The 66,724-nt window shown below is 33.1% G+C and overlaps 1 protein-coding gene and 1 non-coding gene across 2 annotated transcripts; both read right to left on the bottom strand.

The window, feature by feature from the left end:
* Window positions 1–19,463: 19,463 nt before the first annotated feature.
* LOC106711209 (potassium channel subfamily K member 9-like) lies at window positions 19,464–26,027 on the bottom strand. The gene is made up of 8 exons (XM_045683695.1): window positions 25,754–26,027; window positions 25,272–25,427; window positions 24,472–24,598; window positions 23,457–23,647; window positions 22,859–23,046; window positions 22,201–22,315; window positions 20,612–20,699; window positions 19,464–20,265 (listed from the first exon to the last, which is right to left on the bottom strand). The coding sequence occupies exons 1-8, from the start codon at window positions 25,878–25,880 to the stop codon at window positions 19,518–19,520; spliced, it is 1,740 nt and encodes a 579-aa protein (XP_045539651.1). The 5' UTR covers window positions 25,881–26,027; the 3' UTR covers window positions 19,464–19,517.
* Window positions 26,028–40,123: 14,096 nt separating this feature from the next.
* Trnas-aga lies at window positions 40,124–40,205 on the bottom strand. Its single transcript has one exon. It is a non-coding gene; the product is annotated as a tRNA-Ser (tRNA).
* Window positions 40,206–66,724: the final 26,519 nt, after the last annotated feature.

The following is a 66,724-nucleotide window of genomic DNA, read 5'->3' as shown; positions in this document are numbered from 1 at the left end:
AAAGATGGAAATTATGGGTATTTATCCATTTCGAGTTTTTACTCGGTTGAAATCCCAACACTACATACAGGTGATATTTTATGACTAGTTTTTTCTGTTTAATTCCACGCGGATGAAGTTGTGGGCAACTTGCTTTTCGTCTTATAAAAAAATGTGTTACAAAACTCAAATATATGTGAAACAATTTTCTTGTAAGCAAAGTGCGACGGGAAACTGCGTAAGTTTATTCTCGAGTCGATTACAAATGGCGGACGTTAAACTGTTAAATTGGCGCGCAAAAGTTCGCGCGTGATGGATGCTGCGAATTGAAAAATTTCACCTCCGCGTACAAACAAATTATTGTTAATGTCTCGTACGTTTTTACTACACAGTTTATTTTAATCAGCATGTCATATATTTTTTAAGAATGAAGTAAATCTATTCATCTTGTGTTTCGTCCACTAAAGTCCCTAGCTTCATAAAGTAAAGAATATCCTTTTTCTCTTACCAACTTTACAAAAATCTGTAACTCTTTGTACTGTTAGTCAATAACTTTTGGCTGTATAAAAGTAAACATCAGCCGAAACGATTGCTAAGAAATAATAGAAAGGTTGTTAAAAATTTACACTGTTTTTCTCTCTTGTGTAACTTGATTTTTTTTTTAAATGTTTGTTTTTAAAGCAGAATCTATTGCTTAAAACAATTTTTATGAAATATACTAAGAGGAGATCAAGACCAGTTGAATTCAACGTCTCAGTCATTACGAACAGATAAAATTTAAATTGCAAAACTCTCCCCCTTGGAAAAAAGGTCTAGTGGGCGTCAAAAAAGCTCCGAGATCCTCCAAGGAGGGCCAAGGGTGGCCACCCTCCGCGAATTAATATTTTTACGCCGTTTGTTTCATGTTATCTTTAATTCTTAGATATTTCAAACCGACTGAGAATTTCTGTGAAAGTGAAACAATTTGTTTATAAATGCCTCATTATGTTACATTTAAAATTAATGAACGAATAAAATATTACAATCTTTTGGAAAAGTTAATTATGAATACTAAGTATTTTCTAAATATATCCCCAAAGGTATAAATTGAGGGATAACAAAACATTTTTCACTGCAAATAATTGAATACCTACTTAGGTTGTTCGAAAAAGAAAGAAAAAGAAAGAAAGAAACATTTATGGCCACACAAAGAATATAAAACCAAAAAAAAAAAAACATCTGCCACGCGGACAAAGTAGGCGTCAGCTATTCTAATATATAGGTAATTTTAGTTTTCAAGTCTTAGCATACGGCCATAGACTTTTTTCTGTCTTTATTCGTAAGGTTTCAAATGTAGTCTAATTTTCGTAATTGGCCGTTAATTTTATTTGAATTGTAAATAGTAGCGGAGTAAAGACGAAGCGGATTAGCGAAGTCTAGTTGGAAATGCAGTCGGGATTAGAGACAATCTTGTTAGACGTAATTTAGATACACGGCCTTGATAAGTCGCGACCGGCGTGTTGTTGTTTGATGTATTCTATTTTTCTTATTTATTCTTATTTCTTTTTTTATTTGATTTTGGTTATTAGCTTAGTATTATTTGTGTATATTTAAACTTGAAATTATTACGTCTAATTATCACCTTAACAGTGGCTCCAACAATACATATTAAGTTAGTATTTACATATGTACAGTTTTTAATAAGATTATTGTAATGCTTATATTTTGTAAAATTAAGTATGTTTGAAATAGTTAAAAACTTAACGCTATTTAATAAATTGTGATAAGAAAGAAAAATCGTAATCAATTTTGTTTACAAACAAAAACATAGTCCGTTGGCTTAAATTACCCACCGTAATGACAAAGTGGATGTTAAAAAGTTAAACGCTTAACCAAAATGGCGCCGAAATAGTTTGAAGTTTGACGGCGAAAGTGTTGCACAAACTTTTTAATTTGCCAACGGTCCGTGTTGGCAAGACGAATTTTTCAACGCTCCAAGTTAGAAGTCCTTGCGTTTGGGGTGGCAAACATTTTAATAGTGTTACTTTTACACTTTTTAATATTCAATTTTGGTTCATAAAGTTTTCGTGTAAAGAGTTTAAATTAGAGTTGAATATTGTATTTACCCTTTAGTATAATTGAATATTCCCTTGAATATTTCTTCGACATTTGTTAACTTTTTAATAGCACATGTATGGAACAACGATTCATTAAATTTATATGCATTTAGATATTAACTTGTGATTATAATATTATTTATACTTCAATCGACAGCGAAACAGTCATAAATAAATTGCTTGATTACTTGGTAAACCCGTAGTCCGGAAAGTAGTTCAGTCAGTTACCAAATCTAGTCTGTCTGTGATAATTTCTAATTTCTTGGAGACATTGAAAATCATATAAATCTACTTCTCCTCTAGTTTGAGAATCGAATTACTTCCTTATATGACCTCATTCTCTCTCGTATAGACACTTTGTGAAAAATTACCCTAATTTGGAACTTGGCCGCGCTCTCAACCCACCCGGATGTGACGTAATAGCCGGGTTCCGGTACAGCCGGATGTACACGGCGGCGTAGTTTCAATAAGGTTCTAATACTGTTATAGCCTCAATGTCCTTCCTGGACATGGGTATTCTAAAAGACAGCTTCCTTTTTAATAAACAAGGCAACAAAGTATTAATAACTACCAAATATGGAATATAATTCATTTCAAAAATATTATTCAATTGACTCACATTTTTTAATCTGTAATTTTAATGTACTTTCAGATATTTCACTTTTCAAGAGGCATTTTATATAGGCAATATAGTTTCGGGTAGTGCAGGTTTTTCAGCTTGTTTCAAATGTACATAAAATTGTGTTTTAAAAAGTTAAAGAAATTTAAAAGTCATTTATTATATCGTCGAATGCACTTCTTAAATCTCCCTTTTAAATCTTAGATAGATTATATTGCAAAAAACAAACTTGCTACTTTGTCACAAAGTTCAATTTAGTTCGGAGGTCAGTCCAATAAAATGGAACTTTCTTAAGTTGCTTGGCAGCAATTATTCGTCGAAAATGGCGGCAGAAAAAGTAGGGGATTTCAAAGGATTGCGCCAATTTAGATTTATTTTTCTCCCTTTCGTGCGCGGGGGACGCACTTCGAAAGTTTTGTTACCACCTTGCAAGGGAGGTTGGACAGATCGGGTATAGGGTAACGAAAATACTGGCTTATTTTATTTGTATAAATATACAAAAGTTGAAATCTAATACTTATTTAAACATAAATATAATTGCGGTAAGTTATTTTTAGTTTCTTTCAATTTATCGCAAATAAATAAAAAATGATAACTTGTGGAGTTATTGTAGGAATTATTTACTCCTAGTAGATTTCACAGTTTCAAAAATGTAAATTATTTTTAACAGATAAAGTTAGTAAAAGTAAATTAATAGTAAAAGTTAATAAAGATAAAAAAAATAGCATAATTTTTTTTAATTTTTAAATCGAAATGTATATCCGAACATTAAGAATTATTGACTTATGTAAACATAAATAAAAAATTAAACCGTTACCATAAAATAATTAAAATAAAATGATAAACAAAAAACAATATTTGTATCCCGTTTGTAAAAATGGGTCTAAATTATGTATGAAAGTTTCAATATCACAAACCAGTACTTTCGCGTGCCGTGCATCTATAATTTAGTACTGATAAAAAATAAAATGGGGTGCCGACCCCTTGTAAAAACTCGACTTGGTACTTTATAATAAACGTCCCTTAGGTAACGATTTATATAGAATATACTTAAACTTCAAGTAAAAAAATACGATAGAAAACTGTCCACACTTTTATTTTATTGTAATATTAAACTAGGTAAATAAATTACTGACAATAGGTTATATCTATTTTGCTGTCTGTACCTATTAGGCTAGCTTGCTACTTAATGCTTTTTATTCTAAACTCTTATTGTTATGTCTTAGCAAATATAATTTTGAATTAATAAGTTTACAAAACTTTAATAAGTTCATAAAATTATAACGGAACAATTAAATATTAACTACTTAAAAATATTGAATAATTGAAATTTCCCCGCGGACTATAATTACACCGGAGGTAATAAATTAACGAGCGGAGAATATAAAATGTCCCGGTATTGTTAAGACGCCAAATGCAAAGAAAACATTAAAGGAAAATTGAAACATATTTTTGGGAGTTAGGCCCGGAAACGGATGGAGGCAGACAGACATAGCCCCCTGGAATCTAGCCAGCAAAACGCCCTACCACGCCACTAGGTAATTTTTAAATGAAATATTATATTTAAAATTATAAAACTAATAAAATTGGTACTGAAGAAAATTTAACACAATAAAAAACACTACCTTTACAAGCTACGCCGAAACTACGGCGTAGTATGTTATCACATCGTAGTAGATGTGCTACGAAATAGCTACGCGTCAGTCACATTCATGCAACTTTGCGAACGTCCAACTTTTAGGTAACTAAATCAATGGCAATTGATAAACTTATCTTTAAATAAACCAATAGGAACAACTCTGCTCCTATCTCAGAGGTAGTTGACAGATCTAGAATTTCAATTGTCACGATCCTGACATCTCTTGCTTGTCCATTTCCATATATCGAGATGTAGTACATACATGCTAGTCATGTTTCTTTAATAGACATGACAATAGTATATATTTATGCGTTATGTTATGCGTGATATTGAAATATATATCTAATTTTTTCCTTAACCTCGACAAGGTTTTCTTCGGAACGAGTATAATTTTTCTTGTAGCAACACAAGTACCGTTTCTCATTCCCTTCTTAAATTAAAAACAATTATGAGCGAGATCGTAGCGGGGGCGGGGAGGGGGTAGCGGGGGTAGGGGCCCGCCGGTCGCCGAGATGAAAAATTAAGACAATTTCAGCTTCGCCCGCCTTCAGTTATATCTAGGTTGGAACTGGACGTAGATTAAGCAGTCAGAATTAATTTTTTTTTACTATTTAATTATTTTATATTACCTTCTTATTTAATATTTTGAACATTAACTTTTATATATTTGTTACGATTATTTTAACAAGTTTAGAATGTGTTAAACTATACAATTTTTTGTTTACATTAAACCGAATAATCTTAGTACTTTTGGAGTTCACATATACTAATAACATCACCAACCATGTCAATTGAATAGCGACCAACTTGTGCTCATTATCTATACTAATATCACTTTTTTGACCGGTCACGAGTTAACTCGTGATGCGCTTTTTTTCGCATCATTGTTGTTTTCACTGTTGGGGACCATACAGTGCAATTGTTAATAAGTATAACACAAGCTGTTTCTCTCGCTTATAAGACCCACCAAATCTTTTATTGTAAAAAATATTTAATAATTAAAAAAATTTAAAAAAGACGATGACGAAACGTAATGAAGAATATTCTTTATCTGATTGATTTTCAGTAAAAGGGCCGGTCAACAATGTGATATAATGAACAGGAAAGATTTGATTCGTTCTTTATTTGCATTGAATAGGCTCTAAAACTACTGAACCGATTTGAAACATTCTTTCACTGTTGGGTAGCTACACTATCCTCGGATGACATGGGCTATATTTGATACCAGATTCTTTTACTTCCGCGCTAAGTCGCGGGCAACTGCTATCTGTTTCTCTGACTTATTGACAAAGTATTTTTATAACCGGGACATGTTATTCATGCAATACCTACTAGAGTTTACGATTGTGTCTACAATCTATTTAATCTATTTTAGTATCGGAAACCTACTGTCTAGTAGGTTTCCGATACTAAAATACTCGTAGAAAAACATTTCACCATTTCTCTTTTATTCTTAAAAAAACAGAGATATCTTTATATATGTCGCAATCAGAAGAAGAAATCAATATGAATAAATCGAAATGAGAATATGGGCGGTGTTCGAGGAAACTTCTTGTATCATGCTCGCCTGACGTTGATCACTCTGAATTTCTGAATACGCATCGTTGCTTATACGATCGTTATTTGTTCTACATGAGCTTTGTTAATCAATTATAACCAGCAGTAAAGTGATAACAGTGTATTTCTATAATCCGATATTACCCACTACAATCCACGAGTGATCTAAATATGTTTCATCAGTGATAACACTTGTTAGCATTGAAGACAGACGCGTGTAATTAAACATGTGATGAAGTAGACATAGTAATGTGGTAATAGTAGCATTTTAATAGGACTGCTCTTTACCCAAACAACTCTATTGTCATATAGAAGCAAATTTAGACAGTTGTATAAAAGTTTGATTATAAAACATTAATAAACAGAATTCTCGAAATGTCTACGGCCTACGTTCTTTAATTGTAAATAAGGCAAATTAAAAAGAAAACAGACAGAAGGCCTCGAGCAAGAAACAAATTAAAATACTTAGGTATCCGTCTACAATGGAAGATAAGGCCACCCCCACCCTTTAAAAAAAAGGGGTGAAAGAAAGGCACCATCTCTGGCAGCGCGCGAGACAAGAAGGGAAGACCGCCCCGCGAAAAATTAAGATTCAAATACTAAGAAAATTAAAATTCGACGGACGGTTCGTTTTGCGTCCCTTTCCTATCAACAGCGATCTCGATAAATGCCTCTTTTTTACGCGGCCGAGTAAAAAAAGAGGGTGATCGGTGTTTCATTACAGAGGGGGGGGGGGGGGTTTAACAGAAATGATCTTATTTGAATGGTAATGACATGGCTTGGAAAGGGTTATACTTTTTTAGAACCTTATTTAGTCTTATTTTAATGAAACTTGTGTATTTTTTTTGTAGTATAGTTACCAAGAACCTATCATAAAGTCATCAGGTTTATCTAGCGCAGTTACTCTTCCCATCTAGAAAAATAAACAGGTTAGATGTGAAAAAGCATTAAGAGCACAAAAGCAGGCATTAAGAGTGCATTAAAACAAAAAAATAATTGTAAAGTAATTTTGTGATTAAAACGGTTGCTTATATGTCGATGACCTTTGGATTCGGAAGCTTTTTTAAAAGCTTAAAGATACTATGATATCTATTAATAATTGTATAATTTAAACAGCACATCTTTGTCCACGTGTGAATAAAGCATTCATCTTAGATAGATGAATGCTTGATGATTAATAGATAAAGAGAAAACTTCGCGAAATTTTTAAAGGATGGAGAACAAAGAGATAACTGTTAAAGTTTTTAAAGAGAAGCGCGTAAAGTTTACAATGTTTTTTACAAACTCAGCATTAAGACAACAAATCTTTTATTTACTGTACTATTGTTGGTATAGTTATATTCCCATTTATTACGAATTGTTATAGTCAAAAGTCTTTGTACATTATTTTTTTCTGCACAGGTTGTTTCAATTTTTTTTTTATAAGCATACATCTTTTTTTCGGATAATTTAACAGCGTCGTCAGAGCGCTGATCAAAGAGGGACGAAGACGCTAAAAATGTCCTCCCCACCACCCCAAGGGGGGTGACAGGCTGAAGGGGTTCGTTTCTTTGTCCCGCGTTATCTATACAATTATTTGAAGAAAGTCTCGCAAAAAGATGGGATACTGGACCGAGCACTAGGGTGTACACGACAACCAAAATAAACAGTTTTTATATTTTAATTTTCTATTAAAAAAAAAAAAACTTTTTACAGATAAATAGGTAGAGGTTTGTGTCTTGAAACACTTACAAATTAAGGACAGGAAGACTTTATTACCATGGTTTTACTGCGACTATAAACATATGTAGTTAACTTTGTAACATTTGGTATAATTATACACTTACGTGTTCTCCAATTATGAATTGTCTCACTTACCCACTGTTAAATATCACATTTAGCTTAATTTATTTTAAATTTAAATAATAATTGCACTTCTTTTATTTTTCAGAAAAGGAAAACCATCATAGAAGTGGTCACACTAGTTGAACGATCTAAGAAAGGGGAGCCGTGGCCGAAATGACGCTCCAAATAAAATAAATACACTACCAGAAAAACTTGAACCATCTCTCTCCCCGCTTTAGTCTAAAAACAGACGAAAACAGTCAAGATTGTAGTGTAGTCGCAGGTCTATTTCTCTGGTTGCTATCAGTCTACAGCAATAAGATTGGAGAAGAAAATAATATGCAATAGATGGTGAGTGCCTTGATTTATGATTAACATTAAAATGTAGTTTAGATTGATGTTTTTTGATAATTTTTAAGTTTTCATAACAACTTCTATCCGAGTTCAAAGACAGGTTATTTACTTCTTCGTCTTATATTTAAGTTTACAATTAACTTGCTAAATAGTAGTTTACATAAGATTGTATTTAAATTTATTAGGCAATAAATGTTACCGTATAAAGTAATAGCTGTCACACGCGACTTCGTCCGCGCGAAATTTAAAAAAAAAACGGGATAAGTAGCCTATATGTTGTTCCAGATTATGTTCTACATCTGTTTCAATTTCATCAATATCCGTTGAACCGTTCCGGAGATACATACAAACAAACATTAATCCATTTAAACATTTGCATTTAATATAGTAATATGACATTTCCTGTATATTCCCTCATCGTATACATTACGCCGAAAAGAAATAACAATCAAGGAAAATCTCAGGATCTAAGTAGAAGAATAACTTATTTAGCACGTACCTATAGTGTGGTATCAATCGTAAAGACATTTTATTTGTCTGTTGTAATCTTCGTAACGTACAGTTGTTGCGGCCTCGGAGTTACGTCCAGCCTTTTTTTTAATTAATATCTTTCTTTTTGACATCTATTCGTTTTGACGTTTTGTTTTACGTCGTGTACATTTTTTTTATACAAAATTTACCTCGTTCGCATTTTTATCTTGGGCCTTTTTATGTGAAATCTATTCTAAAATTCATTGTGAAAAATTTATCAATTAGTTCACGCATCAACCAACAGTATCTATTTAAAGCATTAACTATCTAAAAACGAAGTAATCGCTTGATGTGCAAATAACCTAATAGTTAAGGGTTCGGATTTCCGGTCTAACTAACCGGTTCCGGTTAACTATTGGCGTAAACCATTCCTAACACAAGCTTGAAACTCAGTTGAAATGGAAACATAAATATAAGTAAACTAGCTGTCGCCCGCGACTCCGTCCGCGCGCAGTTAAAAAAAAAACATTAGATAGAAAAAATATTAGATTAACAAAAATCTACTAATTTCATTCCTATGTTAATGGTTCACTTTTGATATTTTATATTTAAACTCCAGTAGTCGATAAAGTAAAATTTACTGTGGACTATGCAGCAATAGAGTCGACCGGTCACGACTGCAGAGGCGCGGCTAATTTCCTATCCGTCTGACAATTTCCTTCACTCGCCCGATTTTAATATAAAACGAGAAAAAACATCTCGCCGGCTACGTAACTGCGAGCTGGATTAGTGAGGATATGCTTTTAACTCAAAGTTACCAACTAATATTTAGAATTATATATTTTAAGTTACAGGAAAATTACGACAGTATGAGTACTCTTAAATGAAATGGATAGCAATCTATTTTTCTTCTAGCTGCATAAAAAGATTTTTCTTACGAAAACTCCTAAGAGTCTAATTTTATTTTTTGTTTTAATTGCAGTTATATCGTAGTTAGGAATGAGATGGAAAAATTGTAATATTTAAAAACAAAAGTTTATATCACCTCATACGTCTAAACTTTAATATATTTTTCAATAGCTTTGAAAACATTGGATTAGTTTTTTTTGTTGACCTAAGTAAACTTCATGCTAAATTTACAAACATCAAATTATTTAGCTAATTGTAATCAATCTATTTGTAAATTCATTTTTGTCGTTGTAATTCGAAATTATCCACTCTATCCTAACGTCCCGCTGAGAGCTTTGGCGAGAGAAAGAAAAGCGCCGCCCCCTCCCGCGTACCTCTGCCTCTTTATAAGATGTTTTATTTTCACTATTGTATTTTTGTTCGCTCTACCGTCTTGAAGGCTGTTTGTTAACTTGTAAATTATTGCTTTTAGTATAATAAAACATTTGAAACACAAGACTGGTTTCAAATAATATAAAATCTTTACTGGATACAAACCATATTTGTTTGATTACATTACATAAATAAGAAGGAATCAAAAAATCTTAATCAGTTCTCTGTCCTATTACTAAAAAAAATGTTACACGTGATATTTGAGAAAAATTATCATTATTATAGTCTTTGAAATGTCTCTACAGAATTGTAGATTTTGATTGTAGAGAATTTGTAGCAGATTTATTTTTATCTTAAGACTTAGACTTTAAGTGGCTCCCTAAGCGACCACTTAAACTCAGTAGTGCTGAAGTATATCCGTATATTATATTCAGATAATGATTTATAAATCTTACACCAAATAAAAAAAACGTCTTGAAAACCTTACTAATATGTCGACCCTTTGGAATCGTTCAAGAGATGATCAAATATTCCACGCGCAACGCATTTGCACAATAAACATTTCTGTAACTTCATCCCTCTTGTCTCGATGGGGTAAGTGAAATTATGAGTGTTTGAAGAAATGTAAATTATCTTGGAGTGTAATTATATTAAGATCAATAGACATCTCAAGCCATAAAACGTGAGTAATTAACAAGAGATTTTAAAAAAAAACAATATTCAAATAATATAAGTCGAAAAGTATGGAAATTTACTGACGTTGTTAACCATTCAATTTAGTAAGAATCGTTAATAAAGGAATGGTTAATTTAAAATCCGGAGCCATTGGTCGTTAGTAGAAAAATATGCGCTTCTGAAGGTTGTGTAAACATAGAAACGTTACAATAATTATTATCGTGGTGTACTTTTAATACTATTATTCTAATAAGCGTAGCGATTAATTTAAGATTAGATGTGATAATTAATGTTTATCAATTGCTCGGATTAATCACGTCACAGTAGACATGAACAGTAGATAACCTAGTAACATGTCGACCTATGCCAGGAAAAAGCTACATTTCTTATCGGACAGTTTAAGAGATATAAATTTTTTCATCGCGTGGGTCCATACGGCATCCCATTACTAGGCACTAGTGACGTGCCTACAAATTGTTTTTGTAAACAAAAGTTATCGAGAATGTTTTAAAGAGCGATTGATTTGTATTTTCAAAGATAAGTAATTACGCGCCATCTCGGGGCCAGATCCATAAATCCGCGGCGGGGTGGCCAGCACCCCCTTGAAAAAAGGGGGTTGTTCTTATATTTAAATATCGAACCCCTTCCGGGTAGGTGCCACGCTTTTTCCAGTAAAAGGGGTAAGTGACAGAACCAGAGAATAGCTCAATGTGTTGACTCGTAAAACATTATTTTTTTTAAATATAATAGTAATTACAGGAGCGCGAATTGACTATGCTGAAGCTATGAAAAAAACTGTATTATGTTTTATTATATGTACTGATTTCTTTTAACATTAAAAACATATTTTAAAAGTAATCCCCGTACGTTTTTAAAAGATCATAGATTTTCCTTTCTCGACATTACCTACATTAATTTATTTTTCGTTAAACATACTTTAAAAATATAAAAATAATAAATTATTCAACAACCATTTAATAGCAGATATACTTATGGTAACGTAGAATCAAATCATTCATTAAAAATATTTATGAACACGATATCTATTCCAGGGATTTCGCAGTGCTGTCTCAAGATGGACTTAAGAAGCAAAAAGGAAAGAGTCCAAGGGGCGGTCCTCCCTCCCGCGGCCCATCGGAACACAGAATAATAATCGCCAAAAGAAACGATGGGGAGGAAAAATATAAATAGCCGTATCTACCCCCTCAAGATATTAAAATTTGTACAAGAAATACTCGAGCCCGCTTTCAATTTTACTTAAATAAAATTATTTTCCGCCGCTCGGACGCTCCCAGGGCGTTCTTGTTTTGTTTCCCGACATTGTTGCTAAAGTGTTTAGACAAATAACTTCAATAACATTCGTCTTATAAATTAAAAAAAAAAAACATCTTTTTAATAGACTATTTTTTTTTTCATATTTTACGTCTTATTGTATAGGCGAAATCAATGGAAATGAGTAATCATAAAAAACTTGTCTAAACAATTTTATCTTTAAGGCATGACCACAGACTTATTAAAAACAGACATGTTTGTATCATCAATTTACACATGAAATATTGAAACATACAAAACATTCCACCCATAGACAATAAATAACATTGTCAGCCAGTGAAAGGTGTAAATAAAATTTCTCATTTTTATTAAATTCGACTAAACCTAAATTCAAGAGCTTATGTTAGCATTTTAGTATGATTTGTTTAAAAATGTTGATTATGATGGGAGTATTTCAAGTTGTATTAAACTTTTTATTGTTTAATATTAAAAAAACATCGCTGTATCTATTATATAAATAAGGATTCATATAACATTGTTAAATTAAATTGAGCCAGTTGGATCTACTTACCAATATCAAATCGCTCAATGTTATATGAACAAGGGATTCAGTTTGAAGGAAGTTAAACACACACATAAAAATATGGTTCTAAAACATGTCTAAAACTAATTTTTAATTTATTGAATTATACTATTATTTGTACTATCTTAGTTTTAAGTTATATTTGGTTTCAAAATTCCGTGTTTGAATTTGAAGTTTTTGAAATTTTTTTAGTATTTGAAATGTCAAATTTGAAACCTTTTTTATACAAATCCTATTGGTATCTTGACCTTATGTATTTGTAAATTATATTGCTATACTACAAAAAATACATTAAAACACTGTTTAGTTAAACACGTGTTTTAACCCTTTGATCGCTGATGATTGTTATTATGAACCTCAACGTGTTTATAAAAGAGCAACTTTTACCCTCAAATATGTAACACTAAAACTGATTACTCCAAAAATTACTGTTAGACATTGTTTAGTTAAACTCTTTGACTGCCACTGATTGACATCATATGACATCAACGTAGTTTTATGTTACACTATAAATATGTATCACCACAATGCTTTCGGTATAAGTACTTTATTATTTATTTATAAAGATTGCATTTCTCAAGACTACGTATAATAATGTTTCAATAACCATGATTTGTCAAAAATCCGCGCCTGACGTATGTTTAAGCTAAAATGTATTTGAAACAATTTGTAGGTTTTTTATGGTTAGGGAAATATTGTGTTGATATTAATTATCTAATTATCAGGGTAATAAGTAGTAACTGTGCGTAGAGATCGAAGTTCAATTGGTGCACATAACTCAAAGTGATCCCAACGGCCGCGGCTTGTGAAAGTGAAGTGAAAATTCTTGTCCCGAGGCGTAACTTAAAATCGCTAAACTTCTCACTTCGAATAACTTAAATCGCGCTAACTTCGGTTAAGTAGAGCGTAGCGTTTGCACACAAATTACACTTTTACACAATTTTTTTCGTTATTTAAATCGAATCTTTGTTATATGTTTCATAATTTAGTTCTCTTCTTCTCTTCGGGTTCTGTTTCACTCTTATTCACCTATCGTCCGATAGACATATTTGGGGTAGTAAAATAATAAGTTTTACTAAAAGTGTGTTTCAAAAACTATTTTTTTTTTAATTTCAAGCAACTGTTATATTTATTTAATTTCACGTATATGTGGACTGTAAAAGATAAAAGACGTACGAAAAATTATTGAGTCGTTTTGTTAACTGTACGTTGACATATAAAACCCATCAGTTGTATATGTGACTATCAAATGTTTTCAAACATGTTTAAAGATAATTTGCATCTATCATAGATTTCTATTCATTCTTCAAATACTATTCGCTTATTTGTTTGTCGTATTGTAATTCATATTTAACAGTAACTAACAAAACTTGTAGCAAACTATTTAGGAGCGAATACCATGTTAAATTATAGATATAACATTTTAAGTTTCCTTTAAACGTAATAATAAGTATTAATAATGTAATGATTGTTATCTGTTTATGTTGAAAATTGCACTTTCATGTATGTCTAATTAATAGAAAACACAATTGTAAAATTACATTAATTGACAAACGTATGTGAAAAAAAATCAAAAATTAATTCTTGAAAACATCCGACCTCGAATTGAATCTTTGAAAAATCAACCAATGACACCGTTAGGGTGGAAATAAGGCGCAGGCTTCAGGGGGGTTCTTTTTTGCCAATACTTAAACGAAGATAGATAGCGCCCACCCCTCACCCCGCGCCGGTGGGGGGGGGTGTTTTAAGAAAATTTTAACTTTTCTTTATTCAAAGAGCGCGCCCGGCCAGGGGCTGGGGGCGGCACCCACCTACCTTTCTCATTTTTCTTTTGCTATTCTCTTTGGCCACTTTCAAAGGAAAATAACTGTGTGCTCTCTTAAGCGTTTATTAAATTCTTAGTGAATTTCTAAAAAAGCCCGCACCGTCTCGAATTTATTACGATTCCAAGAATTCAAAAGCCCAGTTTTGTTTCCATTTTCATCTTGAATTACGTTTAAATCGTTGCTTTTATATTTCCTTTTGCTTTGAGCGTTTCCGTGCAATTTCTATTTTATAAATTAAAACTTTAAAGCGTAATCAATCTTCGACTGTTTTCCACATTATTATTCTATTTGATATATTATGACACTTGCCATTTGTGAAATTCTTCTAATATATTGTTAACTTATTGAAATCAAATTCTGATTTGACTAAGGGGCTACTTCTCTAACATGGATCATTCTTCATTAAAAAAATGGAAAAATGGTTCAAATTCCATATACGTATACATATATATATATATATTGTGCTTTACTTATAATTCACAAGAATTTGTTATAAATATATCTTTCTTACATATTGTGCGATTTAAAAATCGCCCCTTTTTCACATGATACGTAAGAGCAGATCTCCCATTTATTGCTATTTCTTACACAAAATAAATAATGAAATAGATATTCATAGCACCGTGAAAAAAATTCTAGAAATACTCTAAGCACTGAAAATATTATAGTTCCAATTGTAATGAAAATAATTTAAAATAACGCCATCTATTGACAAAGTTCGAAATGTCAGAAATGAATTTATTATTTTAAATAATAGATGGCACTAAAACAGCAAATTTTAAATATATGCCTTATTTTTTCCAAAAATGAAAATTTTCTGAAAATTATACGTAGTCCGCAAACATTGTTCCTCGGTTATTTGCTTTGACTTGAATACCAAGGTCCCTTGTTAGTTTGGTTTCAAAATTAAAGTTTTAAAAATGAATTAAACACATTGTGTTTCATTTAAAATCTACATAAAAACATTTTTATACATATGTTTCAAGCAGCACATTTACGAAAATAAAACTTCAATACATATCGAGTGTATTTTTTAATGAAATCCGATTTATGTTACAATTCGTTCATTATAAATTACAATTAGTTGACCGCAATATTTAGAGCTTAGCACGATCTGTCTCCACACAGCATTCAGTATACTTATTACTTCTAAACTAGTTGCAGAACTCTCACATAATTCATACATTCCATACATAATAAATACAAGAATCAAAACAAGTTTACTTACAAGTTCACAGTAAACTGGAAGAAAGAGTTTAATTGTAAAAAGGTTTAAAAACAAAGTCAACACAGGCTGGAAAAACAAAAAAAACTCAAATCTTGTTCAACATTGGCTCATATAATTTCTGTTTTTTTTTTTTTTAATAAAAGGGAAACATTTCGAAAGCTTACAGTAAGGTCCTTCATACACAAAGCTACGTAAATATCTAGCAAATTTAGTCTCTAAGTCAGTGTTTCCCAAAGTAAGCGATAACGCCCCCTTGGAGGCATTTGAAATCTAGGAGGGGGCGATAAGAGGCCCAAAAAATGGGGGGCATTGAAATTAATTAAAGTAATGAAATTGTGGTTTTTAAGTTTTAGGGCTGAATAAAAATTAGGGGGCTCTGAAATATAATTGATTTTCAAAGGGGGCGGTGAAAGAAATAAGTTTGACAATCACTGCTCTAAGTGAATGCAGTCGCCATTTTAATTTTCGTCGTGAGAAAATTTTCCGCAACTTCAACCAACAACTCTAGTTGACGTTTCATTGTGTGAAGGACCGCGATATTCGCGACCGTATCGGAGACATAGATTCCGAGATTTGCGTAGCCTTGTGTGGGTCAAAGACCATAGAAGACCTTAAATAATCAGTCGTAGTGTCTGGTAAACATAGAAATTTTGCTATTTAAAAAAAATCTGCTATTTTTACACACATTAGAATAGTTTTAGAAATGCGGTAAATACAATAAAAAAAATATCAGTTTCATAAAAAAAAAATAGACCAACATTCTGGCTATTTAAGAAATGTTTTCAATTTTCAATTCAAAGTACCAATGGTAAATAAATTAGGAATTAAATAATTTGTAACTTACTAATAAAAATTTGACAAAATCTATGGTTTTTTTATACACGTGAATACCTTCCTTATAAACTATGAACATCATTTTTATAACTAAATTATTGTTATTTAAGTTCCTCTTGTTTATATTTGATTTTTACAACATTTCATTTTTAAATAATATTTTAATTATTACTTTTGTGTAATTTTTTTAATTCACGTCGTTAAAAACATCATTTTTAGACTGAACGAAGAAAAACCAGTCAATTATAAAAAAAAAATCATTGATAAATCTAACGTAAAATAATCAAACACCTAAAATTTTACAGAACTTTTTCTCTTAAGATCTTGTTCATAAAAAATATTTGGTATAAGGATTTTTTTTAGCATTACAAAGTGAAAATTCAATCATTTTTCAATTAAAAAAATTGATTAATGAATTTGTAAATTGTCACAAATATCACAGAATCAAAAAATAATACTGACATTTACCAAAGCAAAGCATATAAAATTGAGCAAATGACATATTCACAAAATCAAGAAAAAAAAATTTTTAAATGTGCCAACACAACACTTTTTTTGACAACGGTGATAACACCGTCATTTAAAAATGAAAAAAAAAATTAAAATAAAATATATATAACTAATTAATACTGTATTATTTGAAAATGACTAGAATAAATTATCACAAAGTTGTATAGAAATAATAAAATTAAATATTGAGCATAAGACAGATTGATAATAAAAATAAAAGAGATTTCAAAATCAATTTAAATTCAGTCAAAAACTCGAAGTAAAGTCCTTTTTTTTAGATTATTTTTTTATCATCTTAAATCTAGAAGCAATTTATATTAAATAATACAATTTCCACGAGAAATATAACAGTGCCTTTATACAAGATAAAGTAATATTGTACTTGTTGATTCAAGATATTCTGAAGGTATTAAAAAAAGATTTAAAATTAAAAGCAAATTAAGAAATTTTTCATATTCAAACTGAAATATAGAAAACTTAATAGAAATTACAAAATTGTACTAAAAAGTACACAACAGACTTAATATCTTATATGACTAAGTATAATATTAAATGTCGATTTAACATAACCTTAAAATTACTATAATACGCGTTCACAATTATGTTCTTCTGAATTTAGTCGTATTATCCTTCAACTGATCGTTTTCTATCTCGCTTACACCTACACTTTTGCATATATGTTCATTAGGGTGGGTCAAAAAAATCAACTATTTTTTTTTTTACAATTAATACGGAAAAATGGGTTACTAGGCACCTTAAAAAAATTCTCACCAAATATGAACTCTTAATTTTAATAGGAAGATCCTCCGCGTCGCAGTTTTTCATTTTTTTCTCAGTCCAATAGAAAAAAATTCATTCCTCATCATTAATTGGTCGTACAGAAAATTTTTTTTAAGAATTTTGTAGGAAATTTAATGCTCTACAAAAAAGGTATCTTATGTTTTTTCCGTAAACCTCACCATTTCACTAATATTGAAGATTTAAGATTGATTATTTTAAGTCAAATGTCACTTTTGTTTATGAATTTTATAACTCGACAAGAAATGGCTATTATTGAATGCGCAATAGAAATTTTTGTAGCAAATTAACTGCTCTATAAAAATGGTATCATATGTTTTGGCGATTAAATTAAGCGTTCAAAAGATATTCATCATCAAACTTTCATGTATACCGATTTTAAGAGTTTTTGATTAAATAATCGAAAAATTTCAATTTAATCTATCAGTTTTGAGAAAATTTACACGAAAAAATTTTTTTTTTATCAACTGAGAAACTTCAAAATGTTTTTCAAGCTTTTTTTTATGTGTAAGTATTTTTATCTACATTTAAAAAAATAAATTGTACATTATTTATCGCTTAGTTAATCATTTATCAATAAAAAAAATAATAATGTACAATTTATTTTTTTAAATGTAGATAAATTTTCTCAAAACTGATAGATTAAATTGAAATTTTTCGATTATTTAATCAAAAAGTCTTAAAATCGGTATACATGAAAGTTTGATGATGAATATCTTTTGAACGCTTAATTTAATCGCCAAAACATATGATACCATTTTTATAGAGCAGTTAATTTGCTACAAAAATTTCTATTGCGCATTCAATAATAGCCATTTCTTGTCGAGTTATAAAATTCATAAACAAAAGTGACATTTGACTTAAAATAATCAATCTTAAATCTTCAATATTAGTGAAATGGTGAGGTTTACGGAAAAAACATAAGATACCTTTTTTGTAGAGCATTAAATTTCCTACAAAATTTTAAAAAAAAATTTTCTGTACGACCAATTAATGATGAGGAATGAATTTTTTTCTATTGGACTGAGAAAAAAATGAAAAACTGCGACGCGGAGGATCTTCCTATTAAAATTAAGAGTTCATATTTGGTGAGAATTTTTTTAAGGTGCCTAGTAACCCATTTTTCCGTATTAATTGTAAAAAAAAAAATAGTTGTTTTTTTTGACCCACCCTAATGTTCATCTCACTCACACAGCGAGTACAACTTCAGTGATGTGCCAAGGGATCATTAATTGAAGATTGAATCAAGATTTTTACCCTGTTTTTATATAAAATGCAACAAGATCTTGTAAACGCGTTTTTTTTTACAATTTGGCACTGGTTTTGTAGAATTTTTAAAAACAATAATCAACTTTTTAAATAATTTGTGCAAATTAATTTTTTGTCAAAATTAACCCTAGTATTGGAACAACAAAAAATTGTTATAATGCGAAGTTATAAATAACAATAAAAAATACAGTTCCACTGCAAAGCTTTGAGCTCAAATATTTTTTAACTTCAACGAAAAAAAAAACAACACATCTTGCTCTTAAAGAGATTAAGTTTTCCAACTAAGTTTTCAATCAACAATAAACGTAATTTAAACTTTTTCACATTAATATTATTAATAAATAAAGATATCAAATATTCTTTGGCATTTTTACTGCATATTTTGGCACAAAATTTGAAATAATTAGGAATATTATTCACTAAATTTCGACGTATTAATTCAATATTTTTATACAGGTTGTTAATATTCATATTAAATGAACACATTTTATATGAAATTCCAATAAAGATGAAAATCCAAACATCCCTTATTCAAAGTATATTAAGCGAAGCATTAGACCCACCCTTAAAAAAAAAGCTATAACTTTCAAAATATTCAAGACTACCGCAAAATTGTAAGATACCTAAAATATCTATATTTAATTGGCCCGTTTATGTTAGTAACACTAAAACTATAGTTTGGCAAAGTCTTTGGCACTTAAACTATATGCTAGCTCTATGTGGTGGCATGTTAAAGGTCAGGGTGTCATTAACGAAGTATTGTTGATCATCATCTGGTAGATAGTAACCACAACTACCGTCATTTGAGATTTGGTCCTCGTAAGCCGGATTTTTTGGCATAACACATGCGAATTCGTCCCAATTCGGTTCAATCGATTTTCTTCGTTTCGCGAACAATATCGATCCATCGAAAGCGTATTCGTCATCGAAATGTAGAACAGCGTCATCGTAGAAGTAATTTTCTACACGTTTGTTGCTTGTATTTCTTGCTATGTTCTTCATCAGCTTCTTTCTTGCGTAACTAGATTTCTCTGAATCATAATCATCAACTAATGGATCGTTGCTTCGATTATCTGATCTTATATTCATGGAATAGAGCGAGGAACTATGAGGACTTGTCTCCATTCTGGTGCTGAGACTGTTTCTGTATGGATTCAGGTATTGTTCTTCGTTACATCTCATTTCATACATCATAACTCCCCGTCTTAATTGTTCCCGTCTTTTTGCGACCATTTCTCTAAAATCCTCCGGATCTAATGTGAAGTCATTCCTCGCGTTCATATAAAGATAACCGGATGCTGAATTTAGACGTAAAGTTTGAGATCTGTTCTTAGATGATGACTTCTCTATGTATCGAGGTAATCCGCCCAATTCTCGGTAGTTTTTGGATTTTATATGCTTTATGTTTGTTGGTGGAACAGGTGATAGTGGATCTCTATATTGTATAGATCTGGAATATAAATTATAAGATTTGTTTAATATATTTTGACAAACTACTTTCATGATAAAATAAAAAAAAATGTATTATAAGTCTGAATACCTTATAAAAGGAAGAGAGGTCAAAGTTTTTTTTAAATCTATATATATAAAAGAAAGTAGTGTTAGTTACACTATTTATAACTCAAGAACGGCTGAATCGATTTGACTGAAAATTGGTGGGCACGCAGCTTAGAACCAGGAAACGGATATAGGATAATTTTTACCCCGTTTTCTATTATTTATTCCGCGCGGACACAGTCGCGGGTAAAATCTAGTTATTATTAAATTAAATAAGAGAAATACTGTATTAAACTTACTTGTTTGGAGCAAAACAGTTACAAGAACAGCTACAAACGCTCGGTGCGTAATCCTCATCTATATACAGCGGTATCAAAGACGTATCACCTGGAAACATATAACAATTTCACTAATTATTTATTGTACATAGATTTCTACAAGATAACGCAAAAAGATTCATTAAAATTGAAAATATTAACAGAATCTTTCTAGTGGTTTACGGTTATTTTAATGAACAAGAGTTCGAAGTCCCCTTTTTCGTCTTACGAAACTCGTATTCACTCAGTAGTTTTTATTGTAAATTATTTTGAAAATATAAGCACTATTATAAAATATAGTGTTTAGACTTATGAAACAAGACTTTAATTTTACACTAGATGTCACCCGCGACTTTGTCAGCGAGGAATAAAGTAGACGTAAAGTAACTACCTTCAAGTCAAAATGACGTCAAGATTGGTCCAAACATTACGGAGATTGTTCGGAACAAACGAGAACAGACAGACAATTTTAAAAAATGTTTTTTCGTTATACGTAGGTATAACAAATTCATCATATACATGAAATATGATTTTGTTTATTTCGATTTTACATAAAGACACACGAATTTAATTATATGTATAGATATAGATAGACATTATAGGTCCTTAATATAAACTTGGACAGGGTTTCAAATATACATTTTAGCTTAAACATACGTCAACCCTTTTATACCGTGACTCTAGCGTCAGGCGCGAATTTTAGACAAATCATGATTATTGTAACATTATTATGTGTAGGCTTGAGTAATGCGATATTTATCAATAAATAATGATTTCATTAGGGGGCGTCCATAAATTACGTGAGGTGTTTTTTTTAATTTTCTGCCCCTCCCTCCCCCCCTGGTGAGATGTCGTGAGATTTTATTCAACCCCCTCCCCCATCTCCCAATCTCACGTGAGATTTATTAATTTATAAATTTATAAATTATTTTCTATTGAACGAATTAGTGAATGATCTTTATCGTATTACGATTACGCTTAAGATTAAATCTTATGCATGTACAATCTGGATTAAATGGACCAAAATAGTATAATTTTTTTTTTGTTTCAAACAGAAAAAAAATTGCGTGATATTTGCCGAGACCCCCCCTCCCTCCAACGTAAGATTAGATGAGATTTGACTCGACCCCCTCCCCCCCTTAAACACCTCACGTAATTTATGGACGCCCCCTTATTTATGATGAGACATAACCAAGTTGATGTCAATATCAATCAGTGGCAGTCAAAGAGTTAAAATACTTGTATTTTTGTAGTAATACAGTATGTGGAGCGAGAGCGTCGGTGGCTCAAGGGTTGAGCACTTGACTTGCAATCTGCAGGTCTTGGATTCTAATCCCGCCATGTACCAATGTATTTTTCGATTTACATATATACATTTTATCTGACGTTCTTACGGTGAAGGAAAACATCGTGATGCTGCACATATCTGAGAAGAAATTCAATGATATGTGTGAAGTCAACCCGCACTTGACCAGCATTGACTATGACCTAGTCACTCCTAACTTAGGGTAGGCTCCGAGCCTCTCAGTGGGGTAATGAGCTGATGATGTATACAGTATGAGATAGTAGACCTGGTCTATCCCTGTGTGGTGCAGCAGGCAGTCTTGTGCCTCGTGCGACTCCCCGCAGCACCGCACCATCTGCTGTTATCACATCACCCTCCAGCCTCACTGCAACTTGCTGCGCCTGATACATATGTTATATATAAATATAATAAACATTTTTTTTAATTTTTATTAATTTAACAACATTTTTCCCGCAATTTTGTTCGCGCCTTTGTAACTTAATCAAAATCCAATAAGCCGTTTTGAAGATTGTAGTAAAAAAACATCCATCCATTCAAACTTTAGCATTTATAATATTAGTATAAACTATGATTTCTTAATAAAACAACTTTTGGCACACTTTTTGATAAATTTTGTTTTGAAATATATCAATTTTGAAAACTCTGTCTCTAAGAAAATTGTCTACGAAGTCGGTGAACAAATGAATTTTAAGAAAAAACGAAAAAAAAAATAGTAATGACTGAAAATGATTAAAAATCAGGTATCTTGGCAACTCATAACATCTTACTCTTCACTGTGATGAACACAGTTAGGTATACTTGGGTATAGCTAAATGCGAGAGGATCCCTCCTCTTGACCTTGACTGATCATCTTGAGCAGCCAAAATATTTGAAAATACAAACTATTAAATGAATGAATGATTGAATGAATGAATGACATTCACCTGTTCCGCTTGCTGTTGATCTCTCTTCTCATCCTCAGTGTTCATTGTGACAAAGCGCAGCACGAGCAGGTTGAGACAAGCGGCCACAATAGCCAGACCAAACAGTATGAAGATCAACGCGAACATCACATACGACGGTTTGCGATTCAATGCGTTGTCTTTTTGTAGAGCCACCATGTCACCAAAACCTACAGATATTTATTTATATAAAATTTCCACGTCACAATGTTAGTTACCGTACTCCTCCGAAACGGCTTGACCGATCGTTATGAAATTTTATATTCATATTCAGTAGGTCTGAGAATCGGCTACTATCTATTTTTCATACCGCTATTAAGTTTTTTTAAAATGCGCGCGAACGGAGTCGCGGGCGACAGTTTATCTATATCTATATCTATATATATAAAAGAAAGTCGTGTTAGTTACACTATTTATAACTCAAGAACGGCTGAATCGATTTGACTGAAAATTGGTGGGCAGGTAGCTTAGAACCAGGAAACGGACATAGGATAATTTTTACCCCGTTTTCTTTTTTTTTATTCTGCGCGGACGGAGTCGCGGGTAAAAGCTAGTTAATAATAACAATTGCTACACTTACCAATAGTAGTTAGTGTTATAAAGCAGTAGTATACACTATCAAAATAACTCCATCCTTCAAACTTGGAGAATGCAGCCGCACCACCAGCGATGGTCAGCGAGGAAAGTGTGGTCACCACACAGATCAGGTCCACTTCTGATGCTGTCGTTTGTTTGCAGTCCAGCGCCCTCTTCAATGCTTTTATTATAACACTGGAAATCGGAAAAAAAGTTATGTTACATAAATCTATAATAATCTTACTAATATTATAAACTAGCTTTTACCCGCGACTCCGTCCGCGCGGAATAAAAAATAGAAAACGGGGTAAAAATTATCCTATGTCCGTTTCCTGGTTCTAAGCTACCTGCCCACCAATTTTCAGTCAAATCGATTCAGCCGTTCTTGAGTTATAAATAGTGTAACTAACACGACTTTTTTTATATATATAGATAGATGTGAATGTTTAGATGGATGGATGTTTGTTTGAAGGTATCTCCGCAATAGCTGAACAGATCTTGTTGAAATTTGGCATATATGTGGAACATAGTCTGGAAGAACACATAGGCTACTTATTAAGTTTTTTAATTCCACGCGGACGGAGTCGCGGGTGATAGTTATTATTTTATATTGCTGTTTAATCAATTACATCAGAGTTTAAATTACAGAGTAATAATGTGGTATAATAAAAAAAAAGATATGTATTAATTAAAAATATAAATAATTTTTCCTTTAAAGATGTACAACCTACCACTAGAATTATTAAAAATTCCAAATTTTTTAGATTGTCTTTTCAAGCAAAACTTCAAAAAATATTCATTATGCAAGGCTTAATACATTCCACATTAAACTAGAAAATATTGAAATTAAATTAATTGTTAATACAAATACAGTCAAACCTGGATAAGCAAGAAACCTCTAAAAGCAAAGGTCCCAGCTAAAAATCTCCATATGTGAGAAACTCAGGTTGGAGAGAAAATATCGCTGTCCTTCTGGACTCTTGCTTATCCAGGTTTGACTGTATTAAAAATGTACTCACCTACTAAGTCTGTTGACTCTCTCACCGATGCTCTGGAACATGATCAGACCAAGTGGTATGCCAACTATTGCATAGAACATTGTGAACAGCTTACCACCAATGGTCGCAGGAGTGGAGTGTCCATAGCCTAGAAAAATGATCAAGTTTTTTTTCTCTAAGGATTTATTAAAATAGTATCATATTAATGAAAAATACATTTTAAGGCATTATTAGGATTATGGTTTTATCCAAAAAGAATTTTGAATAGCAAGTCTTCTTTTGCGTAAATGATGGACATTTCTCTTTATCAGACTACTGTATGTCTCAATTCAAAATATACACACTCGCTTATAGTTTTTTAAAAGATAATTAGATGACAATATATTTTTGTAAATTTACTGAAACACTTTTTCTGAATTAGATACTCAAAGATATTACGAAAAAAACATTAGTAACAAACATAGCTTAAATTAATTAAGAACGGCTTAATTCACATGAGATCGTCCAGTGACGGCACAAACTAGTTTTGGACCAATCAGTGTTTTGAGAACTTTGTGGTCGCATCGCGTCTCGGTCAGTGTGAATTAAGCCATTCTTAATTAATATTATGTCTCACGAAAGTTTAAACAAAAAGCCTATGTCATCTGGGGATTTCCCAACAGTGATAGTTTTCCAGAATTTTTCAAATCAATTTAGTAGTTTCAGTCCCTATTCAATGTAAACAATCAAATCTTTCCGCCATAGATTTCATAGATTACTGAAATTACCAAACCTATAATAAATCCTGTAAAAGACAAACCACTAATCAATTATTAACTCACCAATAGTAGTAAGTACTGTGGTTGCATAGTAAAATGCACCAGTGAACTTCCACTGTTGTCCAGCTTTATGCGGCTCAGACTTGAGCACCACCATTTCCATCACTCTGAAGTCTTCTTCAGTGAAGTTATATTTCCTTATCAACATACCCTCTATCGCTGGAAGACAAATTAAATCTTGTACTAAGACTATCACCATTGTTGTTTTTTTAAAGCAGATATAATTAGTAATTGCTGTTGCGGCAGTTGAAATTAATGTTTAGTAAAAGATGCAAGATAATGTAAGCCATAAGTCTGTCCATTAAAGGTAGACATGCATTTACCATCTTGTTGCTGGTATTTACAATAGTTCTAATTTCACTATTCTAGCAAAATCAGATGACCACTTGCTGCTTTACCATATTTTAATGTAACTATAAGGACTGGAAAGCACATTGTTGCAATGTGAAACATATTTATTAAATTTCACTTAATGCAATATTTACCTTGTAGGACATCAAATCTATTTTTCTCAGTAGCTGACTCCAAAGCATCGAAAACAGCAGCACCAATCAGCAGATAAGTAAATGTGCACACAATTAACGATAGGGTGCGAACATTTTGCTTCTTCATCACTGCCGAGTCACTTGGACCCTAGAGCCTGGACTCCTGTTACCTTCCTCCACAGATTCAGCCCCACAACCTCATATTGTTTAGTCCTATCTCTAAGTTACCATTCTTATAGTTTATCATCAATGAAGATCAGATTTCTGAATCATTTTGATGTTTTAGATATGTCTAAGGTTATAAATGATTTTTTGTTGTATTATCAATATTGATGACTAAAAACTTTTGATAACAGCCATTTTCTTTATTATTTGGGTGGGTGGTTCTTTTTGTCATAAATTGTCATTATTATCTAAGAAGAATTTTGATGTAGATTTGCTAATATACTGGATTCCCTCATCTGCAACAATGTTTCTAACATTAAATGTTGATTTAAAAAAATCTTTCTTTAATTAATTATAAATTTTGATGCAAAAACAATATGTATTTATACCCAAATATATTTCGTTATAGGTAGGGGATAAAAGATTTCAAAAAAATCGAGAATGAAACAAAGACTTACAATTCTCTTTTCGGAATAAATCGTATTTTGTATTGTGCTTCGATTTTCTCATGCATCTTATAAAACAGCCTTTATTAATATTTAATTATCTGCAAAGCCGTATCCTAAAAATAACATCGTAGCTTAGTCCGCATTCAAATCCAATAGGTCAACCCACACGGCACCGAATCTGGGTCACTTAAAATAACAGTTTTTTTAATGCAAATATTTAAGAAATTATCAATAGATAGGCTTCAAGTAACACCAGAACTAAGATACACTAAATTTAATAAATTAATACAAAATTAAAGAGTAATAAAGGAAATCTATGCGGTATTCAATATGCTGTCACACCTGCCTGCGGTTTTTCTCCTGTCTGGACAAAATCACAGGCACTACCTCCGAACATAACACATTTTTATCTCCAAATCATTTTGCATTAAACTTTAATTGCCGATCGATTTATCTAATAGCATTTCATTTTATAAAATAATACAAAAACAATAATGGCAATCAAATTGACTGCTGCACTTCCTTGATTGACCTGATTCGGGTGGCCAGGATGTAAATTTTATCAATTTTATACTTGGAAAAGTGTTGCTGTTATTAAAAGTCTTCATATTAAACAATTTGCAAATTAAACTATTTATTTTACGAATTGCATTTATTACATAATTTTTTATGTTTTAAATGTATGTTCGCATTACTAACAAATAAAGTTGATCTAAAACAAATAAAAAATACAATTATTAGGCACATTTAGTTTACCACAGCGTGGATAGATGGCACTAAATTAAAAATCAACTATTTGCGCCTAGCAAATTTAAACAGCAATGTTAAGTATTAGTTATTTCATTATTATTTTGAACTGTTGCATTTTCCAATTAATTTTTTTCTTCGAACATACATCACATATTATAGTTAAAAGGTCCGACAATTTCAAACATTTTACCAACAAATATTTTTCCATCTACTGGGTTTAGAATTTAGAACTCGTTACCGTAAGATTTTTTCAAGTTGTGATTTTTTATAATAATGGACATTATGAAACACCTACTTTGGGCCATTTACCTACATTTTCAATTTTTGGTTTTTCATTGTTGATAGACTTAAATATGAATAACTGACAACTAACCTCAGCTAGTCGGAGAGGCACCTAAAGAAGAACAAGTATTGTTGTTCAATTACCATTTCTATTTCTTTACTTAGCATTTCAATATGTCTCAATAAGTTTGTTTATTAATTAGCAGTAAACACCTTTCATCAGGCGAATAGCATACTTTACCTTTTGCTGCAATATTTAATCTGTATTATTGAATGGCGATTGCGCGCATGCACCGGGCGCGTGCGGGCAACTAGTCCGTGAAGCGAAAGCGGTAGGGCCCTGCTTTCTCGGCCCATAGCTGCACTTCTCGATTTAGTATTATTTTTAATATTTGTTATGAACACCTGTTCTTTTCTCTTAATTACTTCGATTCAATAATTATATTGTGTGGTCAAATATACATTTTAGTGTCTATTTCTCAAAACATTTTATAACATTTTTAACCTTTGTCTCAAACCTTTCTGTGTTTTTATTCATGGTATTTAGCGAACGTATAAATTTTAATAACTTCAGGGGTTTCAGTTTTATATAATGTATAACAATTACCTCCTTGAGTTAAATAATCTTACTAATATTATAAATGCGAATGTTTAGATATATGGATGGATGGATGTATAAATGTTTGTTTGAAGGTATCTCCAGAACGGCTTAACGAATCCAGATGAAATTTGGCATACATATAGAACATAGTCTGGAATAACATATAGGTTACTTATTAAGATTTTTTATTTCCGCGCAAACAGAGTCGCGGTCAAAAGCTAGTATAATATATTTATAAAAACCATAGCAAAGTCCTTGCTGACACTATAAGAAGAAACCGCATAGCAATCTTCATGCTCCTTGGTCCAGAACAGGTTGTAAGATATTAGGTTACTTAAAATAATATGCTAAAATTGTCCAACAGAATCTTGAAAACCAATTAACAACAATGATTGTCAAATCGATATGACGAACAGAAGCAAATCCAACAATCAGAAATCAACAAATGTAAACATAGCTTACATAAGCCGCCGGCTCGACCCAGAACTTGAGAGAAAGGTCTAGGTTCCCCCCTCCCTCCCTTCCTTGTAAGAGAGACGTCGAAACACGTTCTGAACACTGCGCCTGACCTTTAGACAATACTTCGACGAGTCATTGTCTGAATTAACTCATGCGAATCTTTAAATATAAGTATGCAGTGGTATTTTATATTACATAAAGTCTGTACCAATCACCAAATATGATAATAATATTTAGGATCAGGCCCACGTTTAGGTCTTAATGTCACGATGTCTCTAGAAGACGATCAGGGCTCGCAACCTAACTGTCCACACCTTTAAGGGACGACTCTGCGATCACAAGTCTTACTTATTTCCAGGATCAGCAAGAGAATGATACTACATGAGAAATGGAAGCAATAAGAATATATTAAACTTGTAGTAGAAAACGTAATCATTGAATTCATTTTAAAATTTAAAATCGATTAGACAAGTAAAAAGACATACTAATAATGATACAATCAATAATATTTGGTAATAATTTGATTTTCAAAATTGAATAACAAAAAACAAAGACAAGAAGCCGTAGAAATAGAAAGGTCCAAACGTTTAAAGAAAAAATAGTACAGGAATGAGCAATATGGCGGCAAAACGATTAGATTGTCAATTTATGAACGGTCACGGCGTGGAACCTTCTAGACGATGCAGTTTAGAACGAACCGGCCCTTTCACTGGCCGAGAGAAAACCGAGAAAAGTGGCAACCGGCGAACTTTCATAATATCAAATGAAATCATACTAATACATAGTAGCAAGGGCTAAATAAGCTCTCGTATTCTATTAAAAATAACTATTGTACTAAAACTTTTTGGTTAATTTGAGAAGATGTGCCAATTAGATGAAATTAACATTCCTTACTTTACCAATTTTGAATGTGCAAATAAGATTTGAAGTAATAGGAGTACATAGGGGTGATCATCTTCAGCAAAATTCTAATCGAACTAAACACAGAAGTAATACCAGCTTTGGGCTTCACACTGATAGTAAAAAACAATCATTTTTAGTGTCGGAAACGGTACTAACAAAAAAGTCTGAGTGTGTCAATTACAGATTTAACCATCAGTAAGACCGTAGTCTTATCGGCTCATTTGTGCAATAACTTCTGCTGCTGGCTTCGTCAATGTTGAACTATCTCTTGTGTACATTGACACGATTGTCAACAAAACAATAAACAATTGTAAATATACACTAATAGTCTGACATTCATGCTGTCAGTTGATGAGCACAGCACACGCTTGTAAATCGTTTAACTATGTCATATCTGGCTTACATGTGGCCTGTGCCCATTTCACCTAGCTAAACACCTTTCTTTACCCACACTAATGCAAAAATTACACTATATTTTATAACCTGTACACTAGCACTAATCCGTGAGTCGTCTCTACTGTTGTTTTTGTGTGTGTTTGTGTAGTGATACAGTACGCATTGGAGTACATTTGTGTGTGTGAGAGAGAGGGGATGTCAGACTTTCACGTATATCTCGATCTATTACGCCTGTGTGCGCTTGCGCATCTGTGTTGTTGTTGCGTATACGCATGCAATGCCATTGCCAATTACGCATACGGAAAGCTGGTTGTAAAGTTTACGCTAATATTACATGAGCGGAAAATGGCGTTTAATGAAGGAAATAATGTTACAGTTGTGGTTTTTTTCTTCTCTATTCAAACACGAGTTTATTGGCCCCAGCTTGTGTCGTTTTAAATTGGGAAGTGAGGTGCGGAAAATTAATGCTTATTGAATGTAACATGCCACATTTGATAAATGGGTGCTACTATTACGCAATAATTATTTTTTAACTTAAAACACAGATTTATTCGGTAGTACCAAAAGAGATTCAAATATAAAAAACTTGAGAGGTGTCACGGGACACCCGGATGGAACGAAGTTCCTTTCGAATAATTAGTGAAGGAACCAATGTTTATTCTATGCATAAAAAACTTAAGTCTTCACAAGAAGTACATTTTATTTCTATGAATTTTCGTTATATATTGTCACGTCGTTGCCATGGTGATATAGCAAAATGTGTCGTGACAACTTTTCGTAAGAATTTTTTCCGTCTAGCCCCCTTTCACGACGCGCGATAAGGAACTTTGTTCCAATATATAAATAGTTATTGATATACGATAAATGTCTTTGATAGTACCTACCATACTATATATAAGAAAAACCGTTTGTGATAACTAGAGCCGATGACCTTTCTTTGGGATTTACGTTCAAATTGCCATTTGTTGCTAACAGTATTTAAGTATAAATTATTTGTAAATTGAATTTGAAAAGCCTTAGCTTTTAAACATTCATAATTAATTGAAATTTGGAAAAATAGAAGTATACATTATGTAAATTTTATATTTATTCATGAAAATTTAAGATTATATTACACTTTATTTATTTTCCTCTAACATTTAATTTTCTAATATTTATGTAACCCAATAATAAAAAAAAAAATATTAAATTAATTGAATTCTAATCGATTGATACATGTTTCGAAATAAAACACCCCTAGGTACTAATAGATTTTTAGTATATATATGTAAGGTTTAATGATTTAATGACATTCGTCTGCGGGAAGCTCGTGCAGTCGCAGTGAAAGCGGCCGTGCACTTCGCTGTATGCAATGGATCTATGCATCTTGATACTTTGCGCCATTTCTTTTCAAAAAATATGGAGAAATAATAGGCATACCTACCTTCCGTTTTAAAGCTTAAATTAGGTAAACTCCACGACAAATTCCACACTTGACGGTCTTTACCAAATTTTTTTATGTTAATTTGTGGAAACTGTGAGATGAAGTGAAGTGATATTGAAAAATAAGAGTAGCAAGTGTAGTAAGAAAAGTGTTTTACCAGAAATATTTAGTAGTTTGTCCATAGTTTAGGGTTTTGATTGGAATCCAGTATAGGAGGAAGAAAATTATTGATGTAGAACTAGTTTCTTCCTTTATTAAAACGGATCAACATATTAATATTATGTAAATAAAAAAACAAGATACATAAGTATCAAATCTCAGGTCAATCGCAACCAAATTGTTTCCACTTTTCTTTACCATAGATGCATTTGTATTAAGATGGTTGAGTTGCAGTACATTACATTGGTAGTTATTAGTTACAGCTCAGAGATCTCAAACTGGGGAAAGTTAGGATCGGCAGAACGGGCTGAGTGGGTGCTTATTGATAAATACCGCTAGCCTAGACTGTGCCGGGCTAGATTTAACTAGATACATTCAATGTCTGAGAACACACATTGAACGCACTTGAATTGTATGCTTTTTCTCATAAATATTGTATTGAAAATAATATCCACATATTTATATTTCCAAATTGTATTTTTTTCTTCTGTCTTTTTAAAACAAAGGACGATGATAAACTTAAAAAAGGTGGTTACACACCAGTATTAACGGTTTTCATCAATGTAATCCAGCCAGATATGCTCCACAAAAGAATACAATGTAAGATAACAATGGCAACACTCCGATAAAAGCGGTGAAAAAAAAAAGTTGGCGTTCCAAATTCAAATATAATTTCCCACACGTAACGTTACGCGGGCGGGCATCGAGCGCGGGCCGTTATGCGCGCGGCAGTGACCCACATTGCCTCGACATTTTCGCCGCGATTCTGTAACCGGTTTAATAACTAACCTTATTACTGCAAGCCGTATGCATGCTATACATTGCCCTCTTTTTATTGTACGATTCAGTGTCTATGCTTATACAGCAGCAATGTAAATCGTACAGATAAACTTATCATTATTGGATTTACTGTTGCTAACGTGTCGTGGTAGTAGGATTGCCGGTGTAAGTTTGCCGCGCTTTCTGATTTTGAGACGAGAAATTATATTGCGGCCGTTTCAAAGTCACGTATATAGCTACTTAATCGACTGTTACGTAGGATGTGGCAATTATTTATTATGTAGACCCATTTTTATAACAATTTTGTAACTGGATTCGATGACATTATTTCGATCGGAATAACTAACGGAAAAAAATAACATAAAATTTTTTTTTTGTGAATGTGTTACAAGTTTTAAATTAACATTCAAAAATATAACATATTGAAACACTTATGATTGTAAACAGTTTTTGTAGCTTGCAACTGAAAGTTATTATGTATTAACCATCGTTTCATTCATTGCCAAAAGTTACTGATCCTTGCCAGGAGCAGAAGTATACAATAAAAGGATAGAAAGGTACATATAGAGAGAATAAGGACTTCAGCATTTTCTTACCACCCTAATGTAGTCCCATTGTTTCTCGCATAGTTGTCGTTACGGGAATGCTGTCGCAGACATTGGCGGCTTCGCTTGCACCAGGAAAAATCAAACTAAAAGAAGTGCATACTAGCATGACTTGTAAAGAAACTATTAGAGTATACATGTTGAAAAATTAAGTAGTTGTCTTTGTTTTTCATACTGCGCAGTCGGTTTTTATAATAAAATACTGGCTGTCGGCAGCAACTCCGTCTGCGCGTAATTAAAAAAAAAACCTAATTGGTAGCCTATGTGTTCTTGCAGGCATGTTTTACATCTATGCCAAATTTCAGCAAGATCCATGCAGCAGTTCTGGTTGAAGATCTCTACAAATAAACATCAATTCATCCATCCAAACATTCGCATTTATAATTTGTAAGATTTTACATTCATAATTTTTTTTTAGGATAAAACTGTAAATCTATATTTATGAATTTGGGTTATGAGTATTAAGGAATTACGTCATTTCGATATCATGAGCGTTGGTGTTTGAGTACTTGACATATATTGGACGATTACGAGAATAACTAATATTGACTTCAAAAGTGGCAGAATGTCGTAAATCTCATCAAAACATGTGGACACATTAATATTCTTTTTCGGGTTAATGGTGATAGAAAAAAATAGAATATTTTGCTAAGAATTTTTTTCTGAAACTAACAGAATATTGTCGCTAATTTTTAAGTACTCGTATATTCTAAATTTCTCAATTACGTTCTCATTTCAAAAACACTTATTATTTAATTATTTTCGACGACTCAATTTAGTCTTATAGGGTTTAAGGAACATAACTCTTCTTAGGGCGTACCACCCTTTTCGGATAAGGTGATGATGGGAAGGAGAACTGGAATTGACGGAGGAGGGGACACACAAAAAGAGGATACTTCCCGTTCCTAGGCGTCCCCACCTCTTAATAGGGAGGCAAAGCATCTGCAGTTTCGAATGTCTATATCTATGTCTGCGGTCGCTTCGCTATTTCGGCGAATTCAGATGGCCACTTGCTTGTTTGCCACCTTATGATAAGAAAACTTCCTTTCTTCAGGACTCTTTTTTCACCGCTGAAGGTTTACATTTAAACATGAAATGTTATTCTTTTGTTTTTTTTCTATGTCTTGTGATATTGTAACCATTCTGGGAGTTCACTCATCCGGCATGTAAACTGGAGCAAGATTCGAGGGCACGCCGCACATAGCTCGCAAGTCGTGAAGAAAGCATTCGCTCTTCCTGTAGAGATGTACCGAGTATCCTTTGTACTGTAATATCTGATTCTAAATTAAAATAACAAAACGAACAAACTCTTATCTTAGTCATATCAATGCGAAAACTTAATAAATGGATAGAAGTTTGTTCGAAGATATCTCCAAAACGGTTTAACGAATCTCGATGTAATTTGGCAAGGACGTAGATTGTAGACCATAGTCTGGAAGAACACATAAGGTACTAATTAAAGTTTCTCTAATTCAGCTCGCACGGAGTCGCAGGCAACGCCTAGTTATACGTTTGTTTTTGGAGTTTTATTTTGTAGTAAAACTTTGATGGATATAAGCATCTTTATTGCAGGATAAAGTTGCCAAAATGGTTAATGTTTATCTTCGAAGTAGGAGAGAAAAAAGAATTGTAGCACAGAGAAGAGAAAGAGAAAAAAATAAAACAAAAATTATTGATAACCAGTAAGAAGGCTGTAAGTCACATCACTAGCTACAACACAACAATAATCTCGACGTGAGACGTAACGTCATGTAAAGAATGGTCAAGTTCAGAGCACGAACTGGGTCAGGTTTAAATAAAACATGCTTAAGACTTTTTGGTGCAATATGTATGAACTGACATCTTTAAGACTCCAACCTAAAAAAGTACATACTTTAAAAACAAACTGTTACATACATATTAATATTTATTTTTAGCGTGAATTAAATTATTAACAACAGTTTTTCAAAGATAACGAGAGAAAAGATGTCTTTGATTGAGTCGGTAGTGTTTTATCAACATTTCTGACAAAAATATGCAAATTTATTTTAATTCGAATCAATAAACTATCTACAAATTAAAAAGGAAATAAGCAAGCCAAACCATCTATTACAATTACATCATTTCCCCGCTCACAATGTACAGTTATACGACTCAGATTCCGCGAAGCATCACGCAGCTTTCCAACAGCATCTAACGAGAATGATCTAACGTGACAAAGCGAAAAAACGATGCCGCCACCCCGCCATATTGGTGTAATGGCGGCCGCGAAAAAACTAACGGAATAAAATACCTAACCACCGAACGGAGAAAGGCTTTCGATTGTCCCACATTTCACCGCACGCGAGTCGACGACGCGACGATGTTGATTATTATCGTTGAAATAAACAACCTTATTGCTTAGTGCAACAACAACAAATTCGTTTGGCGGGAAATATGACATTTGCATCGCTGCTCACAGAACACGGTGTTGCACGCAATAACATAATATCATCCGTCTCGTTCTATCCTACAGTCTTGGTATAGGCATCTCATTCGGTCGACATTGAAAAAGAAAGCACTATTTTTTAAGCGAGCAACATTTTACTCGGGAGTATGTCGAAGAAAGCTAAGACGTGTGTATGTATTATTAGAAACGTTTGATTTTATACATCGTTCGCATTGCATTTGAGTCCGTTGCATAAGCATGCATTTCCCCGGCGTTCATGCGACATGTTCGAATTATTTCAATTTCTCCAGTGATTAATTATTGCGTCGATAAAGTGTGCTAATTAATGGATTGTGAGATCGCAATGCCGCGATCAACAGTTATTTAAATCATCGTAACCGCCAACGTTCTAGAAAGTCAATGAAATTACCATAAAACCGTTATTTGTGATAACTCTATAACATCAGATGGCATAAAATAATTACGATAGTTGTATAATTAGCTATAAGTTGCTTGTTTGTCTTTTCTTGTTATTTATATAGTTCTTAAAATGAATATAAGACCTAAGACTATGTAATAAGTACACTATTTCAATACGTATAATAATACAAATATTATAAAATCAAAACTAGTCATAGTAGTTTTAAAATGGATATTTGCTAATATCTCAACCAAAATAAAAATAGAACTTTGTTTAAACGTTCTAATATTATCAGCAGTAATTATTATACATTCAGATAGATTTTTAGGATGCAAAGAGCAAACCTACTCTGACAAACATCTTAACAAAGTTTCATCGATTATATCTAGCTATGGTGGTTTAGGAACATTGATTAATATTTAATTTATTTATAAACAGATAATAGATAATGTAATCCTGACAGTTTTCAAAGATAATTTATAATCTATGGACGTGAAAAGTGTTTGTTTTCAGGGCATTTTGGAGCGAGCGGTAATTGCATAATTTGCATAGGCGGTGCAGCGGCCCCTGCCAGTCAGCCCCGCGTTGCCCGCACGACCCCCGCAGGCCACTTTCTCCGGCTAACGGGATATGCATCTGGGACATCCGGCGGACCTCTCTTGTTACCATTCTATACTATTGCTAGCTATTCACGTAGAGATGGCGCTGTTATAGCTTTTGAAAAAAATTAAAATGAAAGATAATTCATTAATTTTATCTTATGGACAACTTAAGGTAGACAAATTTGTTTTATCTACAAAAAAAATGATTTGCCGTTATTAAAAAAAATCTCTTTCATTTTGTAAATTTTCATTAATAATTTATACACTCAATTATAGTACGTCTTTGATATGTTTGCAATATAATAAAATCCATACTTCTGTTATTTTCCAATAAAACTGTTGCAGATTTTCACATTTTATCCCACCTTTTATCTATATTAAATCAATGCTTATGTTCAACGTTATTTACACGTATACATAATCGCGTATGACTTTAATCTAATCAGATAAATAAATCACAAACACAGTGATTCATTTGTTGTTTGTTGTAGGGAAAAGAAAGCATTGGCGTCGGTTCACGGTCGACATAATGGTAATGCCTACATAACAGGCGGCGTGCAAGTGGGCCACACGAGCGGAGAAAGTCCGGCGAAAGGTGATCGTAACGGGGTCACTTACTAGCGTTACGTCTGTCTCAACTCCCCTCGTGTGACACTTTCTTTAATTGAGATGTGTGGACGCCATATTTGTTTGTACAGCCAAACTTAGTCTAATAGTTCCATAAGCAGTGCTTTATTGTAAATTTCTCATACTTAATGAATATTTGGGGATTCCTTTAAAACGTTACCATTATACGACTCTTAAAGTGGCCAGTTTCCAAAAACACAGTTACAACAGTTAACACAACTCGTAAGAGTTGTGGCAATTAAAGTCCTGTAAATGAAGCAAAAATGACGAGCCGTTAATTTTTCTAGGACGTAGATTTTAATTGCTAATAATTTTATGATCAATTATTTGAAATAGAAGGTTTTAATATACAATTATTTTTCTGTGAAGATAGTGAAAAACGAAAATATAAAACAAAAGTTTAATTATCTTTCTATTCACTGTCTCTTAAACGTTCTTTGAACGTGACTGGTTACGGTGGACAGATTTGGGTATTACAATCCACAGGAGGGAATAACGACAATTACCGAAGATTTTCTATTTCTACTATTGTTTTGCATTTCTGAGGAACTAAGTACCGCTTTAAAAAAAAAAGGAAAATACGCACCGTAGAATGTAATAATATTTTCCCGGACCATTTTAAAGTTACGAATAGACAACGACATAAATAACGACAATAATCTCTGTACTATTTACAATTGTACGGATGAATCAAGAGACGCTCGAGTGCATAGACACTTCCATGTATATAAGTTTATAGTGTCCTAGTCTAATTAATTACTTTCCTTTATTATCTTTGCAAGTCAGTGTAATTTATAAAAATTCAAAAATAAAAACATTAAAAGTGAAATACGCTTAAATATCGGTCAAAACAGTTTCAGTTTCTTTATCCATTGACTTTTTATCAACCTTTGTATGAAGCGAGGATTTTTGGTTTTACTCGAGCGTGGCAGTTAAACTTAAGGGGGTAATACCCCTACCACAAATGAAACGCTCGCTCATTTAACGTTTAACTGCCACGCTCGAGTAAATCCAAAAATCCGCGCTTCGCCTCCCCTAGAATTATCCTTAATCATTACTCCTTTCTGGCTCATGTCACCATTCAAACTATTCATCCATTTTTCTACTACCAAATGGCTCTTTCTGCCAACCCCTCTGGTTTATGGGCGTTAGTTATGTTGTTCTACTAAAATATCCACCACATACATGTTTTAATGTATTGAAGTCCGGATTGTATATGCATAGTATTTTGTGTTAGTCATTTAAAGAAATAATTACAGCCTCCATACTAGTTGCAACAATACGGTGTACCGTTAGCTCGAGCGAGGTCGCTTTCGCATTTCACCGACACATCGCGGTCACCTCCTTCTCGATTGTGCGGATATAGTGCGATACAAACTTTATAGCTGCTCGTAATAGTGTATTAAAGCAACGATTCCCGAAGTGGTACAGGTGTATCTGGGGTCTATAAGAAAACCAACGGGGATGCACGATGAAGGAAATTAAAAATTGGGGAATCCACAGGTTGGAGAAGAAATTCATCAGGCTTTATCGAAACTTAAGGCTTAATGAAAGGGGGTATGGGATAAAAAGTATAGGAATATCTGTACTAGACTAGACGGTTCATAGTACACAGTTTTGGGTAATGGCGGGACGTGAATTGCAGGCAGTGTCTTGTCAACAACTCGGAGTAAGCCCAGCTGCGCAGACACTCGCGCTGACCATTAGCGTCCATAAAGTTTGAATCCTATAATACAGAGCTATTTACTAGCGTTTCAATGGCGATTGTAATAAATTGTTTCGCTTTGTTTATTTGCTTATTGTATGTAACCTTTCTTTTTGCTTTAAATAATGTAACAGTATTGTTAGATTTGTCAACTTTAAAGAGTGAAAGAAAAAAAACAAGTGTATGTACTCGGATTTATTGACCAACAAAGTTGGTAAAGTCAAACTACTAAAACTAAATTATGATAGTCCACTAGCGCCCCTCTCGATGTCAAAAAAGTGTCACAAGAACCTTGTCGTACAAGCACCTTGTAGCTTTCTAGTCTTATTTTTTCCTTTAATATAATTTCCCATACTTATGTATTTTTACATACATGTTTTGTGACAGCTAACAGGATAGCAGCGCCTCTTACCGGCTCTTATAAGCTTGTCCCAGCAAAGTTGTTTTGACTGTCATAATATCTTCAAGTCATTAATTTTATTGTATTGTACGTATGTTTAAAAAGGCTGTTTACAGTAAAATATTCTTTTGAAGTATATTTTAATGGGTCCTATGTATAAGGGCCAAAGTAACAAATTGATTATTTTTATTTTTTTTGTGTTAAAAGCTACCTTTTAGTTTAGTGAACAACATGCACTAAATAAAATACACATTTACAGGTGTAAATATTATTTTTTCTAAAATTAAAAGGCCTATACTGCCTATTTTCCTGTATGGTTGAAACTTTGAGAACCTCTCCTGTGAGTTGCCAATTTGCACATTGGCCCTTATTCGTAGGAGCCATCGATATAAGTTATCCACCGTGTTTCCATGTCCAGGGATTGTATTAACCAAACATTTTCCTCGTGCCCAATTGTAGTGAAAAGCAATCACGATTACAAACAGTTTCCGTCGCCTCGTTTTCATAATATCTGTCACAGTTGGCTCTGACGTCAAAACATTCGTGAATTATAGTTTTGTTACCTTATTTCGAGAAATTACGTACGAACTTAAATCATTATGACCTCAAAATTATATCTTGTAATACCAAAACCATGTCTTTCATAATTTTCATCGTGGATATTAAAAGTTGACTAATTTGAAACAAAAATGTTTTTTTTTATAATTTAAAAGCAAAGAACTAAAATTAGGTATAATCTGATGTGAAGATAAATGATGAATGCCTTTGTTAGTAAAGTGGTAGTACAACGATTTGTAATATTATAAATTTGAATGATTAGAAGGATGGATGGATGTTTGTTTGAAGGTACCCATCTCTGGAACGACTTAACGGATCTTGATGAAATTTGACACAGATGTAGAACATAGTGTGGAAGAATGCATAGGCTATTCATTGTTTTTTTAATTCCGCGCGGACTGAGTCGCGGGCGCTAGCTAGATATTAAGAATTTTGGAAAAACATCTTTATATATAAAAGAAAGTCGTGTTAGTTACACTATTTATAACTCAAGAACGGCTGAATCGATTTGACTGAAAATTGGTGGGCAGGTAGCTTAGAACCAGGAAACGGATATAGGATAATTTTTACCCCGTCTTCTATTTTTCATTCCGCGCGGACGGAGTCGCGGGTAAAAGCTAGTTATTAATATCTATAAATATAATAAGGTGCCATTTCCGTGCAAAAAAATCTTAAATTCGCAGTCGGTAGGATTCGAACCTACGCTCCCAGAGGGAATCTGATTTCTAGTCAGACGCCTTAACCGCTCGGCCACGACTGCTTATGCGTAGATAGCTCAAATTCTTTTACAAATGTGAATCATAAGAAAGTAACGACAGCAAAAAAAAATATTTCGTCACTCTCATTTAAAAAATCAAATTAAAAACAGAACAATAAATTTATTGTAATCGTTAAGGTTTTGGAAATCCTCGTTTGTATCTCTAGCGATCAGAAACGATTCGAACGGCTATATCTCGAGCTTTGACTAACTTTTTAACGATGAGTATACACTTTTAAATAGACCGACGTAGTTGATTTGTATTATTTTACAATATCTAGTTATCACAATGCCGGTTAATGAAACATTTGTGTACACAATATTAATGTTAAGTAAATTACGCCTTACTATTGAATCTTTGACTGTACGTGCAGCAAACAGACAGAGGTTACTCTTTCTAAATGTATCTGACTGTGTATATGATATAAAAATTTGCCTGTAGCGCAAATAAAAATTTCAAAGGAAACTCCATTCCCGAGAAATTAATTGCTTAGAGTACTGTTTACTTGCATAACGTTTTCATCGTCTAATGAACACAAATTGTAATTAAAAATTTACTGAAAATCCATTACGTCATTCGACCTAACCGATTCATAATACCCCCTTCTGCGTGGCCCCCGTAGCGTCCGTTTCACATTGACATTCGGCGCGGGCGCTAAGTATGAGTGCGACGACCTTACTTTCACTGCCGCGCCCCCGAGCCTTCCTGTTGCGCAACGGGAAGCGAACTCACGTGTGACGCTTGCGTGCTTCGTTCGACAAACGTGCGGTTTTAGTTTGTAACGGCTTTAAAGTTGCGTCATTTAATTAAGCTTAACAATAGAGGTTGTGTAATAACAGTCAAAGGTAATATAAGTATCACGCAATTTTTTAATCATATACTGTCGCACTAACCGTTTATTTCTAAGACCAAAATCTCTGTATAAAACATATCGTCATCCATTTGTCTTTGACAAAACGGAGATAACAATATGATTTTGGTCTGAGAAATCCACGATAAGTATCATTTAATGGTGTGTTAAATGTATACTAATGTGGCCCGCAATCAGTGTTCATATTACAAAAGGAAACATCTTTCTACGGCAATAGTTAACGCAACAAAAGTCTTAAATAAGCTGACAATTGATAACAGAATTGTAAAAAGTCGACATTATTTATAAAAAGTAAGGAAGAGCTACATCGACAATTAGTAACGAAGAAAGTATTTTGTTGCGATGCACAATGCATTGTACTTGTAGGATGTCTATTTATGATATTTCATGTGGACAGTCCTGCGGAAAAATATTTAGCTAGTGAACTTAACTCACAAAAACTTTTTCTTTTACAGTAAAAGCCTTAAAATAACTAAACAAGCTTGAGTTATACAAAACATTTTTAAGTACATACACTATGGTTTGAACTATGAAATTGGTTGGCATTAAATTGGATTTAGATGAATTCATTTAAATGCTTTCTAATTTGTTGTACTTTAAAGTATAATTATCTTATTATATAGAATTTAGATAACTTTTCAAGTACGAAACTTTAGGAAATGATATAAAATAATCAATAAAATTGTACGTCCAGTGTTAAGTCTTTAATATAGAACATTGAACGAGTAAAATTAAAAATTTCATATCCGTTCCGTTTCATAATCCGTTCTGTTGGTTTATGGTGAGTGTAGTAGAGGCGGAATATAGTCGGTGACGTAAGGAGAAATGCGAGGAAGCTGACGTAACGCGGGCCTTGAACCTGCGCGGAACTCGCGCCAGGAACTGGCCGGCGCACGCGACAACTTGCGTAACCTACGACACTCTGACGGTCAATATACAGAAGGCATCAAATTGTAGTTAAAAGACGTTTAACAGAGCGATAGATTAAGGCGAAGATAACTTAGGTTGAATGCAATTCAATAACACTCTTAAGAACAAGACAAATCCAAGAACACCTCACTATTCAAAACCGCCTGTCTGTTTAAGCCAGAGACATTTCTTGTCAGTCCGTCAAAATAATTAGAGAAGACCGTGAAACTAACATTGACTTTGAGGAGAATGGTTGTTAACTAGGTACCTCTGGACAGGAATTACTCCTAAACTATTAAACTACTTAACTAAAGCTTAAAAATAGTATTCACCAATATATTTAAAATATTAATTACTAATTACATTCAGTACCTACAATATTTAGAAAGCGAGTATGGCTTGCAAACAATACGATATCATCCGAAGTCAAAGTTCTGAGTCTTATGTAAGGTGAAATTTGTGAAATTTTAAGGCCCTTGAACTCACTCGAGAATCTATTGTGTATTTACTAATAAAATAAAAATTAGCGCTATTCCCGAAAATAGGAAAAAAAAAATAATTCCATACTTTTTTCAATATAAATTTCCTTATCTCATGATATTTTTCAATCTGTGGACAATTATTCATAATCATATAATAGAAGAAGATGTCATTTTTAAGCTGTGCTAATTATTGATGTCTATTTTTGCAACAATTTTATAAATAAAACAATTGAAACTAAATTATATTCTTTATAAATTAGTGAAAACGCGAGTGGGTTGCCAGTATAAATAAAACGCGATCAGTTTAGAAACGCCGGCGTAGTTCAAGGCTCGGTAGAGTTGCGTAAGTAGTTGCGTCACGCGGGGCAATGCACTCGCCGTTACGTCCACATAACCAGTCAAAAGCTTTATGCAAATAGAATTGTGCGAATATTTCGCATACATCTCATACCGAATACTGTCCCCAACTTAGGCCTCAATCCATCTGCAGACATGAAGACAAGCTCTACTTTAATGATAGCGATGGCTGAAAACTTAAACCGCAGCAGACCCTTACTGAAAAGAAGGCGCCACCTCCCATAGACATCCGCAACACCAGAGTATTCGTAGATGAGTTGCAGGCATTTAAGAAAGAGGCACGCAGGCTTCTAGTCAGCCTTAGGGGTGGTGGTTTAAAAAACCAATATGGGAATACTTTCTTACATGGTCTTTTCTAGCATAGCTTTAAAACTTCTTTCAAATTCTTCTTTTTCCGTAGCAAAGACTTCTGTCAATTTTAGTATTTAATGGTTACCAACATCCTCTAAGCGTTTCTTAATTTCTCTTACTTTTAAATAGACATAAGTTATGTAAATGTATTTAAAGATTAAACATAAAATCAATATATGTTATGCAAAAACATTTTTTTTCCTGCTTAGAACGTCGACCTCTACGGTGTCGGTCGATCACCTAGCACTTTTTACTTACACAGTAATTGTGTACATACATTTCCGATCTTTTGTATTATACGTAACTACACTTGTACATACAAACGTAATAAAACCCAAGTTTATTTTTAAAATCTACCAGGATCCTTACATAGACAATTTTTATATTAGTACATATTGCGTTCTATTGCGATGGGTATGCATTTCGTTTTATATATTTAATTTCATTTTATGGACTATCGTAACATTATAAAACCGTCACCAAAACTATATCTATAGACCGACAAGGGTATCTGAACCGGTGAAAATGACAGCACACTAGCGCCCCCCTGTAAATGTCAAAAATGAGATTCTCTTTGTACTGTTGCTGTCATGTTTTTTTTTTCTTTTATGTCATTTTCTGTGTCTAAATCGATTTTATACATATTTTGACAGAGCAAACCGCGATAGCAGCGCCTTTCTCACCGATTTAGTCGCCATCGTATCGGTATCGACAAAATTTGGATTAAAATATGTATAATGAGTATAAAGTACACCAAAAATGTTATATTAATTTTCACATAATTCACGATGACGATACGAAGGCCACTGACACAATTTTCGTGGTAGGCCCTCAGATATCCTTAATTGACTAGAAAGTAATAAAGTTGCGTCAATTTCAAAATAGAAAGGATGTGCGTTGCAAAAGCATGTGCGGAAGTGTTCCATATTCAAATGTATTGCATACCTCAGTGCAGATTTTGGTAGAGTAACACTTACTATGTTCGCGCAGGAGCGATCATTGACCTTCAACTTCTACGACACTAGGGTGACAAAGATTGTTACAATTACAGATATCCTTCCTAAATAATATTACTTAATATTAAATTATACATATAAATACTTGGCAAAGAATGGACTGTAGTTGATGTTTTAATTAAAATATCTGCTGGAAAGTAATTCATCAGAATTCATTGAACTGAAATCATTGGATAAAATACGTTTTTATAATATTGGTTGATGTCTTTCTAATATATAAATAAATAAATAAATATAAACATTGTACACTGGGAAAACAAGCAGGGAAAGTCGTTATCAATACGTCTGAAGTTATTAATATATTGAAGTTAGTGTAAGTTCACTAACATAGTTTTAAAATGACTTTTGCTTCTTCCAGAAATATCCTGATATTATATTATGTTGTGGAAGCCGTCATATTATATTGTCGATGCTATACGCGCATCACTTTCGCGCGCGCGTCCATTTACAATGCGAGCCGCGCGCTATCTGTTCGGTGAAAAGGGGAAAACATCCGGTTAAGTTAGAACTTACGACTAAGTTACATGTAAACATGAATTTTGTAGATCTGTCTTGTTCATCAAGATCATCATCGCCTCGCCGCTTTACCTCACTAGGATTCAGAGATGACAACTTGAGTGACCTGGCTACCCAGGCAAGCATACGCAGGTCACCGTATAGAGTAGCTGTGACGTCACATCTTCATCCATGACCAATCGATAACGACGCCGTCTCGTCAGCTACTGATTCACTATCTATGGTTATTCTTTTGAGTGTCACCGATTAAGTTAATCTTTAAAAGCAAAGCTGACATAAAAATGTATTACGATATTATGACCCATAAAAATTTTCATGCATTTTTGGGTCTTTTAGGCAATTTCTACCTTCAATTTCCTAAACTTAAATATGAGATGCATTTGAGTGGAAAAGCACGCTTTTTGCAGTACAGGTGTGGCCGACATTCGGCACCCGACGCAGATGGGCTCTTTTGTATGCGACGCGCGCGCCCTCTGTTTGGTGAAACTGCGCAAACTATTTGCGCACTTTCCGACCGGATCCGGATGCGGCTGTCGCGCTCGACTCAGCGTCTTCGGTAGCCACAAGGGTCAATGAACTTCTGACATATTGTTTTTGATAACATAATATTATTCAATCGTATATCGATAATCAAAAATTTTAATCAATAAACAATCTCACTATATAATTAAAAAATGTACTCAAAGTAACAATTGAGACATATTTGTCAGTTTTTCATCTCTTTGATATCTTTTTTTCTCTCCTATATGAACTTACGTTTTAAAAGATTACTAATCGAATCCCAATTATGTAAAAAAAATATTATTGAAGTAAAAAAATCCTATTTCTGTTACCAAAGTTGAATAAAAGTGTGGATTTTCATAAGAAAGGGTTGTTATGACTCAGCGTTGCAGATTAGAACACGCGAGAGCTACGTAGCGTAATGGGGAAAGACGAATCCCAGGTGACGTCATCTTTTGCGTCATCGAAGCTTTCCTACTACAGCGGAGCGTTTTCTCGAAATTTCTATGTGTCAACAAAGTGACTCGGCGAAAGTTTAAAAGCTTTGTTATATCATGTTTACTGTTTTATATGTACGTTTCGCTTTTTTAATTCTAATAAAAACAAACAGAGATAACTTAAACACATCTTTTTAAATAACTTTTTCGTATTTTCAATAAACGACATTTCTCAATATCCGGTTAACTCTCAGAGAATCTAATAGGAGTCCTGTTCCTTGTCAATCTTATTAGGAGAATCTGCTTTAACTTCGTTCACATTTATTTTACATTAGCTCTCGCCCATACATACTTTTTTCTACATTTATGTGAAATTTCAGCGATATCCGTTTGGCCCTTTTGGAGACGCGTAATAACAAATATTCGTTTTTATAATATTATTGTGACGTCATCTCTAAGACAATTAGTGCTTCTAGAATGCCCCATCAACGGGAAGAAACTTTATCGAAAAATGTATGGGATTCGAATGTTTGGAAATCTAACTAGAACTGAACCTCACGCTCGTAACAATATAAGTAAGATATAACAAGATTGTATAAACATTTTTTATGCCTTACTTTGATATTTCATCAGAAAATTGTCGCGCGATGTGACGTCACAAGTTAACAAGTAAACCGCGTGAAAAAAAACCAGATGAAGTTCGATGTTCTTGGAGTACCTTAGATGGTGTCGATTACGAAGAATCAATGACGTATTGAATGACGTCACCAAGGTACGTGTTACGTATAAAACCGTTCTGTACGTGTTTTTGTGAAAAAATTACTGAATTTAATATTCAAATTGTATATTCCCAAAGCATCATATGTAAAAATAAGTATGAGATTATAACAACGTGTTGGATTATAATTACCTGGATTACGTAAATTGAAATTACCTGTACAGAAACTAATTAATACGGGAAATTTATCCTTATAAGTCTTTTTGTTATTGTTAATTACTAATTAATCGTTAATTTTAGGTGGTTTTGGTAATGCTTGATTAATTTATTTATCGAAATAAAAACCTTTTAACTTCTACAAATGTACCTTTTTCTAAACTGATTTTTATTTAAAAAAATATAAACAAAAACTTGAGAGGTGTCAAGGGACACCCGGATGGAACGAAGTTCGTTTCGATTAATTAGTGAAGGAACCAATGTTTATTCTATGAATAAAAATCTTAAGTCTTCACAAGAAGTACATTTTATTTCTATGAATTTTCGTTATATATTGTCACGTCGTTGCCATGGTGAAGTAGCGCTCTTTCGTCGTTAACATACTTACTATAGCAAAAAGTGTCGTGACAACTTTTCGTAAGAATTTTTCCGTCTAGCCCCCTTTCACAACGCGCGATAAGTAACTTCGTTCCAATAGTGTTGTAAATTCTACTGATCATATAGGTGTTCAAATTACTTCATGAATTCTTAATTTAAATGTTATTTATCACGATACATAAATCTTATCTTGTAAAAATTACACGAACAAATATTACAAAATGTAAAGACATTGATAAAGCTGAAAATAAAGCTAAAAGCTCGTAGACTGTTCTAAATTTATATGTAAAAAAAAATCAATAGAGGTAACATAAACAAATACAGAGTCGATAGATTTACAGCGATACAATTTCTCCGCATACGGTGAAAGTATGACTCATAGTGTTTGGGGCAATTCGTTATTTTTATTAGTCAGCTAAATATGACTCATACTGCTTACGTAGAAGTGATAATAAAATAAGATGTTATTTTTTAATATATCTGATATTACCTACAGCTAGATACTGTTTCATTAAACATGTGTATTAACCCATTGACCTTCTGTGATTGGTATTAATTACGTCAACGTGTTTATAAAAGACTATGTTTTACTTTTATATATGTATTACTAAAAGTGCTTCCGGTATATGTAATTTTTTTATTTATTTGTCACGATCACAGTTTGGGAAGCCTCCTGATCCTATATCTATCTATATATTAGGTCCTTACATATGAAATTGGCGTTTTTCGTACTGGCCACTTTAATCACGAATTTCTCCTCTTTGGTAAGGAATTCCAAATTCAAATTTGTACAGCTATAGACTCATGTATTTGTGGTTCGATGACCGTCATTCATTTGTTTTTTTTCTTCTATTTTTTTCTGTTTGCGTCACTCATTTTACAAAATGGAAAACTTAAAATATCGCATTATTTACGAGTACGAGTTCCGCCGTGGCACTAGTGTTGCGGAAACGACTCGAAGGGTGAATGATGTGTATGGCGGTCGTGTTGCAATAGAAAACACAGTTCGTTTTTTGTTCCAACGTTTTCGTTCTGGAAATTTCGATCTGCAGAACAAGCCCCGTGGACGGCCTGAGACTCAAGTTGATAATGAAGAGTTGAAGGCTATTGTGGAAGCGGATCCATCGCAAACCACGTCCGAGTTAGCTGCAGGCTGCGATGTTAGTGATAAAACTGTTTTAATTCACTTGAAGCAAATTGGGAAGATTAAAAAGCTTGAAAGGTGGGTACCTCACGAATTGACTGAAGCAAACCGGCAAACGCGCGTCGACTGTTGCGTTACATTACTAAACCAGCACAATAATGAAGGTATTTTAAACCGAATCATTACCTGTGATGAAAAATGGGTTCTTTACGATAATCGGAAGCGCTCAGCGCAATGGTTGGATCCTGGCCAGCCAGCCAAATCCTGCCCCAAGCGAAAATTAACCCCAAAAAAGTTACTTGTAAGCGTTTGGTGGACTAGTGCCGGTATTGTTCATTACAGTTTTCTCAAATCTGGCCAGACTATTACGGCTGATGTCTATTGGCAGCAATTGCAAACCATGATGGAAAAGCTAGCGGCTAAACAACCTAGGCCGGTCAATCGCTCCACGCCACTGCTGCTTCACGACAACGCTAGACCACACACTGCGCAACAGACGGCTACTAAATTAGAAGAGCTTCAATTGGAAAGTCTAAGACATCCTCCGTACTCCCCGGACCTTGCTGCACAGATTACCATTTTTTTCGAAATTTGGATAACTTCTTGCAAGGGAAAAAATTCAACTCCGATGGGGCAGTCCAAATCGCCTTCAAAGATTTTATTGATTCCCGTCCGACTGGTTTTTTTTAGTAAAGGGATCAATGAACTACCTATGAGATGGCAAAAGTGCATAGAAAATAATGGTTCATACTTTGATTAATTAAATATATTATATTAAAAAATATTCGACTTTTTGTCCCTCCCATACAAAACGCCAATTTCATATGTAAGGACCTAATATATATATATATATATATATATCTATATATATAAAAGAAAGTCGTGTTAGTTACACTATTTATAACTCAAGAACGGCTGAATCGATTTGACTGAAAATTGGTGGGCAGGTAGCTTAGAACCAGGAAACGGACATAGGATAATTTTTACCCCGTTTTCTATTTTTTATTCCGCGCGGACGGAGTCGCTGGTGAAAGCTAGTTGATAAATAAATAACAAACTAATAAAGGCATAATCATGATTTTTGGTAATATCTAACATCAGCGTGGAATAAAAGGTTTGGTATATGTTTAAGCTAAATTAAAACATGTTTTTTTTGTTAGGTCAACGAATTTTAACCGTAGGCTTGCAGTACCTAAACACTGTTTGTTTTTTACAAGTCAGATTTCATTGATTGGATTGTAGACATCGGTAGAGGCTTTCTGAAGACGTCATAAAAGGTTTTTGTTATAATACTTCTTTTTACTTTAGGTATACAACATTGCAACAAATAAAGGAGTTTAACTTGATAATTATAATGAACATTATTTGTTGGGCACGTGAACATATGCGTCAAAGATTGTATGGAATAATTTGAGAACCGCTTGGGTTTTCCTTTAAATAGTGGAATGTTTTTAATTAAGTGTAATTTTCCATTACTTCTTTACTACAGTGTTAACGTAGACACTATTTTACACGAGACGTAATGTAAATATTGTATTATATAGTTATAGGAAAAAAACTCATTGCTTAAGAACATTATATATTACAACCTATATAGGTACAATGTACATACAAATAAATACATACAAAGGAATAGATTGATTCATTTCCGACTCTAAAAAATCTAGAATGAATTAAGGTGACTCCTTGGTTCAATTATGACCTGTCAGGTCAGTTCAAGGTCAGAGCAGTGGATGCGTCATTCCCAACCTTCTAGGAACGTGTTGCACAATGTTTTTACGATTGGTTTCTTGCCAAAATGATTACTAGTGCGCAGTTTGTTTATTTACGATCTCTTTATCTTGGAAAATGTCATAATCCGATTAATTTAAGTAGTACCTGGTAAAGACTACACTTGTTTACGTCTAAAAGTAATAAGCTGCGAAATAGTGTGTTCACACAAATCATTAAATCCTTAGTAATATTATAAATGCGAATGTAATTCTGTATGTCTGTTTGTTTGTCCGTCGCGCTTTATCGCCAAAACTACTGAACCGATTTAAACTAAATTTGGTACACAGATGGTTTAGAGCCCGAGAAAGGACATAGGTTTTTAACGTGAAAAGGGTTGTAAGGGGTTGAAAGGAGTGGAAATTTGTATGGAAGGATCGAAATTTTTACAGTTAGAAACTTAATTTTAGGCTGTTAATTTGATATAAATAAATATGACATTCATAGTTTGTAAACGTTTTACCCTCAAGGTTGCAAAATAACAAAAGAGGATTGGGGGTTAGAAGTTTGTATGTTTATGTGATTATTTTGTACGTTTAATATGTTTTGATGTAATATAAGTAAAATAATTACCGTAAGTCATTAAAAATGCCACCCGAAGACAATATTTCACGCGGAGGAATTCGCGGGCACAGATAGTATAGGTATAAATTAAGTAAATTTTTGTGTTTCGTCTGATTCACAGATGGCAACAATTTATTAACTCTTATGCATTGTATACTGAGATTTAAACAATTTAGTTTAAATGAGGTAAGATTATCAAATTCAAATTTAGGCTGATACAAATCTATTTCGACCTTTGAAAATTTTTCGGATATTAAAATTATATGCATATTTAAATGCGGAGAACTTTATACAATTAGTTATGTACATCATGATTTTGTTTAATACGTAAAGATCAAAGTAGAAGTCAATTAATAATGTTCATGAGATAGCAAACAGCTGTAAAAATGGCAACATCCGACACAGGTGCGAACGAACGCTCGTTCGCTCGCCCGGTCGTAGGTTCGATATCCGCGTATAGTACAACGCTCATGATCGCACGCGCGACCCACGTTCGTCGAGGTCATTGGCACACTTTTAAAGATTTGAAGCGTCGCTTTTTTTGCGAGCTGTATTTGCGGAGATGATTTTATTTATGTATTGAAGCTAGACACTGCGTGTAAACGCATGGAATGTTTGGCTACAATCCTGATACATTGATTTGTTTTGAAATTAATATTGTTGAATTTAGAAGAATTGTTTACAAAGATCTTTTCTTGTATTCGACACACTTATAATTTTTTATCGTATTATTAAGAATTGCTGTAAAATGTTTTAGTAAAACTACTAACTACATTTTACTTTTCTTCTACTTCTTTTCATGTTACTAATATTTTAAATGCCAAAATTTGAATGAATGGATGTATGTTTGTTAGAAGATATCTCCGGAACTGCTTAACGGATCTATACCCATAGTCTTAGAGAACACATAGGCTACAAATTAAGTTTTTTGTCGCGCCAACGGAGCCGCGGGCTATAACTAGTGTTTAAATAAAAATACACAATGATCTATCGATGCGTTCTGAGTGCTTATGAAGCGTCATTAATGAATAAAAAGGTATCATAAAAAATGATGTAATACTAATAATTGGATGGATGAATGTTTGTTATTACGTATTTCCAGACTGGCTAGCTTAAAATTGAACTAATAATTAATTGTGTTTCAACGTTATCTCTGATATGCAAAACTGATAAAGGTGTGATTACGACATAGTTATCGAATTATGCCTATTAATTTACTACAATTTTGAGCTAGTAAACTGAAAATAAGTAACTGTGCTACACTAGTTTTCAGCGCAAGGAATGCTGAAACTTACCTTGTATAAAAATACGTAGATATTTCGAAGTAAGCTAGATTCTGTATAACGCCTGTAACGTGAATGCCATTGCTATCTTACTTGCATAGTTGTGTAAAAATTAATTCCGACATGAAATTGACGCAACTATAGATATTTGTTACATGACTGACAGGAAGTTAGTGTTTCCCGTTGGGCGGATCAGCCTACAAATCAATCGGCCCAATAGGAAAATACCTATTGGGCTTATCGATCGGGGGGCCTTCCTCATGGTTGTCTGCTAAATTGATGTTTTAAATAATCTATCACATTTTATGAGACTGACAAATAGCATATTATCAAAATATAACGATGAAGAAATTAAAATTTATAAATAAATCTACAACTCGTGGCCAATAACATGAAACCTGAGCTCGATTACGTCACAGTAGCGCGCTTGTACGGTGTACAAAAAAGTATACGCTGCGAAATAGACATTGCGTCTATCGAAAATAGTGTAGCTTCGTCGCTTGCTGTATAAATAAAAGGGTACGCGGGTGATGAGACCTAAGTGGGCGGGAATAATGTATTCCACGTGTCCCCCATTTTTTTAGTGTGAGCGATTTTAAGATACTTAACTTTTTTTAGAAAAGCTACGAATAATTAAGAATCATCATCTTTAAGTTTCTTTATTTCATTTCTTTATGGAAGTTCGGCATAGTATGTATAACGTCGTCTTCTATACATATCACTATCACGCAGAAGACAGGCTTAAAGTGGAACTCGTTCCGCGTTTCATCTGTCTATTATGCGTGCCGCAGGCCTAATTTTAGAAATCATCCCCTTCCCAACCTTTTCCATATAATAATTCCAACAATTAGCTAACTAATATGATTAATAAAAATATTCTAATTTCCATTTTTATACTAAACTAGCTTTTACCCGCGACTCCGTCCGCGCGGAATAAAAAAAAATAGAAAACGGGGTAAAAATAATCCTATGTCCGTTTCCTGGTTCTAAGCTACCTGCCCACCAATTTTCAGTCAAATCGATTCAGCCGTTCTTGAGTTATAAATAGTGTAACTAACACGACTTTCTTTTATATATTGTTAGATATTTGATGCAAAAGTATTTTAAAAGAAATAAACTAACAGCGAAATAGTGAATTTAACTCTACTTCTAAATAATCCTCGCAATAGTATAAATTCAAACCGAACGTAAGTAAACAAAAATGTAACAAGAATGTCAGACGTTCCGCAATGACGGATGGAGAGAGACTGCCTCGAGCAGCAGCGCACGCTTCCTTATAAAACCTTTTGTGAGACTACCCTCAACAGTCTGTTAGATATTTGACATGTCTAGTGCTGCGCCGATACACCGGCACAGTGTTGATTTTTGTCTCTAACAGTTCGGCCATCCTGTATTTCCTTCGTCCTCGAAGGAGTATTGATCCTTGCTGCATCGTTTTACACGCTGTCCCAAGCGCCATGAAGAGCCAGAACACCTCCAAGAAAAAGGACCTAAAAGCAAATCAGCCCCGTAGGCAAAACATATAGCCCCGTAGGCAAAACACAGCCCCGTAGGCAAACATATAGCCCCGTAGGCACAACTTATAGCACATTTTGTATCAACCATGTATCTGAAATAAAACTAATAATAATTGTTATTAAACATACGCCCCGTAGGCAAAACATACGCCCGGAGGCTAAACATACGCCCGGAGGCAACATACACGCCCGGAGGCTGAACATACGCCCGGAGGCAACATATACGCCCGGAGGCTAAACATACGCCCGGAGGCAACATATACGCCCGGAGGCTAAACATACGCCCGGAGGCAACATATACGCCCGGAGGCTAAACATACGCCCGGAGGCAACATATACGCCCGGAGGCTAAACATACGCCCGGAGGCAACATATACGCCCGGAGGCTAAACATACGCCCGGAGGCAATCTTTGATTTTCTTTTATCAATCATGTGTCTGAAATAAAAGTTTTATTAATCATACGCCCCATAGGCAAAACATACGCCCGGAGGCAACATATACGCCCTGAGGCTAAACATACGCCCCATAGGCAATCTTTGATTTTCTTTTATCAATCATGTGTCTGAAATAAAAGTTTTATTAATCATACGCCCCATAGGCAAAACATACGCCCGGAGGCAACATATACGCCCTGAGGCTAAACATACGCCCCATAGGCAATCTTTGATTTTCTTTTTTTTTTTTTTATCGATCATGAGTTGCGACTACAACGATTATCACGGTAACGTTCTGACATTTTTCTCTTAGCCTTTATTTTCACGAAAATACAAACACAACCACAGAGTGAGCAAAGTGGATAGAATCACGCGGATCCTATCCCACTTCTGATGTTAGATATTTGATGCAAAAGTATTTTAAAAGAAATAAACTAACAGCGAAATAGTGAATTTAACTCTACTTCTAAATAATCCTCGCAATAGTATAAATTCAAACCGAACGTAAGTAAACAAAAATGTAACAAGAATGTCAGACGTTCCGCAATGACGGATGGAGAGAGACTGCCTCGAGCAGCAGCGCACGCTTCCTTATAAAACCTTTTGTGAGACTACCCTCAACAGTCTGTTAGATATTTGACATGTCTAGTGCTGCGCCGATACACCGGCACAGTGTTGATTTTTGTCTCTAACAATATATTATAGATTTAAACGGATGTTGGCAGTTTTAAAATATGTATTCGCGATATGAAAATTTATCGATTATTTCATTTATCTAAATACAAAGTACAAATAAAAGTCGACAAAGCTTACGCAATGCTCGATGATATTGTTACTATCTTATCTAGTTAATATAGATTAGTATGAAATTTAACATAAACCCTTCTTCCATTATGCTCGTGAGACCGTTATTTTGTATACGTAAGCAGTGGTGGCCGCACCAGTGGAAAACCCCGAGATATTTTATTATTATGCATTAACGTATTTATATAATTTTATTTCAAGTCCAAAATAAGCAAATGTACGCAGTCAAATAAGGATCTCCAGCCCGATGAGAGAGGTTCTATCGCGATTAATGCTCTCAGAAAACGTGAAACCTACATGGGCATAGAAAATGACATTAAAAAAAACATGACAAGACAGCTACAGTACGAAAAGTACCTTGTGACAATGTTTTGACGTATAATTAAGTTATAAGTGGGTCTTATCCCAACCGGGTCAGATATCGTTGTCTACACTTTTTTAAAACAAGAGATAGTTGTATTTTAAAATAAATGTTTTTTTTTCGCGCTCGCGGTTTTGATGTTGTAAATTAAATTTCACGGAAAATAACTAAAAATGTAAAGAAAATATCCCTTTTTATTAATTAAATAAATTTATGGAAATTCCTTTTTTTTTACGAGTATTAATATTTATTTTACATATATTGTTTTAATGTGGTAAAATGCATTGCCTAAAAGATTGGAATAATTTTTGAAAATTTTATTTTTGGAATAAGTTGAAATTATTTTCCTAGCTGGATATATGGATAGGCATAGCCATAATTGAATAGTGAACGCACACTCACGATCACATGATTGACAAACCCGAGTAAATGCGTGAAGTCATTTTAAGAAATGAATTATGTCAAATTTTAGTCACCGATCTATCAACAATAATACGACGCGCTTAACCTTTAAAACGTATTCACACTCCTGCTTTTTTAACGCAGCTTCAAAAGTCGGCAATGGCGGCTCTCGAGTTATAAATGCTTTACAATCACTCTTCTAAAATTCCTTCATCCAGTGCTCAAAATGCAACACTGCGCGATTTAAACGTCTTAAAAAAATGGATGCATTTGTTCTATTTGAATGAATTTTGAACGCGCGTTAAAAAAAGCGCCCGTGTGACATTAAGGTAGTCACTTATGAGTAATATTAGTAGATTTTATATTGTTTAAGCAACATGACGTGACAAAACGCTATCTTAGCACGTTGTGCGAATACACGAAACTCGTTGAGTTTGCGACCGCACGAAGGTCGACCGGTCTTTGACTCGAGTTATGTAATAATATTCGTACAGTTAGAGCCAAAATACAAAGAAGAAACTTCTACGTCAATTGGTGTTTAGACATTTTTATTTTATATAGTGATATGCATAAAAGAGAATTTAAGTATGACGACTGATAGATGTATGGAAGAGTATGTGCATATATACTATGCCGACTTTCTGTAGGAAAAAGGGAAGGCTGATGTTGATATTTCATGTAGTCTAAAAAAGATTTCAAGAAGTATTTCATTTAACAATTTTTACAAAAATAATTTTAACTCGATCTATTAAAATAGGATATTTTGCCTGTTAACTGTTGTTTTTTTTTTTTAAATAAAAGTTCTGTTGATTTGGTGAAAATAATCTATACAAAAATATCATCGAAGGAATCTTCTCTATCTAATATATTCAATGTACAAAAATTTAAAGAAAAAAGCATCTCAAATCCTGTTAGCAACAATAACTTTTTTTTTAAAGTCTGTAGCAACAATAACCTATTTTAACCAAACATAATAGTTAATATAAGTCACAATTAATTAAAACATTATTTCCTCGAAACAAACAAAACAATGCGGTTTTCGAATGCAGCCTCAATTATAATATATACTTCACTGAGATAAATAAACTAAAAATTTACTGTTTTCCCTAAAAAAATATATGGGAATACCCATATGCGATTCTAGAGGTAAACTGTTTTAATTTTAATTAAAATTAAGCGTAATACATTAAGTTATATCTTAGTAATATTATAAATGCGATTGTTTAGATGGATGAATTCATGGATGAATATTTGTTTGGAGTTATCTCTGGAATGGCTCAACGGATCTTGATGAAATTTGGCATAGATGGAGAACGTAATCTGGAAGAACACATAGGCTACTTATAACGTTTTTCTTTTTTTAATTAAGCGCGGATGGAGTCACGTGCAATAGCTAGTCATACATAGGAAAGGAGTTAATGCTGAACTTGTTGATTTTATAACATGTAATGAAGATTTATCATAATTTCTTTGGTTTCACTTCAAGTTCTTTTAGGCGCCAGGTCGTAAGTATAAAAACTAATTTTACTATAACTTGAAGTAAAATTTCATTAGCAATTAGAAAAGACTTCACAAAAATACTTGTTGTTAATCTAATGACATTTATCGTAGCATTTGTAGCATAATGCCAGACTTAGATTATGCCAGTAATTAGGTCAGTATCTAAAACAGTCTATCCGACATCAGCGCTACTGTTGTATTGTACTAGCATAACATAAACCAGGTATTAACGAAATATTACTTTGAAAAACACATCGATGGAATAGTAGAAACCTAAGAAAAAAAAATAATTAAAAGAACAATTGTTTTTGCAAACAATCTTTTCAAATAAAATAATTCATTCGTTAAAATGCGTTCGTGTATTGATTCATACATTATGTTGAATTAATTCGTAATAATTATACGTAATTGTTGTACAAACTTTATGCAGGTCATATGCGGTTAATTACACTTATTTGGATGCTGTTTGATATTATTTCTAGGAAGCTTTCTCTATACTATGTGACTAAGACGCATCGAACGACGAATAGATTGGGAATTCCGTCAATATATGTCAGAAACCAGGATAAACTAACGTACTCAGCGTGTAACCACAATAAAACTTTGACCGACTGACGTAGGTTTTTTAGCCAGGACATCTTCTTCGTTCAACACATTGCCTTCCCTGAATCTTCCCTTGAACGATGAGCTGCAGCAGTTCATATTTCCTATTTCTCATTATATGGTCTGAATATTCCACATTATTTTTCTTTACTGTATATAGTATCTCTAATGAAATAATGCACCCCCTTTATAATAGGGATGCATCATTTCATTATAACAAAAACTCAAAGATACGAGTGACACATAGCCAGTGATTCTGTTACTAACATTATATTACTCTTGATTTTCCGCCTGATAGTAAGACTGACGATTAAAATTAAAGATTACATTTTATAATTGGCAGGTAGTACGATGGTTCAGTCTGCATGTCAGGTTAAAACCATCGCCTGACCCACGTCTACTGGCGGCTTTCGCAACGTCACATCACTAAACAGAAGACAATGCGTCACATCATTACGTTACATGATTATACATCATTTTCAATAGAGTTCAATGAACTGAGATGAACATCTTTCCGATACGTAAACCTCGAGTTTAACGACCGATGTACGGTGTACCAAACAAGTTGTGGCTGAAATTCACTTGCGAATATATAGTGTCACTAGCTGTCGCCCGCGACTCCGTCCGCGCGCAGTAAAAAAATGGGGGGGGGGGGTATGAAAATAGATGTTGGCCGATTCTCAGACCTACTCAATGTGCTCACAAAATTTCATGAGAATCGGAGGAGTACGGGAACGAAAACTGTGACACGAGAATTTTATATATTACATAGTTATTTTATAATCTGACCATTAACCAATCTTCTACATCAACAACAAATAATAAATAAGTTACATGTAGTCTTTTTCTTTTAATTAATTTTATTGTGATCTTTGTTACACTCAATACTTATTTTGTACGATGCACAAAAAAAGGGAAGTCATTCGATATAGATGCTACAATCATTTTAGTATACAAAAAAGAATCATTAATGATTTTTTTAGAAATGACAGTACTGAATTAAAAGTATTTTATTTAGTCTATACAACATAATACAAAACAAATTCAAATTCAAATTTAACAAGAAAAGTCGTTTACAAACAAGTTGAAATACGAATTAAAACTTAATAAAAATAAATATTCTTTAACACATAAAATAATAACAATTTTCCTCAAATCTTATAGCATACGTGATTGATGTGGCCATTGTTTAGTTACCAACTAATTGAAATATTCAGACTAAATAAAATCCAAGTAGATTAAACCAAATATAACGGGGTTTTACCGGGCAAAGTACGGTAAATTACCAAATTATACGTTCATATTTAATTATGATGTAACACATGACATTTGGATTGATAAACGACGTTGTTTAAGTCAACGGAACTATAACGAGTCAATTTGGACAAATTAGTCTAAGCCAAAAAATTATATATCAAACTTTATATTTTAAATACGAATGTTAGAATGGGTAGATAGATGATATATTACTCCAGATTTGGTATTGATGTAAAACACAGTATGGAAGAAAACGTAGGCTACCTATGATCCCGGAAATGTGTACGATTCCCGTGGGATAAGTTTGATTAACATATTTTCAAAATATCTCTGCCACGTTTAGACATATGTTATTGAAATTTGGCACAGGTATAGAACATAGTCTCTAATAACATATAGTACTACTATTCATCCTGTTTTTTTTTTATCCTGCATGGCTAAGCTATAACTGTAACTACGTATTGCGACTTTGTGATAACAATTTTCAAAAACATCTACTTATCATTTGTTTTTCTTTTTGATAAGACAGATTACAATTCAATCAAATAAAGGTATTTATTCTGTTATTACGAAACTCTAATTTACTTTTATACAAACAATAAAGACCACCTATATAGTACAAAACATACGGGTTCGACTCTACTAAATAAATCTGAAGCTGGATTAAAAATTGGTAAGAAGGATGATAGTAAATATTTGCAAATTAATACGAAACTTTACGTACATTTTTAAAGTTATTTTTTGTTACCAATTTTAAAATTAATTTACGTTTTTTCCTTCTCAGTTGCTCGATCGTACTAATATTTTACGCCGTTTGGTAATTTAAAGGTAAAGGATATAAACAAGAGTTTAGATCATGTACAAATTTATCCACAATAACATTACGCCATTTTTAAATGTGTTCGAATTACAAATATTATGTTAACTTGTGTATTCACATAATTACTTAATAGTAGGCAAACAAATAGACGTTTTGAACGTTACAAATTTAAGTTATTCAGCAATAACTTTACCTTCTTTTAAAAAAATAGACCTAACAATCCATCGACGAATATAGTTACATCTTATATAGTATCTCCATGTAGATGTAACTGTATTTGTCGGAAGGGTCGATATGTTTTTGAACAAGTTTGTCGGCAGTGGAGTCTCACGGTTAATACAAGCCCATATAGATAAATCTTCTCATTTCTCTAATCACTCTATTAAGGTAAACGATATGCGGCATTTCTAAATGTTATTTTTATTTATGTTTAAAAATAATTAATTTTTTACACTCTAAGTAAATTTTCATTTTCTTCAAACACGTATCGACCAGTTGAAAATGATCTCAGCGTACCTTACATAGTATATTTTAGCTGGCATTTCAAACATGAATCACAGGGTAGGGTGGGTCAACGTAAATTGGGCAGAACATTCAAGGCGTAGAATTATTGTGCAACAGTCCACACCACCGAAAATTCGCCGGTTGACGACCTTTGTAATATAATAATGCACACATTGACGTCTCCCATCACGATACACTGTGCGTACACAAGCACACAGACGCACGCCGTGTTTTTATAGGCCGAAAATAGACCTGCGCATGTGTGTGTTAGAGTACATTGTATTGAGGGCAAATAGGGTGGAGGTAACTCAACTCGGTAATTTATGACTTTTATTAGTTATTGAGGGGATTTGCGTCGTTAATTTTTTCCGTTGTTTACAGATACGTGTTATGGGATCATTATGACCACAAACATGATAATGGTTATAACTATTAAATCCTTCTATTTTGAATATTAGTTTTAACCTGTTCAAGTAATAGCCGTTCAGCGTAATTATAAAAGCAAGTAATGTGGCTAATAGGAAGTAACTAAACGCGTCACTATCGACTTAATTATTTCAGAGGTTAATGTCTAGTGCACTAACCCTTATAAGACATAGAGTTGTGAGACAACAAAAGTTGTGTTGCAGGTCACCTGTTTGATTCTAACTTGATATAAAATGTTTGCATCTATATCTTTCGATAAGTAAATGTTATTGGCTTGCGGAGAAATGTCGTAACTTCAAGGTCCAATTTGCGACACTGTGTTAATGTCGTTTCGCAAAAGTGTCATTTGATGTTTTGCGTCACAGTTGTATTTGTATGTGTAGTGTTAACACTGATAGTGGTATCACGATTTCTTCGATGTACTTATCTATCTAACTCTGTCTACCACGTCGCTGCAAATCTTAATTCTTTAACAGGCACCGATAACTCAATAGTTAAGTTTACGGACTATCAAACTTAATGTTGTAGGTTCGAATGGCGTTAGACTTTTTTAGACATTCATATATGTATTGAGAATTTTTAATTATGAATTTTTATGTTGTCTGATCGTATCTTATCGGAGCCATATTTCCTTATAATTTTTGCATGGTTTAAAATAGTAATTAAAGTCTACTAACTTGATTTTTTATCTGTTGTTAGAATCTTGTTAAAAATACGTTTGTGACGTGCGTGGGTGTGAGTATGATAGAAACATTGCCCTCTAGAGCCGCCAGAATTGTAGGCCCTTGCGTTTTCAACTGTGTCCCCCTTTATCGCCTTTAGTACCTCAAAGTGCGGGGGGTGGAGGAGGTCGTGTGAAGAATAGGGAATTTTCCTTGAAGAAAAACGGCCCGAAAATACGTGAGTCGTTGCCCCCGTCGCAAGGTCGCCGAGACAAGGTCGACGGCCGCCAGTTCGACGACATCTAGCGCCCAAAACATACGAACTCGATTCAGTTCAATTATGGTCATATATTGCGTTGTATGAATTGACCACTTTACGTTGACTCGCGTAATCTGTTATGTGGACAGGACTCGTATCAGAAAATTTACATGTTATTTCTTATAATTTAATAGTTTTTATTTAATTTAAAGGCTTTTTAGTTAAATGTCAAATTTCTATAAATTTAAATATTTAGGAACTAGATGACGGACGTGACTCCGTCTGCATGGCATTAAAAAATAATAATAATTTGTAGCTTATGTGTTATACTCTACATCGATGCCAAATTTCATCGAGATCCGGGGAGCCGTTTTGAAGATACCTTCTAACATCCATCCATCTAAACATTCGCATATAATATAAAGTAAGATGTAAAGGCTGGAATTAAGGCTCCAATAAATATGGTATCCAAAGTTATCTTTACATGACATTTTTAATGTACATTATAGATAAACTTGCATTGATCAGATATGTGATAACGGATCGAGTGATCGATGTTGACTAACACAAAATCGCAAAATTATACGTGACATTAAAACCTTAGAATATGAATTAGACATAAAAAAACTATCAACATGTGATTGACCTTTTTTTAATCTTACTAATATTATATGGTTAGGTTGGATTTTGTTTGAAGGTATCTCAGGTACGGTTCAACGGGTCTTGATCAAATTTGGCACAGATTTAGAACATAGACTAGAAGAACACAAGATTTTTTTTTATTCTGCGCGGATAGATATGCGGGCTACAGCTGGTGTACCTATATTTCTTTATATTTTCGACAATTTTTTAGATAATTTTCGACGCTATCATGTGACCTGAATCCACGCGGATGCTGCGATATAAAATTTCCGGATTATTTAGCGAAAACAAAACGCCGACCCCATTCTATAGCTAACACGATGAGCAATTCAGCCGGCTATCTAAAAACTTTATGTTCCACCTATTAAATTAAAATGTATATAGAATCAATTAATTAAGATCACCGAAAATTCCCACTGACTATATTAACTCCCCTTTTAACTCTCCGAGGAAGTATATGAATCGAACGACACAACACTACGACATTACTCAAGCAGTTTAGATCAAGAATGTTATTATTTAAAGGGAAAACACGAACATACGCGCGAAAAAATAGAAAGAAAAAAAAAACATTTTCCCTCCTGTCGCGCAAAAATCACCAAATTTTATTTCACAATAAAACAAAGGGTTTAGTATTAGAGCCACATTATATTCGTCTTTTGCGAATAAGAACATTCTCGTTGAACATAGGTCAAATCGCTCGTTCGTGTGTCGTTCACCTAAAGTCGAAGAAAAGTCTTAATAATTCAAACTTTTGACCTGTACTTTTAAAAACATTCAATGAAATGTTCACAAGAACATTGATGTACTATCCATTTACCTATACATCATGAATTAAAAGGTAAAATTAAAACTGTATAACTGCAAAAGTTATTGATTTTATAACTTAAACACGTAATCATTGAATCCTTAAGGTTACGGGCGTAGGCTTTGATTACGGAACTATACATCTACGCATTCAAGTTCGACTAAGGACTCCCTTTTCAGATGAAACGTTACATCGACTCGTATATCAATGAACTATAGATTGATCACCTATCGTTAAAATTTTCGTCGGTCGTTAAACTTTTTACAAAGGTTTTAATTGCATTAATACTAATTACACTAAAATGTTATAATATAATTACAATACGAGTAATTTCTGGACAACGAACTCTGTATCTATTAACAAATGACTCGTCAAATCCACTGTCAATTTTAATACCAAAAATTGAATACCAAGATATTTAAATTAAAAATATTAGCAGATTCTTTTTTAATTTACAAATACGAGTATTCCTTGTAACTGTAACTTGTGATAGGTTCACAAGTGAGGCTTGTGAGATTCGAACTCTCCACCGCGTGATCTGATGTCAATACCCTTAACCACTAGTGTCTTAACGTTTTTATTACTTACATATTTATTAAATCTTGTATATAAGGATGTGTTTGCGATGAATAGATTTATTTACTTTTAAAATATGGTACTAGGAGTAAATTTAAATAGTCAACAAGCTTGACTGTACCCTGATCAAAATCCAATTCGAATCCAAAGACTAGTTGTAAACAATTAATTAACTATTATTTAACTTCTACACTTTATCTACTACCAAATTTAGGAAACCATTGATATAAAATATACCAACTACAAAATTAAAATTGACAACCAACTAGAAATTATTTTCAACCATTGATCGTTGGTTATAAAGTTGTCTTAAATTTTGAACCAAAGTTCCACGAAAAAAGGCAAACCGCTCACCTAAAATGTAATAAACTTTGTTTCGGATCAGGTAAGTTCAAAGGTTATTTTTCAGCGACGCTGAAATATGATGACATGTTTGTACTAAAAAAAAACATTTTAACATACAATAGAACATTGTTAACGGTTTTGAGGGGCGATGACACACTTGTCATGTTACAATAACAATTTGGTTAAATGGTTAAAAAGTTATCTTTCAAACATTGGTGTTACGGATCATATTTCGGAAGTCTAGGTTTGTTAAAAATCATGGATGTTTAATTAAACTACTCATTTAATTTCCTAATTACTTGAGACTGACCCAAATTGTCTTAATTCATTTTAAAAATGATGGTAGGCGTCGTACATGCAACTGTTTTATTCTGCAACTAATTTGACGGCAATTTCATCTCATGATAAATACTAAGTCTAGACACTTCATTTATTAATATAAAAAAATAAATTTTCAACGACCGTAGTTTTATTTTCATTTATTTATTACATTATTTATCACCGAAATATTGAACTATAATACAATAATTGAGATGCTACATTAGTTGAAATGTTCGGCCTAAGGTCAATATCGACACCGGGGTCAAGCTTCGGGGGTAAAAGACCCTTGATCGATAAGGTTTTATGAACTTCGCGATGACCTCCTCTACGTTACATGCGTCGAGGTTTCCAAAACTAAATGAACATAATCATGGAAGTCCCTCACGCCATTTAAAGTATAACGTAATTATCTTACGCTGGTAACCAAGAGAGATAGGCTGGCATTACGGATTTCTGTTTGGTGTAGACCTGGCTTACCTCTTTTATACCTCATCCATACTGTGGGTTTACAGTGACGAAACACCTGCACAAAGTTATGCTCATTGTCTTAAAAAAAACGAGCATGTAGAATTCTGGCATGTAAAATTACATTCCAGAATTAACAGACTATTCTCGTGTAAACTTTATTTTATAACAAAAAGTCAATATTTATAAATACCTTTCGCGTTAATTAACATACAAAGCAGACAGGTTAGAGACCTAAATCATGTACAGAAATAAAGTTTCTAAATCTAGAATTGAACCGGGTGTGCGCTTTTGTTACAAGTAATGGTTTGTTCTTGACGCAAGCCGCGCCAAAGATCGGTGCGCTGTAACTGTGTTAAGGGTATCTTAATTGTTAAGGGGAAGACGATTTTATAGAATGTATAAACTTAGAACATTAAATCGGTGTAGAAAATATGTATAGATTATGCAAATTTCATATTGTAAATAGTAAATAGGACCAGAAAATTGCCAAAACAAATACGAAAATAGTAATATAAGTTTTATGATATGACCATTTCATAATATAACTGAATTTAAAATAAACTATTTTTTTTTATCGAATTCAAGATATGCCTAACAATGGACAATGAATAGAAAGATCTTTAATAAATTCATATCCCAACTCTTTTGTTTGAATGCGATTAAAATATAAAAGAAAGCAACTATATATAAAAACAAACACAATACAAGAAATAGTATGAATTCATCATTAAAAAAACTAAAAGTAACTGCCCCTTAACTACTTAGGTGCGATTTCCCCCAGCGGACATTGACCTCTAAAATTATGCCACAGCTGGGGCTTGAACCCGGAACGTCCAAGTGAAAACTAGGTCTATTTACACAATTACGATGGTATACGCTGTATATGCAAACATTCTCCATAGCAACACCAGAAACCGAACGTATGGGTATCGCGTCTCTATTTAGTTGATGTTACTTTCGCCGAAGAATGTGTATTTTTAACTTTATAAATAACTAGCTGTCGCCCGCGACTTCAGCCGCGCGGAATTAAAAAAAACATAATAAGTAACCTACGTGTTCTTCCAGACTATGTTCTACATCTGTGCTAAATTTCCTCAAGACTCATTGAGCCGTTCCGGAGATACCTTCAAACAAACATCCATCCATACATCCATTTAAACATTCGCATTTATAATATTAGTAAGATATGATATTTATTTTTTATTTATTAATTTTATTAATTTTGTGCGATAAACTAAGGGTTGACTGGTTTGTACTTTTATATACATAAGTATTAATTAACTATAACACAGAATTCTTCACTGGTATTTTTTTTATTCACTGGTTCTATCGTCATGTTGACGGTTTGCCCATTTGCTTTCGTAAAACAGATAGAGCATATTCCACGCGAATCGATTATTTTCCTGATTTTTTTACTTCGTAATAAATTTAAAAAACAAAAGAAATAACTCTTCGCTGATTAACGGCAGCAAATAAGCACTAAGCTTAAATGATTGGTAAAAAAATATCGAACCATCGATTACTTAAACATTTTCTTTCATAAACGTTGGAAGGCTTCATAATACATCACTTCGCTAACTATATGTATGACATCACGCCAACAATGGGTTAAAGACCTGGCAGCCCACAAAAGTTACGATGACCGCGCCGCTCCCAATTTAGCCTTCCTACAAGCAATTGATTTTTTTATGTTCAAACATGCTGTGTACTTATTAATTACTCATATTACTGTTGTTTGTCTTGCCATTACTCAACCGATGACTGAATTGTAAGAGATGTGTTCTATTGATGAAAAATTCAAAGTAAATTGCACGAAAATGTTTTTGAAACATTCCTGACTTCTAATAAGAAATAGTTAACATAATTAAATTAGGTAACTTATGGAAGTGTTCCATCTTCATTCAAGTAATTTTTAGCCTATACTATAAAAAAAAAACTAATTATTTGAGTTATGGATAATACAATTCCCACAAATCTTTAATAAACACTAATCAATTAGTCAATATACATCATACGTATGTTATCTTAGCTAGGGCAAGGATGACACTCCTAAAAACTTTTATAACATGAACTTGCTTCGCTGATTCGGCATTTTTGCCTAATTTACTTCCAGACGGTAACAAAGGCGTAATGTCTGTATTAATAGTTGTAAATCAACGTTACTCCAATTAACACAATGTTATATAGTGTAGTGCATTCTTGTATCGACGAATAAAAATAATTTCCATGATATTTGGTATGAATGTGTGATAAGTAGTATATATCTAGTTATAATTTTTCCCTTAATTAGAAATATG

This window comes from Papilio machaon, chromosome 23 (genome assembly GCF_912999745.1).
Source record: "Papilio machaon chromosome 23, ilPapMach1.1, whole genome shotgun sequence".
Taxonomy (NCBI): Eukaryota; Metazoa; Arthropoda; class Insecta; order Lepidoptera; family Papilionidae; genus Papilio; species Papilio machaon.
Note: the sequence above shows the minus strand (reverse complement) of the source record. Positions and strands in the feature narration are given on the sequence as shown.

Coding starts and splice junctions, on each gene's coding strand:
- LOC106711209 (XM_045683695.1), bottom strand. CDS start 25,880: ATGAAGAAGCAAAATGTTCGCACCCTATCGTTAATTGTGTGCACATTT. Junction 23,648..24,471: donor AGAGTCAACAGACTTAGTAG/GTGAGTACATTT, acceptor TCCGATTTCCAG/TGTTATAATAAAAGCATTGA. Junction 20,700..22,200: donor ACCACACAGGGATAGACCAG/GTCTACTATCTC, acceptor ATATGTTTCCAG/GTGATACGTCTTTGATACCG.